A 72,089-nucleotide genomic window follows, 5' to 3' on the forward strand; every position below is an offset into this window, starting at 1 on the left:
TCTGACCTGGAGGTAAAGAAGGATCTGTTTGCCTCTGAACAGTTAAAGGATTCTACCTTGATAAAGGCTAGAGAGAATGTTAAGATTGTTAATGGGGAACCTGTGGTACCAGGTGACAGGGTTACGTATACCCACATGGCCATCTGTAATGAGCTCTTGTACCACATTGTCAAAAAGGGTGAGGATGTGGTGGAACAGCTGGTAGTTCCCCAGCCTTATCGGAGAACGGTACTAGATTTAGCTCATAGTCACGTTACAGCAGGACATTTAGGGGCAGAAAAAAACACTGAAAGAGTTTTACAAAGGTTCTTTTGGCCAGGGGTTTATAAAGAAGTGTCTGAATATTGTTCTTCCTGTCCTGAATGCCAGTATCATGCCCCTAGACCCCATTTCAGGAGCCCACTAGTTCCCATGCCTATTATAGAGGTCCCGTTTGACAGAATAGCCATGGATCTCATGGGGCCCTTGTTAAAGTCCGCTCGGGGCCATCAGTATATCCTGGTAATAATGGACTATGCCACTCGATATCCTGAGGCTGTCCCTTTACGCACTATCACAACCAAGGTGATAGCTAGGGAGCTGGTGCAGGTTTTTAGTAGAGTGGGAATACCAAAAGAAATTTTGACTGACCAAGGGACTCCATTTATGTCAAGGATCATGAAAGAATTGTGCAAATTATTTAAGGTCACTCACCTCAGGACGTCCATTTACCATCCCCAAACTGATGGGTTGGTGGAAAGGTTTAATAAAACATTAAAAAGTATGTAAAAAAAGGTAGTTGATAAAGATGGGAAAAACTGGGATTGTTTGTTGCCCTACTTGTTAATGGCCATCAGAGAAGTTCCTCAGTCCTCTACGGGGTTTTCTCCATTTGATTTGTTGTATGGTAGACACCCCAGAGGGCTGTTGGACATTGCCAAAGAGACGTGGGAAGGACAGCCCACTCCTTATAGAAGCGTTGTTGAACATGTAACACAAATGCAGGATAGGATTGCAGCCGTGGTACCTATTGTCAGAGAGCACATGGAACAGGCCCAAAGTGCTCAACAGAGGGTATATAACCAGAGTGCCAAGATACGGGAATTTGCTCCTGGAGATAGAGTTCTTGTTTTGGTACCCACTGTGGAAAGCAAGTTCTTAGCTAAATGGCAGGGTCCATTTGAGATTAGGGAAAAAGTGAATGAAGTTAATTACAAAGTATACCAACCGGGTAAGAGAAAACCCGAACAAATCTACCATGTTAACTTAATCAAACCCTGGAAAGATAGGTTGTCTCTGTCAGCGGACCTTGCCCTTCGGTGTCTTCACCTCGGTTGCTTCCTGCAGTAAAGGTGTCAGAGACATTATCAGCTGATCAGAACAATCAGGTTAAAGAATTTCTCATCCAAAATAGGGAGATATTTTCAGAGCTGCCTGGCCGAATGACCATAATAAAACATGACATTGTCACAGAACCAGGGGTCAGGGTCCATTTAAAGCCATATAGGATTCCTGAAGCTCAGCGAGAAGCTGTTTCTAAAGAAGTTAAAACCATGTTAGAACTTGGAGTCATAGAGGAATCTAACAGTGAGTGGTCCAGTCCCATAGTTCTCATCCCGAAGCCAGATGGTAGCATACACTTCTGTAATGACTTTCGTAAGTTATATGAGGTGTCCAAGTTTGACGCATACCCCATGCCCCGTGTGGATGAGCTTATAGAAAGGCTGGAAACAGCCAGGTTTCTCACCACGTTGGACCTGACCAAAGGTTATTGCCAAATACCTTTATCTGATAGTGCAAAAGAAAAAACAGCCTTTTCAGTTAAGGAGGGGCTGTACCAGTATAAGATGTTACCTTTTGGGTTGCATGGGGCTCCAGCAACCTTTCAACGGGCGATGGATAAAATTTTGAGGCCCCATAGAAAATATGCAGCTGCCTATTTGGATGATGTGGTAATTCACAGTACAGACTGGGGGTCCCATTTGGTTAAAGTACAAGCAGTACTGGACTCAATCAGAGAGGCAGGGTTAACTGCTAACCCAAAGAAGTGCTGCCTCGCAATGGAGGAGGCCAAATACTTGGGCTTTACCATAGGCAGAGGTTTGATTAGGCCCCAATTGAATAAAATTGATGCTATTCAAAACTGGCCTCGTCCAGTGAATAAAAAACAGGTAAGGGCTTTTTTGGGAATAACTGGGTACTATAGACGGTTTATTCCCAATTTTGCGACCACAGCGGTGCCGTTGTCAGACCTTACCAAAGGGAAGCAGTCAAATATGGTGAAATGGAACCCTGATGCAGAAAAAGCGTTCCAAGCGTTAAAAGTGGCTTTGTGTTCACAACCTGTATTGATAACACCAGATTTTTCAAAAGAATTTGTGGTACAGACAGATGCCTCAGAGGTAGGGATAGGGGCTGTGCTGTCCCAAACCAGAGATGGGGACGAACACCCTATCATTTATTTGAGTAGGAAACTCAATGAGCATGAAAAAAGGTATGCCATTGTGGAAAAGGATGCTTTGGCCATTAAGTGGGCACTAGATACCTTGAGATATTACCTCTTGGGTAGACAATTCAGACTAGTGACAGATCATGCCCCTTTAAAATGGATGTATGTAAACAGAGGCAGGGCCGGCAACAGAAATTTGGGGGCCCGGTACATGTATTTCTTTGCCCCCCCCCCCAATTCCTCTCAACACACACACACACACACACACACACACACACACACATATATATATATATATACACAGTATATGCATACACAGACATATATATATACTGTGTATTTGTATATATATATATATATATATATACACACACACACACACACACACACACACACACACACACACAAACAGTGGGGGTGCCAGGACCCAGGACAAACTCACCACAGCCAGGGGACAGCAGTGGGGCTGCGGGTAGCGCCGCTGCAGTGAAGATGTCCCCGACGGGAGGTGATCTTCCTGGGCTCAGGACGCTCTGCTTCTCAGCCAGGGGACTGCGGTGGGGCTGTGGGTGACGCTGCTGCTGTGAAGATGCACCCGGCGGGAGGTGATCTTCCTGGGCACAGGGGGGGGGGGGTATCGATCAGTGGCGGAACTTGCGGGCGGTGGGCGCAGGTGCAACAAATGCTTTGGTCCCCCCTCATCCCAACCAAGTCCACCCCCTCACCCCTGGAGAGGATCTGGTGAGGGTGACCTGCTCAGGCCTGGAGAAATGGATACCTAGCAACAGTGCAGTAACTAGACATTTTAGCACTGTGTGCAAGAAACGGCATCGGAGCCCCCCTTCCTCCATGATGTAAAACAGGGGCAGTGCGCACCGTAGGCGTGCGCCAAAATATAGGAGCGTGACTTCATGGGGAAGGGGTGTGGCCACAAAATAATACCAATTCATATAACAGTGCACAGTAGTCTCCATTATTCAAATTACGCCGCACAGTAGCATCACTACACCAGGTAGAGCCCCTTTTACACCTTACGGCGGACAGATTCCCCTTTTTACACATTACGGCAGACAGCGTCCCCTTTTTACACATTAAGGCAGACAGCGTCCCCTTTTTACACATTACGGCAGACAGCGTCCCATTTTTACACATTACGGCAGACAGCGTCCCTTTTTTACACATAACGGCAGACAGCGTCCCCCTTTTTAAACATAACGGCAGACAGCGTCTCCTTTTTATATATAATGGCAGACAGCTTCTTCATTTTTATACATAACGGCAGACAGCGTCCCCCTTTTTACACATAACGGCAGACAGCATCCCTCTTTTTACACATTACGGCAGACAGCGTTCCTTTTTTACACATTGCGGCAGACAGCGTCCCCCTTTTTACACATTACGGCAGACAGCGTCCCCCTTTTTACACATAACGGCAAACAGCATCCCCCTTTTTACACATAACGGCAAACAGCATCCCCCTTTTTACACATAACTGCAGACAGCGTCTCCTTTTTACACATAACGGCAGACAGAAAAGAAAGAAAGAAAGAAAGAAAGAAAGAAAGAAAGAAAGAAAAAGGAATTATACTTACTGTCTCCGCTGGCAGTCAGGCTACTCTGTGCAGCTTCTTCTGGCAGAGATCCCGGGCAGGGGAGAATGAGGAGGGAGGTGGAGGAGGGAGCCGCAGCAGTGCTGTGTAATTGGTGGAGGCACTGCTGCAGCTGTCCCTGTCCTTCACCATAGTGTTAGGGTCTCCTGCCCTGTGCTGCCACGTCGTCATGGCAACCGGGAGACAAGTGCTAGCGGAGTAACCTGAGCGCAGCTGATACTCCGGTTCGGGTCTTTTGCTGTGCAGTGGTTACAGGCTCTGTGCACGGCAGGGGATCCGGTGCTGGTTTTTGTGCTCACAGTCTGTGAGGTCTGAGTGGGGCGTGGACAGCACCTGCTTTATAAGGCCTCTTCTCAGGTTAAGCAGATGCTGCTGAATCTTTGTTGGTTAGTCAGTTCCTGAAAGTTAGCCAGTACTGTGTAGCTTTGTATTTGTTGTTGCTTACTGCAAATAGGCCTGGGGATTTGGTACTACACTCTGCCAATCCAGACCTAGCAGTAAGACTGGAGTCAGTCGTTTAACTTGCTGGGGTTCTATTACTACTCTGTGAACTTAGCAAGTTTGCGGCTGTATTCTAAGACTTGTCTGCCTAAATCCTGTCTCACTGTGCAAGGTGTCAGGTGTCAGTTTAGTGGCAGTAAGCTGAACCTGTGCACTGCAAGTGAGAATTAGGGTTGTGGAGACTCTCCTTGTGTCTATCATTCCATCTCTGACCAAGGAGTTTACTGCCACACCCGTTGGTAACCCTTTAGGGTTTTGCTGTTGCCCTTAGCAACAGCATTTCGGGTTCTCTACATATTAAAACACAACATCTTGCTTTTCCCATCTGAGCATTACTAATACTAGGGAGACACCCAGTTCCTTAGCCTCTGGGCTTCTCTGTTCACTTTGTGTGTATTTTGTTACCCTATCACCTTCTGTGTACGTAATGTCATATTCCCCAGTCTGTCTGTGAGTTCATTTGTTTTGCATACCTATCCGTTCAGACACCAGTACATTCCTGCAGGCACTGGTGTGCATAACAGTTCAAACACCAGTACATTCCTGCAGGCACTGGAGTGCATAACAGTTCTGACACCAGTACATTCCTGCAGGCACTGGTGTGCATAACATATTCAGCAGCCTAATACTCCTGTTGAAATTTTGTGGGAATATGGAGCATACCCCTCAAAATACGTTGCAACAGGTGGTCGATCAGGTGCAGGTCCTGACTCGACAATTTAATGATTTGTCCATTAAAATGCACACCACCCAGGCCGCTGGCGGAGCTCCCGCAGCAGCAGCACCTTCAGGGGTTAAGGAGCCGAAAGTAAATCTCCCGGATCGTTTTTCTGGAGATCGCTCGCAGTTCTTTTGTTTCAAGGAGAGCTGCAAGCTATACTTCTGGCTTAGGCCTCAGTCTTCTCGGTCGGAGATTCAGCTGGTGGGCATAGTGATTTCCTTGCTACAAGGAGACCCACAGGTCTGGGCATATGGGTTGCAGCCTGACTGTCCGTCGCTTAAAAGTGTTGATGCTTTTTTTACGGCACTGGGCATGTTGTATGATGACCCTGACAAGACGGCCTCAGCCGAGGCTCAGATTTCGATCCTTAAGCAAGGGCGAAGGCCAGTTGAGGTTTACTGTACGGAGTTTCGGAGGTTGGCCCATGATACCCAGTGGAATGACCCAGCCCTGAGACACCAGTACCGAAGAGGTCTTTCTAACCAGATAAAGGACCAACTGGTACAATATCCCTTGCCTGATAGCTTGGATCAGCTCATGCAGTTATCCATCCGGGTGGATAGACGACTGAGAGAGCGTAGGCTTGAAAGGGAGACTGAGGTTTCCTTCTTTCCCAAGGGAACCTCAGACTCTGAGGAATTTTCCGAGGAGCCTATGCAGATTGGGGCTACCCGCCTCTCCTCGCGTGAGAAGACGCGGAGGAGACAGCAGGGGTTGTGTTTGTACTGTGGGAATAAAGGTCATGTGGTAGTATCATGCCCAGAAAAGCCGGAAAACTTCAGGGCCTGAGGGTGATGGGAAATATCCTGTCAGGCCAGAAGTCAGAATTTCCCAAGAAGACTTTTATCATTCCGGTGACCTTGAAGATCCTCGGTCAAACTGTCAAGACTGAGGCCTTTGTGGACAGTGGGGCCGATGGGGTTTTTATGGACCGCCAATTCACCCTGAAACACTCTGTTCCCTTAGTACCCTTGGCATCGTAAATTGAGATTTGTGGGTTAAACGGGGAACCATTATCCCAAGGTAAAATTACCTCTTGCACTAGCCAGATTTCTTTGTTTATTGGAGCCACACACTCTGAAAAATTGTCCTTTTATGTGACTGTCTGTACTTTTGCCCCATTGGTGTTGGGGTTACCCTGGTTAAGGGCCCACAATCCTCAATTTGACTGGGTCTCTGGGGAGATTCTTAGTTGGGGTACTGATTGTTTCAGGAGTTGCTTGAGCCTTCCAGTCAGGCTCTCGCAGCTAAGTTTGCCAGGATTGCCAGGGTGTTATGCAGATTTTGCGGACGTGTTCTCCAAAAAAGTTGCAGAGGTACTACCTCCCCATCGCCCCTATGACTGTGCCATTGATTTGTTGCCAAATGCTAAGCTTCCCAAGAGCAGGTTGTACTCCCTGTCACGTCCTGAGACTCAGGCTATTGCAGAGTACATTCAGGAGAACTTGGCTAAGGGATTTATCAGACCTTCACAGTCTCCAGTTGGGTCGGGGTTCTTCTTCGTGGGTAAAAAGGACGGTTCGTTGCGACCCTGCATCAACTTCAGGGAATTGAACCGTATCACGAATAAAAACTCATACCCACTGCCCCTCATTTCGGTCTTGTTTTACCAGCTTCGTACTGCCACCATTTTTTCTAAGATTGACCTACGCGGTGCGTACAATCTAATCCGAATAAGAGAGGGGGATGAATGGAAGACTGCCTTTAATACCCACTCAGGGCATTATGAATATTTGGTGATGCCTTTTGGGCTCTGTAATGCCCCGGCAGTCTTCCAGGATTTCATGAATGATGTGCTCAGGGAATATTTGGATAGATTCTTAGTTGTATACTTAGATGACATCCTAATCTTCTCCCATTCCCTGGAGGAACATCGGAAGCATGTACGCTTAGTCCTCCAGAAACTCAGAGACCACCGGCTTGGGGCGAAGCTGGAGAAGTGCGAATTTGAAGTTCAGCAAATCGCATTTCTAGGATATATTATCTCCCCAGAAGGTTTCCAAATGGAGGGTTCCAAGGTACAGGCAGTCCTGGATTGGGTGCAGCCCACTAGTTTGAAGGCGCTTCAGCGTTTCCTGGGCTTTGCAAATTTTTATAGACGATTTATCGCTGGATTTTCGTCTATAGTGGCGCCCTTGGTGGCACTCACTAAGAAAGGGGCGGATGTTGCTCACTGGTCTTGAGAGGCTAAAGCGGCTTTTGCCCGTCTCAAAAGGGCATTTGTATCGGCCAAGGTGCTGCGACACCCAGATCCAGAGCGTCCTTTTGTGGTGGAGGTGGATGCCTCTGAGATGGGTATTGGGGCAGTGCTTTCTCAGATGGGAGTGTCTGATAATCGCCTTCATCCCTGTGCTTACTTTTCCCGTAAATTTTTGCCTGCCGAGATGAATTATGACGTGGGTAACCGGGAATTGTTGGCTATTAAGGATGCACTCGAGGAGTGGAGACACTGGCTTGAGGGGGCTAAGTTTGTGGTCTCAATTCTCACCGACCATAAGAATCTGGCATATTTAGAGTCAGCGAAGCGTCTCAATGCCAGGCAGGCATGATGGGCTTTGTTTTTTGCTCGCTTTAATTTTTTGATAACATATCGCCCTGGGTCAAAAAACATCAAGGCTGATGCGCTCTCGCGGAGTTTTGCTCCAATCCAGGAGACCACCGAGGTGCCGTTGCCCATTGTGTCCCCATCATGTATTAAAGTGGGCATTACCCAGGACCTCTTATCATTAGTCCTTTGAGCACAGGAGCAGGCTCCTCCAGACCTTCCGGTAGGTCTTTTGTTTGTGCCTCCTAGGTTAAGACAGCGAGTGTTCCTGGAATTCCATGCCAAGAAGTCGGCAGGTCACCCGGGTATTGCCAGAACTCGGGAGTTGCTATCTAGGGCGGTGTGGTGGCCCTCGGTGGCTAAGGATGTGGATCAGTGGGTTCGGGCATGTGACATCTGTGCCCGAAATAAGACTCCTAGAGGGGTTCCTGTTGGCCCATTACATCCACTCTCTATCCCATCTAAGCCATGGACCCACATTTCAATGGATTTTGTGGTGGACTTGCCCAAATCCTCGGGGATGACAGCCATCTGGGTTGTCATTGACAGGTTTTCGAAGATGGCGCACTTCGTTCCACTGGTTGGGCTGCCATCGGCCAGACGCCTGTCTGAATTATTTATGCTGCATGTTGTGCGTCTCCACGGGTTGCCACTTGATGTGGTCTCTGACCGCGGATCCCAGTTTGTGGCCAAATTCTGGAGGGCATTTTGTTCCGATCTCCAGATTTCTGTCAGCTTGTCTTCAGGCTACCGTCCGCAGTCTAATGGGCAGACTGAAAGGGTGAACCAGTCCTTGGAGCAGTTCCTCAGGTGTTATGTCTCCAAGTGTCAGACTGACTGGGTTGCTCATCTGTCCATGGCGGAGTTTGCCTATAACAACGCGGCTCACTCTGCTACAGGGATCTCTCCCTTCCTTTGTGTGTATGGGCATCATCCTAAGGCTAATTCTTTTGACCCCCTGGACTCCACGCCTGGTGGTTCCTCTGTGGTTTCGGTCCTTAGAGGTATTTGGCGGAAAGTGAAGAAAGCCCTTGTGTCTGTGTCATTAGTGACCAAAAGGGTTTTTGATAAGCGGAAAAGACCCTGCAGCTTCAAATTAGGAGACTTCGTCTGGTTGTCTACCAAGAATTTGAAGTTGAGACAGCCATCTCATAAGTTAGGCCCCCGGTTCATCGGCCCTTATAAGATCACCAGGGTTATCAATCCGGTGGCATTTCAGTTAAATCTGCCCCGTTCTTTGGGTATCAATAAAACATTTCATTGTTCCCTTTTAAAACGGGCGATTAGTAATCCTTCTTCCAGTGGAAGACCTTCCCCTCTTCTGATACGTGGCCAGATGGAGTTTGTTGTTGAAAGGATTCTTGACTCCAAGATGGTTCGGGGTCGGCTGTCATTTTTGGTGCACTGGAAGGGGTATGGCCCGGAGGAGCGGTCGTGGGTGCGCAGTTGTGATCTTCATGCCCCCAGACTGATACGCTCTTTCTTCTCGCAGTTCCCCGATAAACCCGGTGGTAGGGGTTCTTTGACCCCTCGTCAGAGGGGGGTACTGTTAGGGTCTCCTGCCCTGTGCTGCCACGTCGTCATGGCAACCGGGAGACAAGTGCTAGCGGAGTAACCTGAGCGCAGCTGATACTCCGGTTCGGGGCTTTTGCTGTGCAGTGGTTACAGGCTCTGTGCACGGCAGGGGATCCAGTGCTGGTTTTTGTGCTCACAGTCTGTGAGGTCTGAGTGGGGCGTGGACAGCACCTGCTTTATAAGGCCTCTTCTCAGGTTAAGCAGATGCTGCTGAATCTTTGTTGGTTAGTCAGTTCCTGAAAGTTAGCCAGTACTGTGTAGCTTTGTATTTGTTGTTGCTTACTGCAAATAGGCCTGGGGATTTGGTACTACACTCTGCCAATCCAGACCTAGCAGTAAGACTGGAGTCAGTCGTTTAACTTGCTGGGGTTCTATTACTACTCTGTGAACTTAGCAAGTTTGCGGCTGTATTCTAAGACTTGTCTGCCTAAATCCTGTCTCACTGTGCAAGGTGTCAGGTGTCAGTTTAGTGGCAGTAAGCTGAACCTGTGCACTGCAAGTGAGAATTAGGGTTGTGGAGACTCTCCTTGTGTCTATCATTCCATCTCTGACCAAGGAGTTTACTGCCACACCCGTTGGTAACCCTTTAGGATTTTGCTGTTGCCCTTAGCAACAGCATTTCGGGTTCTCTACGTATTAAAACACAACATCTTGCTTTTCCCATCTGAGCATTACTAATACTAGGGAGACACCCAGTTCCTTAGCCTCTGGGCTTCTCTGTTCACTTTGTGTGTGTTTAGTTACCCTATCACCTTCTGTGTACGTAATGTCATATTCCCCAGTCTGTCTGTGAATTCATTTGTTTTGCATACCTATCCGTTCAGACACCAGTACATTCCTGCAGGCACTGGTGTGCATAACAGTTCAAACACCAGTACATTCCTGCAGGCACTGGAGTGCATAACAGTTCTGACACCAGTACATTCCTGCAGGCACTGGTGTGCATAACACATAGGCTGTCCTCCGCCGTTGTGAATGCTGGGATGCGCTTCCCAGCATTCACAGCGGCAGAGGACAGCCTATGGTGAAGGAAAGCGACAGCAGCAGCAGCAGCGCCTCCACCAATTACACAGCGCTGCTGCAGCTCCCTCCTCCACCTCCCTCCTTCTCCTTCTCCCCCGTGGCCGTTGCACTCCTCTCGAAGGCGGCTGTGTGCTGCGGGCGGCGGTTGCCCGCAGCACACAGCGGCATGTAATGAGTCAGTTTGACTCATTACATGCCGCGTTGCTTTGGGCCCCTGGACAGTGGCGGGCCCCAGTGCAAGGCACTGCTTGCACTGGCAGTAGTTCCGCCACTGGTATCGATGGTGTGCACTGTTGTTTTTTTCTTTCCTAATTGGTGGGCGGGCGGAGTGGCCAATGAATATAGAGTATTTACAGGCACTCCAGCACCCGTGTTTTGTTCTCCTCTGCCTCGGGGCCCCTCTGAACCATGGGGCCCGGTATAGCTGTCCCCTTTGACCCCCCCTGTCGCCGGGCCTGAATAGAGGCAAGAATGCTCATGTAACTAGATGGTTTCTAGCATTGCAGGATGTTAAGTTTACTGTCGAACATAGACCGGGTACACAATTGGCCAACGCAGATGCATTGTCCCGCATCTTCTGTTTGGGAGCTACAAGTGTTCCGGGGAGGGGGATATGTGACAAGAACACTGGAATAGTGTTTGAGGGCAGGTATGTTTGTCCCAGGTTCTTGTCTTACATGTATTAGGAAAATGTTTTGTTTTGTCAGAACCTTTTCAGTTTATTGGAAAAGCTGGATAAGGGCCCGGAAAGAGAGATAGGGCAAGTTCCAGACATTGGGCCCAGTTTGGGTCTTGTCCTCACAGAGGGCTAATCAGGGTTTCAGCTGTGTAAGTGGGTTATAGGGCTGCTAGCCTGATTAGTGTGTGCAGACTGCCTGGGAAGACTGCAGGATCTCTGTGAGAGAAATACGCTTCCTTACACAAGTGAGCCATACAGTGTTGGTTGGAAAACTCTGTGTTTTTGTTTAGAGACAGTTAGGAACGTCTCATGTTTAGTTAGTGCCGGACAGGCAAGGTATTTTCTTTTGATGTTTGTTTTGTTTTCTGTTTAATAAAACTGGTCTTGGCCAGTTGCACCACACACTGGACTTGTGTGATTCCTCAGCTGCTGCATAGCTGCCATTTACCCCACAAAACGGCACCTTGTTCCCTTACAGTGTTACAACTTATATATATATATATATATATATATATATATATAAAATACAAATTCCCAAGTGCGCTAAGATGGAATGTATTTACACACTTCTTCAGGCGATAATTTCGTCAGAATGTAGACTGGAGGATGTTTAAAACTGGGTACCTGTAACCGACACCCCTCACCAAAATAGTCACCCAAACAAGAGGCCAATCGGCCAATTAGTAAAAAGTTATTTTAATAACATGTAATTGAACATATGAGTTTTTACACAGTTCACAATATAAAATTATATGAATAAAATACAACCAAAAGAATACACAGCCAACACGTTTGCGAGATGGATCCTAGATACCCCTCACCTTTTGCAAGGTGCGAGCTCGACAGGGAGTATCTTCACAAACTAGATTGTGATCCTTTGACTGACAAACCCAACGCGTTTCGTCTTATCGACTTCATCAGGGGCAACGAGTATAGAAAGAGGACTAATTTACTCTCGATGGATTTGTATAAATAATCCTATCCTCAAAAAAGGATTATTCGAAATATGTCGGGACTTAATAAGTGGAGCTCTTATATTCGGACTCCTAATGGATATTTCTTCTAAAAAGTATAGCCAATTAAGTGATGATGTTTTATGGACTGCCTTAAAGATAGTTTTGGCGTAAAATCTTTGTCAGACCGCCTATAGGAATTATTGATTCTAGCCTCCTAGGAGTGCTGACAACTGTATATCGGCATTTTAGTAAACTACCTAAAAAATGGTATCCACCTTTAAGAACCGAGACTACTTCTAATTCAAATATTGACCTTCATACAGTAGAAAACTCCAGAATTAAATGGCTGGTTTGACAATCTCAAAAAGGTATAAATGATGTGGCTTCCTCAATAGGTCTCACAGAATGGATCCTGGGAAAACTTTAGCTGCATGTGGAAGTCACAGACTGTGAGATTGTCAAACCAGCCATTTAATTCTGGAGTTTTCTACTGTATGAAGGTCAATATTTGAATTAGAAGTAGTCTCGGTTCTTAAAGGTGGATACCATTTTTTAGGTAGTTTACTAAAATGCCGATATACGGTTGTCAGCACTCCTAGGAGGCTAGAATCAATAATTCCTATAGGCGGTCTGACAAAGATTTTACGCCAAAACTATCTTTAAGGCAGTCCATAAAACATCATCACTTAATTGGCTATACTTTTTAGAAGAAATATCCATTAGGAGTCCGAATATAAGAGCTCCACTTATTAAGTCCCGACATATTTCGAATAATCCTTTTTTGAGGATAGGATTATTTATACAAATCCATCGAGAGTAAATTAGTCCTCTTTCTATACTCGTTGCCCCTGATGAAGTCGATAAGACGAAACGCGTTGGGTTTGTCAGTCAAAGGATCACAATCTAGTTTGTGAAGATACTCCCTGTCGAGCTCGCACCTTGCAAAAGGTAAGGGGTATCTAGGATCCATCTCGCAAACGTGTTGGCTGTGTATTCTTTTGGTTGTATTTTATTCATATAATTTTATATTGTGAACTGTGTAAAAACTCATATGTTCAATTACATGTTATTAAAATAATTTTTTACTATTGGCCGATTGGCCTCTTGTTTGGGTGACTATTTTGGTGAGGGGTGTCGGTTACAGGTACCCAGTTTTAAACATCCTCCAGTCTACATTCTGACGAAATTATCGCCTGAAGAAGTGTGTAAATACATTCCATCTTAGCGCACTTGGGAATTTGTATTTTATTCTGTATGTTTTGAGGGCTTCCAACAAAGATCTCTCCCGAAGTGCTGCTCCCAGGTTGGCGCGAGATAAAGATACTATTGTGTTTTATATATATAATAAGAATTTACTTACCGATAATTCTATTTCTCGTAGTCCGTAGTGGATGCTGGGGACTCCGTAAGGACCATGGGGAATAGCGGCTCCGCAGGAGACAGGGCACAAAAGTAAAAGCTTTAGGATCAGGTGGTGTGCACTGGCTCCTCCCCCTATGACCCTCCTCCAAGCCTCAGTTAGGATACTGTGCCCGGACGAGCGTACACAATAAGGAAGGATCTTGAATCCCGGGTAAGACTCATACCAGCCACACCAATCACACTGTACAACCTGTGATCTGAACCCAGTTAACAGCATGATAACAGCGGAGCCTCTGAAAAGATGGCTCTCAACAATAATAACCCGATTTTTGTAACAATAACTATGTACAAGTATTGCAGACAATCCGCACTTGGGATGGGCGCCCAGCATCCACTACGGACTACGAGAAATAGAATTATCGGTAAGTAAATTCTTATTTTCTCTGACGTCCTAAGTGGATGCTGGGGACTCCGTAAGGACCATGGGGATTATACCAAAGCTCCCAAACGGGCGGGAGAGTGCGGATGACTCTGCAACACCGAATGAGAGAACTCCAGGTCCTCCTCAGCCAGGGTATCAAATTTGTAGAATTTTGCAAACGTGTTTGCCCCTGACCAAGTAGCAGCTCGGCAAAGTTGTAAAGCCGAGACCCCTTGGGCAGCCGCCCAAGATGAGCCCACCTTCCTTGTGGAATGGGCATTTACAGATTTTGGCTGTGGCAGGCCTGCCACAGAATGTGCAAGCTGAATTGTACTACAAATCCAACGAGCAATCGTCTGCTTAGAAGCAGGAGCACCCCGTTTGTTGGGTGCATACAGGATAAACAGCGAGTCAGTTTTCCTGACTCCAGCCGTCCTGGAAACATATATTTTCAGGGCCCTGACAACATCTAGCAACTTGGAGTCCTCCAAGTCCCTATTAGCCGCAGGTACCACAATAGGCTGGTTCAGGTGAAACGCTGACACCACCTTAGGGAGAAACTGGGGACGAGTCCGCAGTTCTGTCCTGTCCAAATGGAAAAACAGATATGGGCTTTTGTGAGACAAAGCCGCAAATTCTGACACTCGCCTGGCCGAGGCCAGGGCCAACAGCATGGTCACTTTCCATGTGAGATATTTCAAATCCACAGATTTGAGCGGTTCAAACCAATGTGATTTGAGGAATCCCAGAACTACGTTGAGATCCCACGGTGCCACTGAAGGCACAAAAGGGGGTTGTATATGCAGTACTCCCTTGACAAACGTCTGGACTTCAGGAACTGAAGCCAATTCTTTCTGGAAGAAAATCGTCAGGGCCGAAATTTGAACCTTAATGGACCCCAATTTGAGGCCCATAGACACTCCTGTTTGCAGGAAATGCAGGAATCGACCGAGTTGAAATTTCTTCGTGGGGGCCTTCCTGGCCTCACACCACGCAACATATTTTCGCCAAATGTGGTGATAATGTTGTGCGGTCACCTCCTTCCTGGCTTTGACCAGGATAGGGATGACCTCTACCGGAATGCCTTTTTCCCTTTGGATCCGGCGTTCAACCACCATGCCGTCAAACGCAGCCGCGGTAAGTCTTGGAACAGACATGGTACTTGCTGAAGCAAGTCCCTTCTTAGCGGCAGAGGCCATGGGTCCTCTGTGAGCATCTCTTGAAGTTCCGGGTACCAAGTCCTTCTTGGCCCATCCGGAGCCACAAGTATAGTTCTTACTCCTCTACGTCTTATAATTCTCAGTACCTTGGGTATGAGAAGCAGAGGAGGGAACACATACACCGACTGGTACACCCACGGTGTTACCAGAAATTCCACAGCTATTGCCTGAGGGTCTCTTGACCTGGCGCAATACCTGTCCAGTTTTTTGTAGAGGCGGGACGCCATCATGTTCACCTTTGGTCTTTCCCAACGGTTCACAATCATGTGGAAGACTTCCAGATGAAGTCCCCACTCTCCCGGGTGGAGGTCGTGCCTGCTGAGGAAGTCTGCTTCCCAGTTGTCCACTCCCGGAATGAACACTGCTGACAGTGCTATCACATGATTTTCCGCCCAGCGAAGAATCCTTGCAGCTTCTGCCATTTCCCTCCTGCTTCTTGTGCCGCCCTGTCTGTTTACGTGGGCGACTGCCGTGATGTTGTCCGACTGGATCAGCACCGGTTGACTTTGAAGCAGAGGTCTTCCTAGGCTCAGAGCATTGTAAATTGCCCTTAGCTCCAGTTATTTATGTGGAGAGAAGTCTCCAGACTTGACCACACTCCCTGGAAATTTTTTCCCTTTGTGACTGCTCCCCAGCCTCTCAGGCTGGCATCCGTGGTCACCAGGACCCAGTCCTGAATGCCGAATCTGCGGCCCTCTAGTAGATGAGCACTCTGCAGCCACCACATAAGAGACACTCTTGTCCTTGGAGACAGGGTTATCCGCTGATGCATCTGAAGATGCGATCTGGACCATTTTTCCAACAGATCCCACTGAAAAGTTCTTGCGTGAAATCTGCCGAATGGAATCGCTTCGTAAGAAGCCACCATTTTCCCAGGATCCTTGTGCAATGATGCACTGACACTTTTCCTAGTTTTAGGAGGTTCCTGACTAGCTCGGATAACTCCCTGGCTTTCTCCTCCGGGAGAAACACCTTTTTCTGGACTGTGTCCAGAATCATCTCTAGGAACAGCAGACGTGTCGTCGGGATCAGCTGCGATTTTGGAATATTTAGAATCCACCCGTGCTGTTGTAGCAGTACCCGAGATAGTGCTACCCCGACCTCCAACTGTTCCCTGGACTTTGCCCTTCTCAGGAGATCGTCCAAGTAAGGGATAATTAAGACGTCTTTTCTTCGAAGAAGAATCATCATTTCGGCCATTACCTTGGTAAAGACCCGGGGTGCCGTGGACAATCCAAACGGCAGCGTCTGAAACTGATAGTGACAGTTCAGTACCACGAACCTGAGGTACCCTTGGTGAGAAGGGCCAATTGGGACATGGAGGTAAGTATCCTTGATGTCCAGGGACACCATATAGACCCCTCTTCCAGGTTCGCTATCACTGCTGTGAGTGACTCCATCTTGATTTGAACCTTTGTATGTAAGTGTTCAAAGATTTCAGATTTAGAATAGGTCTCACCGAGCCGTCTGGCTTCGGTACCACAAATAGTGTGGAATAATACCCCTTTCCTTGTTGTAGGAGGGGTACTTTCATTATCACCTGCTTGTGAATTGCTTCCAATACTGCCTCCCTGTCGGAGGGAGACGTTGGTAAAGCAGACTTCAGGAACCTGCGAGGAGGAGACGTCTCGAATTCCAATCTGTACCCCTGAGATACTACCTGTAGGATCCAGGGGACCACTTGCGAGTGAGCCCACTGCGCGCTGAAACTCTTGAGACGACCCCCCACCGCACCTGAGTCCGCTTGTAAGGCCCCAGCGTCATGCTGAGGACTTGGCAGAAGCGGTGGAGGGCTTCTGTTCCTGGGAAGGGGCTGCCTGCTGCAGTCTTTTTTTTTTTTTTTCTTTTCCTTTCCTCTACCCCTGGGCAGATATGACTGGCCTTTTGCCCGCTTGCCCTTATGGGGACGAAAGGACTGAGGCTGAAAAGACGGTGTCTTTTTCTGCTGAGAGGTGACTTGGGGTAAAAAGGTGGATTTTCCAGCTGTTGCCGTGGCCACCAGGTCCGATAGACCGACTCCAAATAATTCCTCCCCTTTATACGGAAATACTTCCATGTGCCGTTTGGAATCCGCATCACCTGACCACTGTCGTGTCCATAAACATCTTCTGGCAGAAATGGACATCGCACTTACTCTTGATGCCAGAGTGCAAATATCCCTCTGTGCATCTCGCATATATAGAAATGCATCCTTTAAATGCTCTATAGTCAATAAAATACTGTCCCTGTCAAGGGTATCAATATTTTCAGTCAGGGAATCCGACCAAGCCACCCCAGCGCTGCACATCCAGGCTGAGGCGATCGCTGGTCGCAGTATAACACCAGTATGTGTGTATATACTTTTTAGGATATTTTCCAGCCTCCTATCAGCTGGCTCCTTGAGGGCGGCCGTATCTGGAGACGGTAACGCCACTTGTTTTGATAAGCATGTGAATGCCTTATCCACCCTAGGGGGTGTTTCCCAACGCGCCCTAACTTCTGGCGGGAAAGGGTATAACGCCAATAATTTCTTAGATATTAGCAATTTTTAATTCATCTGATTCAGGAAAAACTACAGGTAGTTTTTTCACACCCCACATAATACCCTTTTTTGTGGTACTTGTAGTATCAGAAATATGTAACACCTCCTTCATTGCCCTTATCATGTAACGTGTGGCCCTACTGGAAAATACGTCTGTTTCTTCACCGTCGACACTGGAGTCAGTGTCCGTGTCTGTGTCTGTGTCGACCGACTGAGGTAATGGGCGTTTTAAAGCCCCTGGCGGTGTTTGAGACGCCTGGACAGGTACTAATTGGTTTGCCGGCCGTCTCATGTCGTCAACCGACCTTGCAGCGTGTTGACATTATCACGTAATTCCATAAATAAGCCAACCATTCCGGTGTCGACTCCCTAGGGGGTGACATCACCATTACAGGCAATTTCTCCGCCTCCACACCAACATCGTCCTCATACATGTCGACACACACGTACCGACACACAGCACACACACAGGGAATGCTCTGATAGAGGACAGGACCCCACTAGCCCTTTGGGGAGACAGAGGGAGAGTTTGCCAGCACACACCAAAACGCTATAATTATACAGGGACAACCTTATAATAAGTGTTTTCCCTTATAGCATCTTAATATATTATAATATCGCCACACAAAATGCCCCCCCTCTCTGTTTTAACCCTGTTTCTGTAGTGCAGTGCAGGGGAGAGCCTGGGAGCCTTCCCACCAGCAGAGCTGTGTGGGAAAAATGGCGCTGTGTGCTGAGGAGATAGGCCCCGCCCCCTTTTCGGCGGGCTCTTCTCCCGGTTTTTCTGGATTCCTGGCAGGGGTTAAATACATCCATATAGCCCAGGGGCTATATGTGATGTATTTTTAGCCAGTTTAGGTATTAACATTGCTGCCCAGGGCGCCCCCCCCCCCCAGCGCCCTGCACCCTCAGTGACCGCTGGTGTGAAGTGTGCTGAGAGCAATGGCGCACAGCTGCTGTGCTGTGCGCTACCTTAAGAAGACAGGGATGTCTTCTGCCGCCGATTTCTGGACCTCTTCTTTCTTCAGCATCTGCAAGGGGGCCGGCGGCGCGGCTCCGGTGACCCATCCAGGCTGTACCTGTGATCGTCTCTCTGGAGCTAGTGTCCAGTAGCCTAAGAAGCCAATCCATCCTGCACGCAGGTGAGTTCACTTCTTCTCCCCTAAGTCCCGCGTTGCAGTGAGCCTGTTGCCAGCAGGACTCACTGAAAATAAAAAACCTAACAAAACTTTTACTCTAAGCAGCTCTTTAGGAGAGCCACCTAGATTGCACCCTTCTCGGCCGGGCACAAAAACCTATCTGAGGCTTGGAGGAGGGTCATAGGGGGAGGAGCCAGTGCACACCACCTGATCCTAAAGCTTTTACTTTTGTGCCCTGTCTCCTGCGGAGCCGCTATTCCCCATGGTCCTTACGGAGTCCCCAGCATCCACTTAGGACGTCAGAGAAATATATATATATATATATATATATAGAAAAAAGAGTGTTTCCCCAGGGAGCTAGTGATTCTACTAAGTATGTCAACAAATTTATCACTTATAATAAAATAGTCATAAGAAATAGACTTATTTATTTTTAAATAAAACACAGTAAGAAATGAGCTGTATCACATTAAATCCAAAAAGACAATCAGTGTTCCATACATATAATGATGTTGGTAACAATTCAATTCAATCATATGTCAGTATACAATTGATCTTCCTTGAAGAAATGACAAAATCGCTGTCTTAACCCAACGCGTTTCGTCCTACAGACTTCATCAGGGGTATTTTATTTACAATCAAAAAATCACAGTATGGACAAGTAACTTAATGTGTCTTCAATAGGCAGGTAAAAACACTTAAAAAGTGATATCGAACTCGATTACACCACATGAAACATCTCTTTAGCCGAATATTCAATACGACTCATTCTATGATTGTTTAATGATCCCCACTTGATAAGGTGATTTCTAATAACAACAGTGGTGGAACCAATAGTAATAAGGACAGCTCTTAGAGCAGCTTCCCACTAAATCGTATTGAGTAGTGGACAGAAAATCGTAATCGTGCCTCTACACTGTTAGCAATGCTTCTGGCTGCTGCATATCGAGTTCGATATCACTTTTTAAGTGTTTTTACCTGCCTATTGAAGACACATTAAGTTACTTGTCCATACTGTGATTTTTTGATTGTAAATAAAATACCCCTGATGAAGTCTGTAGGACGAAACGCGTTGGGTTAAGACAGCGATTTTGTCATTTCTTCAAGGAAGATCAATTGTATACTGACATATGATTGAATTGAATTGTTACCAACATCATTATATGTATGGAACACTGATTGTCTTTTTGGATTTAATGTGATACAGCTCATTTCTTACTGTGTTTTATTTAAAAATAAATAAGTCTATTTCTTATGACTATTTTATTATAAGTGATAAATTTGTTGACATACCTAGTAGAATCACTAGCTCCCTGGGGAAACACTCTTTTTTCTGTTCATAACTATTATACCCCATCTAACAGGGGGTATTTTCCCTAAGGTGTAGCTCCACATAGTGTCAGCGCGAGACAGGTCTTATATATATTTTTCACAAATATATATATATATATTTATACAACTGGAGATCCGGCTTTCCTATTAAGGTGTGCCTTCACTAGGAGAGTAACATACAAGGCAGTAGGTGCGGCACTCTGAGCGTCGGATAAATCAGAAACAGTGGAACATAATGTGCAAGACAATGTTTCAATGCCCTTTAATCTGGCATTTCCATTAGGTCAAAAGAAGAAATACATGCACTTACCTATATACCAAGTGTCTAACCCAGTGTACCTAGCACTTCCGGAAATTGGATCACATGCCCGTTTCCTTCGGCGCAGCCCCATGACGTCAGCGTACGCAGCATCATTCACATGTGTCCATCACCATAGCAACATGTACATAACCACTGAAATACATAATCTAGAGCAATCAACACTACAGACAAATATAAATGACTGACATATAGCGGAACAAATAGGCTACTAACTATTGCACATATCATTAATAGAAGATAACAGTACAGCAAGTGGCCAAAGAGATCAACAATCAGTGAGCAAGAATTAACACCTCGATCTATAATAAAGCAAATTACAGTAGTGCTATATTAGATAAAGCTCATTAAGACCCTTAGGTTGAAGTGTACCTAGCCGATGAATCCACCTGGTTTCAAGTTGAATCAATTTAAGCCCGCAGTCCCCACCTCACATATTAGCAGGGACATGGTCAATCATGCAATATTGTAATGATATCAGCGGTTGACGTGCCTGGCAAAAATGCCTGGCAACCGGCTGATCGCTGGTGCCCTTGGTGATGGCTGATTTGATGGCAGACCTGTGGGCTGCCAAATGTTCCTTGAACGTCCGTTCAGTTTTCCCAACGTATGACAACCCACAGGGGCATAAGAGTTGGTAAACAATGTATGATTCTGTGTAGTATTGACATAATATGCCAGGCACGGCATCTGCTGATATCATTATGATATTGCATGATTGACTATGTCCCTGCTACTATGCGAGGTGGAGACCGCAGGCTTAAATTGCTTCAACTTGAAACAAGGTGGATACCAAGTCACGAAGGGGGAAGGACACAATGGTCTTACTGTTCCTGGACTTCCTTGCAGTGGCAGTTGCAGAGCACCCCATTATTTAAATAGGGTAGCCATTAATTGCCATCCCTAAGCATTGGCAAACATCGCTGAGTGTGGCTCCCCTATCTGATGTGCACCGGAAATTTTTCGGGTTTTGGTTTTGGATTCGGTTCCGCAGCCGTGTTTTGGATTCGGATGCGTTTTGGCAAAACCTCCCTGAATTTTTTGTCAGATTCGGGTGTGTTTTTTATTTGGGTGTTTTTTTTTAAATGTTGGGGTCATTTTGATCCTATAGTATTATTAACCTCAATAACCATAATTTCCACTCATTTCCAGTCTATTCTGAACACCTCACACCTCACAATATTATTTTTAGTCCTAAAATTTGCACTGAGGTCGCTGGATGACTAAGCTAAGCGACCCAAGTGGGCGACACAAACACCTGGCCCATCTAGGAGTGGCACTGCAGTGTCAGACAGGATGGCACTTAGAAAAATTGGCCCCAAACATCACATGATGCAAAGATAAATAAATAAAAAAAGAGGTGCAAGAGGGAATTGTCCTTGGGACCTCCCACCCACCCTTATGTTGTATAAACAGGACATGCACACTTTAACAAACCCATCATTTCAGCCACAGAGTCTGCCACACAACTGTGGCTGAAATGACTGGTTGGTTTGGGCCCCCACCAAAAAAAGAAACAATCAATCTCTCCTTGCTCAAACTGGCTCTACAGAGGCAAGATGTCCACCTCATCATCATCCTCCAATTCCTCAGCCCTTTCACTGTGTACATCCCCCTCCTCACAGAGTATTCATTCGTCCCTACTGGAATCCACCATCTCAGGTCCCTGTGTACTTTCTGGAGGCAATTGATGGTGAATGTCTCCACGGAGGAATTGATTATAATTCATTTTGATGAACATCATCTTCTCCACATTTTGTGGAAGTACCCTCATACGCCGATCGCTGACAAGGTGACTGGCTGCACTAAACACTCTTTCGGAGTACACACTGGAGGGGGGGCAACTTAGGTAAAATAAAGCCAGTTTGTGCAAGGGCCTCCAAATTGCCTCTTTTTCCTGCCAGTATACGTACGGACTGTCTGACGTGCCTACTTGGATGCGGTCACTCATATAATCCTCCACCATTCTTTCAATGGTGACAGAATCATATGCAGTGACAGTAGACGACATGTCAGTAATCATTGGCAGGTCCTTCAGTCCGGACCAGATGTCAGCACTCGCTCCAGACTGCCCTGCATCACCGCCAGTGGGTGGGCTCGGAATTCTTAGCCTTTTCCTCGCACCCCCAGTTGCCGGAGAATGCGAAGGAGGAGCTGTTGACGGGGTCACGTTCCGCTTGAGTTGACAAGTGTCTCACCAGCAGGTCTTTGAACCTGTGCAGACTTGTGTCTGCCGGAAAGAGAGATACAACGTAGTGTTAGGGTCTCCTGCCCTGTGCTGCCACGTCGTCATGGCAACCGGGAGACAAGTGCTAGCGGAGTAACCTGAGCGCAGCTGATACTCCGGTTCGGGTCTTTTGCTGTGCAGTGGTTACAGGCTCTGCGCACGGCAGGGGATCCGGTGCTGGTTTTTGTGCTCACAGTCTGTGAGGTCTGAGTGGGGCGTGGACAGCACCTGCTATATAAGGCCTCTTCTCAGGTTAAGCAGATGCTGCTGAATCTTTGTTGGTTAGTCAGTTCCTGAAAGTTAGCCAGTACTGTGTAGCTTTGTATTTGTTGTTGCTTACTGCAAATAGGCCTGGGGATTTGGTACTACACTCTGCCAATCCAGACCTAGCAGTAAGACTGGAGTCAGTCGTTTAACTTGCTGGGGTTCTTTTGCTACTCTGTGAACTTAGCAAGTTTGCGGCTGTACTCTCAGACTTGCCTGCCTAAATCCTGTCTCACTGTGCAAGGTGTTCAGGTGTCAGTTTAGTGGCAGTAAACTGAACCTGTGCACTGCAAGTGAGGATTAGGATTGTGGAGACTCTCCTTGTGTCTATCATTCCATCTCTGACCAAGGAGTTTACTGCCACACCCGTTGGTAACCCTTTAGGGTTTTGCTGTTGCCCTTAGCAACAGCATTTCGGGTTCTCTACGTATTAAAACACAACATCTTGCTTTTTCCATCTGAGCATTACTAATACTAGGGAGACACCCAGTTTCTTAGCCTCTGGGCTTCTCTGTTCACTTTGTGTTTATTTTGTTACCCTATCACCTTCTGTGTACGTAATGTCATATTCCCCAGTCTGTCTGTGAGTTCATTAGTTTTGCATCCCTATCCGTTCAGACACCAGTACATTCCTGCAGGCACTGGTGTGCATAACAGTTCAAACGCCAGTACATTCCTGCAGGCACTGGTGTGCATAACAGTTCAGACACCAGTACATTCCTGCAGGCACTGGTGTGCATAACATATTCAGCAGCCTCTTACTCCTGTTGAAATTTTGTGGGAATATGGAGCATACCCCTCAAAATACGTTGCAACAGGTGGTCGATCAGGTGCAGGTCCTGACTCGACAATTTAATGATTTGTCCATTAAAATGCACACCTCCCAGGCCGCTGGCGGAGCTCCCGCAGCAGCAGCACCTTCAGGGGTTAAGGAGCCGAAAGTAAATCTCCCGGATCGTTTTTCTGGAGATCGCTCGCAGTTCTTTTGTTTCAAGGAGAGCTGCAAGCTATACTTCCGGCTTAGGCCTCAGTCTTCTCGGTCGGAGATTCAGCGGGTGGGCATAGTGATTTCCTTGCTACAAGGAGACCCACAGGTCTGGGCATATGGGTTGCAGCCTGACTGTCCGTCGCTTAAAAGTGTTGATGCTTTTTTTACGGCACTGGGCATGTTGTATGATGACCCTGACAAGACGGCCTCAGCCGAGGCTCAGATTTCGATCCTTAAGCAAGGGCGAAGGCCAGTTGAGGTTTACTGTACGGAGTTTCGGAGGTTGGCCCATGATACCCAGTGGAATGACCCAGCACTGAGACACCAGTACCGAAGAGGTCTTTCTAACCAGATAAAAGACCAACTGGTACAATATCCCTTGCCTGATATCTTGGATCAGCTCATGCAGTTATCCATCCGGGTGGATAGACGGCTGAGAGAGCGTAGGTTTGAAAGGGAGACCGAGGTTTCCTTCTTTACCAAGGGAACCTCAGACTCTGAGGAATTTTCCGAGGAGCCTATGCAGATTGGGGCTACCCGCCTCTCCTTGCGTGAGAAGACGCGGAGGAGACAGCAGGGGTTGTGTTTGTACTGTGGGAATAAAGGTCATGTGGTAGTATCATGCCCAGAAAAGCCGGAAAACTTCAGGGCCTGAGGGTGATGGGAAATATCCTGTCAGGCCAGAAGTCAGAATTTCCCAAGAAGACTTTTATCATTCCGGTGACCTTGAAGATCCTCGGTCAAACTGTCAAGACTGAGGCCTTTGTGGACAGTGGGGCCGACGGGGTTTTTATGGACCGCCAATTCGCCCTGAAACACTCTGTTCCCTTAGTACCCTTGGCATCAGAAATTGAGATTTGTGGGTTAAACGGGGAACCATTATCCCAAGGTAAAATTACCTCTTGCACTAGCCAGATTTCTTTGTTTATTGGAGCCACACACTCTGAAAAATTGTCCTTTTATGTGACTGTCTGTACTTTTGCCCCATTGGTGTTGGGGTTACCCTGGTTAAGGGCCCACAATCCTCAATTTGACTGGGTCTCTGGGGAGATTCTTAGTTGGGGTACTGATTGTTTCAGGAGTTGCTTGAGCCTTCCAGTCAGGCTCTCGTAGCTAAGTTTGCCAGGATTGCCAGGGTGTTATGCAGATTTTGCGGACGTGTTCTCCAAAAAAATTGCAGAGGTACTACCTCCCCATCGCCCCTATGACTGTGCCACTGATTTGTTGCCAAATGCTAAGCTTCCCAAGAGCAGGTTGTACTCCCTGTCACGTCCTGAGACTCAGGCTATGGCAGAGTACATTCAGGAGAACTTGGCTAAGGGATTTATCAGACCTTCACAGTCTCCAGTTGGGTCGGAGTTCTTCTTCGTGGGTAAAAAGGATGGTTCGTTGCGACCCTGCATCGACTTCAGGGAATTGAACCGTATCACGATTAAAAACTCATACCCACTGCCTCTCATTTCGGTCTTGTTTGACCAGCTTCGTACTGCCACCATTTTTTCTAAGATTGACCTACGCGGTGCGTACAATCTAATCCGAATAAGAGAGGGGGATGAATGGAAGACTGCCTTTAATACCCACTCAGGGCATTATGAATATTTGGTGATGCCTTTTGGGCTCTGTAATTCCCCGGCAGTCTTCCAGGATTTCATGAATGATGTACTCAGGGAATATTTGGATAGATTCTTAGTTGTATACTTAGATGACATCCTAATCTTCTCCCATTCCCTGGAGAATTATCGGAAGCATGTTTGCTTAGTCCTCCAGAAACTCAGAGACCACCGGCTTGGGGCGAAGCTGGAGAAGTGCGAATTTGAAGTTCAGCAAATCGCATTTCTAGGATATATTATCTCCCCTGTCAAAGTCAGAAAAATATCACGCTGCACATTGCCATATATGCACCTCATGCGTGTGCCCGCTGCACGAGCATGAGCTCTCCCGTGCGTGCGTATACTCGCAGTCGCGTGCACTCGCAGGCGCACGGTATGAGCATTTACGGTAGAGTTTGTGTGCGTCTAGCGGGCGACTCAATCGTAACATATTTTAGTCATATAATGTATTTTGTAGATTATGGTCCCTTTGATAGAATCTGAAAGTTTAGTTAATATAGCATGTTCGGGGACAAAGAGATTCCTCTTTGTTTGATATGAAGGGTCAGACAGGGGTTACACAGTGGTGTTTAGTATCCATCGGAAGAGAATATAATTAGCAATATTCCGGTGTTGGTTTGAAGCGGATTACTCGCTCGTGCGTATAGTTATGGACATAAGAAGTTTATGGACATTTACTATATTTGCACTTAATTACCCATGCGGCGGGAAACCCAGTTTCCCTCCCACCTGAGCAGTTTGAAATAGTCACAGCCCACCTGTATGAACCAACCTATGACCTTTTGTTATAATGCGGAGACGGATTCCTGTGTCCAATGAACAATAAGAATGTAGGGACCATTGTACTGTATTGTGTGTAGTGTATAAAAAGACAAGCCGATCTGGGCCAGCTCTCTACTCTTCTCAACGGTTCTCATCACTGATAATCGGGAGCTGGATATCCAGAAAGGCGCTTGCGATTGTTCCCCTTGTGCGTAAGTTCTCTGCAACCATATTTATCTCCTATTTTGTTGTAAGCCATTCTCTCTCTCCTTCCCCCTTAAATGTAATTGTGACTTTGTTGTATTTTAACGTGTAGTAACTCGGTTAGGTATTTTATGTTAGTTTGGTAGTGTATAACTTGTATTGTGTATTCTTTTGCGATTGAACGTTCATTCTCTCCCTTAAAAGGTGTTAGACCCTTAGACCGGTATTTGAGTGTTTATTATATTGCTAAAGGGTTCTCAGAGCGTAAGAGTCGCTCATACAGCTTTTAAACTAACAAAGTTACACTGTGTTGCATTTACACCTTATCACTGCACAAAGGTTTACAATATAAGTACATTGTTTATGATATTGTTACAAAGGTTTAACTCTGTGAGCGTCAGCGCCGCTTGTGATCTTGTGAGCGTCAGCGCCGCTTGTGATCTCCTCGTGGTCTCGAGCGTCCGCTACGCTGATAGCGTATCGTTACGTTAATCGGCAGCCTATAGCGTGCTTGCCTCTACGCATTAAGCCGTGAGCAAACGTGCCGCTCGTGCGTCTCGTCCACGGCTAAGCGTCCGCTACGCAAAGTGCGTACCCTTACGGTACCACATACTCCAATAGCGTACTGAGTCTCTTAACCTTTTAGCGTGTTTAATATAGGATATATATATAGGCTTTAACAATTGGGGACTCGCCCGCTCTTCACATATCTGCACTAGGTAATTTCAGCAGACATTATCGGTCAGCAAAGGGCGGGAGGTAATATTCCTCGTAGTGCTGACCAGATAAGCGTCTGCTTCGCTTAGTAAGGAGTGCTGAAGGAATCCGGAACCGAAAGGTAGGAACAGTACGTTATTGTCTTTTAAAACCTGTTTAGTTTCTGTTTTGCGAACGTACGCATAAGCACACACACCTGTATTTCTTGTTTAGTATTATTTGTCCGTACCTCATTCTCCTGATTGCCACACACTAGTGATAACGTGCTGAGACATTTGTTGTTATTAATAGTTAAAAGATAAAAAGTAATATTTAAGGGAATAATTGTAAAAGGCACGCACACAGTCTCGCCTAGAAAACAAGGGAGATTTGGGTGGTGTACAGTGAATGATTACTGTTAAAGATCATTCACATTGATAAACGTGTAGTGTGTTACTGTGGACGTACTTGGTCTGCGTACACGTGTCCTTACAAGGGCAGGGCGTACGCAACGCAAGGGTCGACGCACGGAGCGTGTATCACGCAACGGAGCGTACGGATACGCCCACATAATACAAACCGCACGATAGTATTGTTTTAATAGGCGATAAGGAAGTAACGCGAAAATAACACAAATCTATCTCAAATCCAAAAGTTTAAAGTTAAAAGAAAAAAGAAAAAAAAAGACTTTCTCTGTTGCAATTCTTCTGGGTTAGACTATTACTGAATGAATGGAATTCTGTACAGAAATAAGAGTGTTCGAATGTAAGAGTGTGTATATATAAGATTTCTCTTTTATTACGGAAGTGGGAACCATAGGCCAGTAGAAAGAGGTAAACCAGCGAGAGTGATATCGTGGGGTGGCTTGGGAGGCGTCCCTTGTTAGTCTCGACATATTAATGAGCAGTAGAGTCTGCTGTACATAACAGACCAGGAGGTCACAGACCAGGAGGTCACAGAACAGGAGGTTCAGGTACAGCAGACTAGAAGTAGAGAGCACAACCGAAGAGGGTTGGTGCGAGACCCATATAGGCCAAAGAAGCTCATCGCTGAAGGAATTTGCAGCAGAAATTTTCAATTCCACTGATCGTTACGCACATAAGATTAGTTGCTTGTGTGCAGATACGATTGTACCGCATGTGATTGTGTGCATTAGCGTGTCTTGAATTCAGAAGAACGCTACTTGCACATTGTTAACGTGATTTGTGTAATTTTTTTTATTTTAAGGGAAGTAGCCTGATCACTCAGGGACATTTCAGCGACTGACACTTGCTGGGGAGGGTAATACACTCCCACACGCCCGAGCAAGTAGACGTACTTAGGTGCCCTAGGTTGGGTACGGAACCTCTGGGAACTTTGGTCGCCGTATTGGCCAGCGTGGGCGGAGTTAAGTGGGCGGACCTCGTTGCAAAACCCCCACCGCAGCCTTACCCCGGACATCTTGGTTTTTGTAAGGGTTGCCGAAGACCCTGATTTGAAGTCAGAGGTAGTGAAAGCAGCACCTGCAGAGATGGGGGCCAGTTGTTCAGGTAAGGGGCGATCAACCGAGGTTCAGGTTGATTTGGTAAACCGACCAATCGGGTCGGCAAGGTGTATCATGTGTGAGAAATATGGTCATCACACAGAAATGTTGTGCAATGAATGGGAAAGGATGACTGTGCATGACGGGGAAAAGTTTCCCCGGGTAGGTAGTTTTAACCCAGAAGTATTACAGAATTTAAGGAGAAGAGTTTGCCTGATTAAATCTTCAAAAAGGCGTATTAGACATTATGATTATTTAACATTGTGGCAACAGGAAGGTGAAATACAAAGGGGGTTGGCGCAAGCCACTGGATCTAACCCTATCAGGAAACTGATAGCCACTGCACCCCCACCACCATACATACCTGGAGAGAAATTGGTTGCAGAGAATGGCACTCAGGGTCATGTTAAATGTATAGAAGTTAAAGATAATGTAACTAAAGTATTCAATGCTAACACTAATCCGTGCAAGTTGTACCCTGTTTTGAACTTTCCCCAGGATTGTGACCAAGAGGATGAGCCCACAACAATATCAGCACTCTCCCTAGCAGCCACCATATCAGAAACAGCAGTGGGCACGACCCAACCCGTAAGATTAGTATCAAAGGCCCCTAGCGGAGGGACAGGTGAGGTCGTATTGACTGGTAAGTACGGCACCATACACTATGCTGAAACTATTTCACCACATGTTGTAGAATCTACTCAGAATGATGTTGTTGGACTTAATCCTGTTAGGGTAATAGCAGTGCCAAATGGGAAAACTGACACTTCAGGAGCAACTCCTGTCAGGAACATCGCCATGCACTGTCCCTTTTCCCGAGCAGAATTAAGATCAATGATGTCTGAATTCCCTGATCCTAGGAAAGACTTAGTTGCATGTCAAAAGTATATTAGGGAGCTAGGAAATTCTGCAGAGCCAAATAACAAAGATTGGAGGACAGTTTTGAGGGCATGTTTACCCCCCAGTGTTGATCCGTTAAAGTTTATCGCTGATTGCAAGTTAGATGAGGAAGTACCACTAACAGACGAGTATAATCAGGATAATGCAAAGAGAATCAACTTACAGTTAGGGGTATATTTTCCTGCAGTAGTAAAGTGGAATAAAATCTTTACAATAAAACAAAAAGAAGGTGAATCCACACCAGAGTATTTTCACCGGGCTCTGCAGGATATGGCTAGGTACACTGGTATAGATGACATTAAAACTAATGTACACCACAGGGAAGTAGCTGTTTCAGTATTAATGGACGGTCTAAAAGAGGTTTTAAGGAATAGAATACAAACCACTAGGCCTGATTGGAGAGGTATGTCGGTGGATGCATTGGGAGAGGCTGCTGCTGGGCATGAACGGAATATCATCAGACACAGGGAGTCACAGAGTGATAAATTAATGGCTGTAAGCATACAGGCTCTTACTACTGGGCCACCACCTCAGCCCAGAACTGTGACCCCTGTGGGTAAGTCAAGAGGTATAAAATGTTATAGTTGTCACAGAGAGGGACACATGTCACGTGATTGTAAAACAAAACAAAGGCAAAATTCATATCAATCCCCTAGACAACGACCTGATACGAGACATTGGGATCAAGGACCGCAGAGGTGGAGCTATGAGCCACATGCAGGGGAAACAAAAAGGTATCCCCCAAGAAGAGACTGGCAAATCTCTGATAGTTCCCATCTACCCCCACCACAAGTAATTGCTGCCAGCGCGATTCAGGGAGGTCACCATACCCAATAGGGGTGTGGCCACACCTGTAATCTGCAGCCAGTGAAATTGATTGCAAGTCTTGGAAGTGAACCCGAGGTCACAATTGATGTAGCTGGTAAATCATTAAATTTCCTTGTAGATACGGGGGCGGCCAAATCAGTGATAAATTCGACAGTGGGTATGAGAACCACTGGTAAGACAATTCCAGCCATGGGAGTAACGGGAGTAGTACAGCACTACCCTGTTAGTAAACCAGCAGAGATTACAATAGGGCCTTTGCATACCAAGCATTCCTTTTTGCTGGCTGCATCGGCACCGACTAATCTCCTAGGAAGAGATTTATTGTGTAAAATGGGGTGCGTCATATATTGTACTCCTGAAGGTGTATTCTTAGACATACCTGAGAATCACGCTCAGGAAGTACGAGACATGCTAGACTCCCCATCAAAATTAATGTCACATACCGTTATGATAAATAGGAGTTCATCCAGGTAGAAGAAATGACATCCCAAATACCAGAGTCACTTTGGACTAAAGATGGACAAGACACTGGATTAATGGCAAACGTAGCTCCAGTCGTTGTGCAAGTAAAAGATGGTAGGATAGCTCCAAAAATCCCACAATACCCTCTGAAGCCAGAGGTGGAGATAGGAGTATACCCCGTAATAGAGCGCTTGCTACAACAGGGCATTCTGGTAAGAACATCCAGCACTGCCAATAGTCCCATCTTCCCTGTGAAAAAGAGTGGGGGGAGGGGTTACAGGCTAGTGCAGGATCTAAGGGGGATTAACAAAATAGTTGAGAGTCAGTTCCCCGTAGTGCCAAATCCAGCTGTCATCCTTATGCAAATCCCTCCCACTGCAAAATTTTTCACTGTTATTGACCTCTGCTCTGCCTTCTTCTCGGTACCTCTGCACCCTGACAGCCAATATTTGTTTGCATTCACATACAGAGGAGTCCAATACACATGGACTCGATTACCACAAGGTTTCATAGACAGTCCAAGTATATTTTCACAGGCTTTGCATGATTGTTTACAGTCTTTCCAACCAGAGAGTGGAACAATATTGATACAATATGTGGATGATTTACTACTATGTTCAGATTCACTGGAAGCGTCCCTGAAAGATACGAAACAGCTCCTGTTTCATCTTTCAGACACAGGACACAAGGTTTCCAAAGACAAGTTGCAATTATGCCAGACTAAAGTAAAATATCTGGGACACTGTCTGACACAAGGACTGAGACACCTGACCGCTGATAGAATTCAAGCAATTCGAGACATGACTCTGCCACAAACTCAGCAACAGATCAGAACGTTTTTAGGAATGTGTGGGTATTGCCGTAACTGGATCCCAGGTTTTTCCATTCTAGCATTACCTTTGCAGGAGATGGTCTCATCAAATAAACCTGATCGGATCTCGCATACAGACGAATCCGAGATGGCATTTGAGAGACTTAAACAGTGCCTAACGCAGGCACCAGCATTAGGTATGCCAGACTATGGGAAACCCTTTGAGCTGTACGGAACAGAAAGTGCTGGTTGCGCGGCAGACGTCCTAACCCAAAAGCACGGTGATGCCAGCAGGCCGGTAGCATACTACAGCGCTCAGCTAGATGCGGTAGCGCGATCCCTCCCCACATGCTTGCGAAGTGTCGCTGCGATAGCATTGCTAGTAACGAAAAGCGAAGATGTAGTGCTAGGACACAACCTCACAATCCATACACCACATGCAGTGTCAGCCTTGCTGAATTCGGCTCAAACTAGACACGTCTCATCAGCACGGTTTACAAGATGGGAATTGGCATTAATGGCCCCCGTAAAGATCACCATAAAGAGATGCAGTGCATTAAATCCGGCAACTTATCTCCCAGGTGTGCCTGGACAGTCACAAAGGGTGGAGGATGAGAGTAATAGTGAAGGAGGATTTAAGACAGGGGATGACACGCATGATTGTATGGAATATCTGACCCAAAATTTCACGGCAAGGCCTGACATCAGTGACAACCCACTGGAAGATGTAGATCTTACTTTCTACACTGACGGTAGTTGTCACAGACAGACGGACTCGGGAGACTTGTGTACTGGATACGCAGTCGTAGATGACCAAGACACCATAGAAGCAGAACCGCTAGGCCCACGTCACTCAGCCCAGGTTGCTGAACTGGTTGCCCTAACCAGAGCATGTGAATTGGCTAAGGGCAAATCAGCCAATATCTATACCGATTCTAGATACGCATTCGGAGTAGTCCATGATTTTGGAGCCCTATGGCGCCTCAGAAATTTCATGACGGCAGCTGGTACACCGGTAGCACATGCAGCTCACATCAAAAGGCTTCTAACAGCGATACAGGAACCCGACAGAGTGGCTGTTATCAAGTGTAACGCACATACATATAACCAAGACCCGGTATCACTTGGTAACAGCCGAGCAGACGAAGCTGCTATGTTAGCAGCTGGTACCCCCAGACAAACAGACACCTCACAACTGATGGTATTTAATACCGTCAACACACAGAAATTGTGTGAAATGCAAAATTTGTGTTCCACACAGGAAAAGGCAGTTTGGAGGGCAAAAGGATATGGCAAGGAGTCCTCAGGACTCTGGACAGATGGGCAGGGTAAACCAGTGGCACCCAGAGCATACCTTCCAAGTTTAGCGGAAGCAGCACATGGGCTGACTCATCTAGGCAAGGAAGGGATGTGCAAGTTGGTAAGAGCATATTGGTGCGCCCCAGGATTTTCTTCCCATGCGGGAAAAAGGGCAATGACATGCCTCACCTGCTTGAGGAAGAATATCGGAAAGGCAATACCAACAGAACCATCTCATATCCCACCTACAGGCGGCCCTTTTCAGGTGATACAAATTGATTTCATACAATTACCCCCTTGTCGAAATTTGAAGTATGTACTAGTTTGTATAGATGTGTTTTCAAATTGGGTCGAAGCATTTCCTGCGGCCAAAAACACCGCTATGTTTACTGCTAAGAAAATTGTACAGGAATTTGTGTGTAGATACGGTATCCCTAAAATAATTGAAAGTGATAGGGGTACCCATTTTACAGGTGATGTCTTTCAAGGAATGTGTATAAGTTGATGGGAATTGATAGTAAGCTGCACACTCCGTACCGCCCCCAGGCGAGTGCGAAAGTAGAAAGAGTGAACAGCACTATTAAAAATAAATTGAGCAAAGTTATGGCAGAAACAGGATTGACATGGCCAGAAGCTTTGCCCATTGTATTATACAGCATCAGAACCACTCCCAGGTCCCCTCTTAATCTGTCCCCTTTTGAAATTCTGTTTGGTCGACAACCGCATGTTATGATTAACCCTCAGGATGATTTGAAGTGTAACAATGAAGTGACTGTAAAGTATTTGGTTAAAATGAGTAAACAGCTAAGGAATCAGAATGATAATTTGAAGTTGGTGATTCCTGATCTGCCAGATAGTAATTGTCATGACATTGAACCTGGGGATTATGTAATGATACGGAATTTTCTACGCTCAGGTTGCCTTATTGACAGATGGGAAGGACCATACCAAGTCTTATTGATTAGCACGACAGCATTGAAGGTTGCCGAGAGAGAGACTTGGGTTCATTCGTCCCATTGTAAGAAGGTTGCTGATCCAGAGAGGTCCCGTGATAAAGAACAGACGGTAGAGGAAGTTGTATCACTGGAGTGTCTGTTTCAGGAGGACTGAGACGGCATCTGAGCATTGAGAATAATAAGATCGGAGGCAGTTGTCGATTCCCTATTCCCTTTTATTGTTTTCTCCACTTCCCATCCCATCTCCCTCAATTATTTCTTTCCCCCTTCTCATTCTTCTCCATTTCCTCCTATAAGATGGACTTGCCCCAAGAGACTGTGATCCGGATTTTCCTGTTGACCATGATGTTGACCAGAGCAGTCTGTTCCGGCGAGAGTACCATGGAGGTCGAGAGAGGTTCTGGAATGGGTTCTGATGACAAAGTTGGAGGCGTAGATTTCCAAGAACAACATAATCATCAAGCAAAGGCGAGTATCAGAAAACGATCCGATAGCATTGACAATAGGAGGAATTGTGAAGGATTGTTAGCTGAAGAGAACTGTATCTGTAGACTCTGTGACAGTGTAGTTGAGGATGGGTGCATCAAGAAATGTCAGTCCAGTTTTAATATCCACATGGACCGGCATCCATTGAGTGATTATCACTCCTTAGTGGGTAAAGTGTTAAATCAGACAGATTGTTGGGTATGCTCTCAAGTACCTCAAGGCCATAGCAAATCAGGATTAGTGCCATTCCCTTTAACTGTAGGGGAGGTACTTGAGCTAAGTGGTGGGAGGCCAGTGGACAAGAGGTTTAATATCTCTAGTCCTCCTAGTTTGAAGCTCCACCAATATCATGTGGATAGGTCCTTAGTATGTTTTAACATTTCCAATCCCCGAAAGCCGGGAAATTGGGAAGTGTCATGGAATAACCAAACCATGACCTTTTCATACAGAGCCGATAGAATGCCAACAGATACAGAACTTATACGCCACATAACCGGTAGTGGAAAATATTTCCGATATAGGTATACCCTAGGAAGTAGGATCATGAGAGTTGGAGAAGTATCACCAGGATACTGTGCACATATCGTACAAACTGATACGTGTACTAAACAGATGGGAGAATTAGGGTTAGGAGATTTCATATGGAAAATGTGTAATATGGTTATGTCCTACTCCGTCCCATATGTTCTCCCCGATGATGCATATTTCATATGCGGGAGGAAGGCGTATAAGTGGCTTGCCCCAAACTCAGAAGGGTTATGTTATATTGGAAAAGTACTGCCTGAGGTATTGACCGTATCCCACACTAAAATGAAGGATATTCACCGCAGTGCCCAAGCTCCTTATACTCACACTCATTACGAGCACCTCATTAAACGGCACCTGATAGAAAGAACAGAGCATCCGGCCTCTGACCTGATCCATGAATCCACCGGGATTCAATTCCTAATCGCGTTAGATATCACTCGTACCGCCAGAGGAGTGATAAATTATAAATATATATCTGCGCTTGCAAATTTATTAGACAAAATCACTGAAATGTATGATGACACATTCAGGTATACCGGAAGGGAGCTCCAAGCTTATAAAACAGAACTGGTTCAGCATAGGATGGTTCTTAATTATCTCACGGCAGTGACGGGTGGATATTGTGTCACACTGGCAACGCAGTACGGCGTAAAATGCTGCACTTATATTACGAATAGCACCGAGGACCCGGTCGAGGTCATAGACAAAAAGATGGACGACATTCTCCAATTAAAGTGGGAGTTCCGCAGGAGACACAACCTCACCCTCGCTGCTGTGGGTAATGAGCTGACCGGTTGGGTGTCATGGTTGAACCCGCGAAATTGGTTCTCTGGTTTAGGAGAATGGGCTCAAGGAATTATCATGGATGTAGGGAAATTTCTTTTGTGTATTCTGGGTGTCATCATATTGGTCGGTCTGATATTTAGATGCGTTCGGGTTTTAACAAAGTGTAAACGTAGCGCCCGAGTGATGAGTTTAAGAAGTGAAGATACTGTAATAACAACGACTGATTTGGTTTATGACCCAACGATAGAGACAATGATGTGATGAAAATGTGATTCCACGGTCCGTTTCTTTCACCCGTTTCTCCTTTGTTTTCCTCCAAGGTAAAAAGACATCCGCTTGGAAGAAGAATTTGACAACCTTTTACACAGACAACTGATGGACTATGCCATAGACCCCCCATATCCCTAGTAACTTTAACTTTACGCTAGCCCAACATTTTTTGTAAGTCTATGGACATTGAAAAAGCTTTTTGCACACGTTTATAGCAAAAGCATCAGGAGACTACAGTCAACATGTACATCGAGACAAGACAAGACAAGACACAAGACAAGACCTCAATCGGCAAATGTATATTAAACTCACATAGTTTATGACTGCATTTACCATAATTGCTCTTTATCTTCATTTCTACAACCTTCAGGTAATGACACACATAGTCGAAAGGGAATACAGGCACAGATATCAGCACTCACATATCCCCCCCATTCATGTATCATCAACTAAAATGTGCTCCCCCATTTTGTTGCAACCAAAAGCCGAAAAGAGCTTGGTAAAGTTTGACAGCCCATCCACAGACCCGTACCACAGGATAAGAAGGAATTCAAATGTATACTTCGCAATGCCTCGAAGCTTGATTTAAAACATGTATGGCACGATGATACATGACCCCTCAAACATGGACTCATACATACATGCTTCTACTATCTCACTAGATCATACCTTTTTCTCACCTTCTTCTCTTCTCCCCTACCCAATCATAGAAATGTATTATACATGATATATATTTTTCTCTTTTTGAACTGTTTTAGGAAGTGGCAGTTATTGGTGACTGCCAAAGGGTGGACTGTCAAAGTCAGAAAAATATCACGCTGCACATTGCCATATATGCACCTCATGCGTGTGCCCGCTGCACGAGCATGAGCTCTCCCGTGCGTGCGTATACTCGCAGTCGCGTGCACTCGCAGGCGCACGGTATGCGCATTTACGGTAGAGTTTGTGTGCGTCTAGCGGGCGACTCAATCGTAACATATTTTAGTCATATAATGTATTTTGTAGATTATGGTCCCTTTGATAGAATCTGAAAGTTTAGTTAATATAGCATGTTCGGGGACAAAGAGATTCCTCTTTGTTTGATACGAAGGGTCAGACAGGGGTTACACAGTGGTGTTTAGTATCCATCGGAAGAGAATATAATTAGCAATATTCCGGTGTTGGTTTGAAGCGGATTACTCGCTCGTGCGTATAGTTATGGACATAAGAAGTTTATGGACATTTACTATATTTGCACTTTATTACCCATGCAGCGGGAAACCCAGTTTCCCTCCCACCTGAGCAGTTTGAAATAGTCACAGCCCACCTGTATGAACCAACCTATGACCTTTTGTTATAATGCGGAGACGGATTCCTGTGTCCAATGAACAATAAGAATGTAGGGACCATTGTACTGTATTGTGTGTAGTGTATAAAAAGACAAGCCGATCTGGGCCAGCTCTCTACTCTTCTCAACGGTTCTCATCACTGATAATCGGGAGCTGGATATCCAGAAAGGCGCTTGCGATTGTTCCCCTTGTGCGTAAGTTCTCTGCAACCATATTTATCTCCTATTTTGTTGTAAGCCATTCTCTCTCTCCTTCCCCCTTAAATGTAATTGTGACTTTGTTGTATTTTAACGTGTAGTAACTCGGTTAGGTATTTTATGTTAGTTTGGTAGTGTATAACTTGTATTGTGTATTCTTTTGCGATTGAACGTTCATTCTCTCCCTTAAAAGGTGTTAGACCCTTAGACCGGTATTTGAGTGTTTATTATATTGCTAAAGGGTTCTCAGAGCGTAAGAGTCGCTCATACAGCTTTTAAACTAACAAAGTTACACTGTGTTGCATTTACACCTTATCACTGCACAAAGGTTTACAATATAAGTACATTGTTTATGATATTGTTACAAAGGTTTAACTCTGTGAGCGTCAGCGCCGCTTGTGATCTCCTCGTGGTCTCGAGCGTCCGCTACGCTGATAGCGTATAGTTACGTTAATCGGCAGCCTATAGCGTGCTTGCCTCTACGCATTAAGCCGTGAGCGAACGTGCCGCTCGTGCGTCTCGTCCACGGCTAAGCGTCCGCTACGCAAAGTGCGTATCCTTACGGTACCACATACTCCAATAGCGTACTGAGTCTCTTAACCTTTTAGCGTGTTTAATATAGGATATATATATAGGCTTTAACACCCCAGAAGGTTTCCAAATGGAGGGTTCCAAGGTACAGGCAGTCCTGGATTGGGTGCAGCCCACTAGTTTGAAGGCGCTTCAGCGTTTCCTGGGTTTTGCGAATTTTTATAGACGATTTATCGCTGGATTTTCGTCTATAGTGGCGCCCTTGGTGGCACTCACTAAGAAAGGGGCGGATGTTGCTCACTGGTCTTGTGAGGCTAAAGCGGCTTTTGCCCGTCTCAAAAGGGCATTTGTATCGGCCAAGGTGCTGCGACACCCAGATCCAGAGCGTCCTTTTGTGGTGGAGGTGGATTCTCTGAGATGGGTATTGGGGCAGTGCTCTCTCAGATGGGAGTGTCTGATAATCGCCTTCATCCCTGTGCTTACTTTTCCCGTAAATTTTCGCCTGCCGAGATGAATTATGACGTGGGTAACCGGGAATTGTTGGCTATTAAGGATGCACTCGAGGAGTGGAGACACTGGCTTGAGGGGGCTAAGTTTGTGGTCTCAATTCTCACCGACCATAAGAATCTGGCATATTTAGAGTCAGCGAAGCGTCTCAATGCCAGGCAGGCACGATGGGCTTTGTTTTTTTGCTCGCTTTAATTTTTTGATAACATATCGCCCTGGGTCAAAAAACATCAAGGCTGATGCGCTCTCGCGGAGTTTTGCTCCAATCCTGGAGACCACCGAGGAGCCGTTGCCCATTGTGTCCCCATCATGTATTAAAGTGGGCATTACCCAGGACCTCTTATCATTAGTCCTTAGAGCACAGGAGCAGGCTCCTCCAGACCTTCCGGTAGGTCTTTTGTTTGTGCCTCCTAGGTTAAGACAGCGAGTATTCCTGGATGTCCATGCCAAGAAGTCGGCAGGTCACCCGGGTATTGCCAGAACTCGGGAGTTGCTATCTAGGGCGGTGTGGTGGCCCTCGGTGGCTAAGGATGTGGATCAGTGGGTTCGGGCATGTGACATCTGTGCCCGAAATAAGACTCCTAGAGGGGTTCTTGTTGGCCCATTACATCCACTCTCTATCCCATCTAAGCCATGGACCCACATTTCAATGGATTTTGTGGTGGACTTGCCCAAATCCTCGGGGATGACAGCCATCTGGGTTGTCATTGACAGGTTTTCGAAGATGGCGCACTTCGTTCCACTGGTTGGGCTGCCATCGGCCAGACGCCTGTCTGAATTATTTATGCTGCATGTTGTGCGTCTCCATGGGTTGCCACTTGATGTGGTCTCTGACCGCGGATCGCAGTTTGTGGCCAAATTCTGGAGGGCATTTTGTTCCGATCTCCAGATTTCTGTCAGCTTGTCGTCAGGCTACCATCCGCAGTCTAATGGGCAGACTGAAAGGGTGAACCAGTCCTTGGAGCAGTTCCTCAGGTGTTATGTCTCCAAGTGTCAGACTGACTGGGTTGCTCATCTGTCCATGGCGGAGTTTGCCTATAACAACGCGGCTCACTCTGCTACAGGGATCTCTCCCTTCCTTTGTGTGTATGGGCATCATCCTATGGCCAATTCTTTTGACCCCCTGGACTCCACGCCTGGTGGTTCCTCTGTGGTTTCGGTCCTTAGAGGTATTTGGAGGAAAGTGAAGAAAGCCCTTGTGTCTGTGTCATTAGTGACCAAAAGGGTTTTTGATAAGCGGAAAAGACCCTGCAGCTTCAAATTAGGAGACTTCGTCTGGTTGTCTACCAAGAATTTGAAGTTGAGACAGCCATCTCATAAGTTAGGCCCCCGGTTCATCGGCCCTTATAAGATCACCAGGGTTATCAATCCGGTGGCATTTCAGTTAGATCTGCCCCGTTCTTTGGGTATCAATAAAACATTTCATTGTTCCCTTTTAAAACGGGCGATTAGTAATCCTTCTTCCAGTGGAAGACCTTCCCCTCTTCTGATACGTGGCCAGAGGGAGTTTGTTGTTGAAAGGATTCTTGACTCCAAGATGGTTCGGGGTCGGCTGTCATTTTTGGTGCACTGGAAGGGGTATGGCCCGGAGGAGCGGTCGTGGGTGCGCAGTTGTGATCTTCATGCCCCCAGACTGATACGCTCTTTCTTCTCGCAGTTCCCCGATAAACCCGGTGGTAGGGGTTCTTTGACCCCTCGTCACAGGGGGGTACTGTTAGGGTCTCCTGCCCTGTGCTGCCATGTCGTCATGGCAACCGGGAGACAAGTGCTAGCGGAGTAACCTGAGCGCAGCTGATACTCCGGTTCGGGTCTTTTGCTGTGCAGTGGTTACAGGCTCTGTGCACGGCAGGGGATCCGGTGCTGGTTTTTGTGCTCACAGTCTGTGAGGTCTGAGTGGGGCGTGGACAGCACCTGCTATATAAGGCCTCTTCTCAGGTTAAGCAGATGCTGCTGAATCTTTGTTGGTTAGTCAGTTCCTGAAAGTTAGCCAGTACTGTGTAGCTTTGTATTTGTTGTTGCTTACTGCAAATAGGCCTGGGGATTTGGTACTACACTCTGCCAATCCAGACCTAGCAGTAAGACTGGAGTCAGTCGTTTAACTTGCTGGGGTTCTTTTGCTACTCTGTGAACTTAGCAAGTTTGCGGCTGTATTCTCAGACTTGCCTGCCTAAATCCTGTCTCACTGTGCAAGGTGTTCAGGTGTCAGTTTAGTGGCAGTAAGCTGAACCTGTGCACTGCAAGTGAGGATTAGGATTGTGGAGACTCTCCTTGTGTCTATCATTCCATCTCTGACCAAGGAGTTTACTGCCACACCCGTTGGTAACCCTTTAGGGTTTTGCTGTTGCCCTTAGCAACAGCATTTCGGGTTCTCTACGTATTAAAACACAACATCTTGCTTTTTACATCTGAGCATTACTAATACTAGGGAGACACCCAGTTTCTTAGCCTCTGGGCTTCTCTGTTCACTTTGTGTTTATTTTGTTACCCTATCACCTTCTGTGTACGTAATGTCATATTCCCCAGTCTGTCTGTGAGTTCATTAGTTTTGCATCCCTATCCGTTCAGACACCAGTACATTCCTGCAGGCACTGGTGTGCATAACAGTTCAAACACCAGTACATTCCTGCAGGCACTGGTGTGCATAACAGTTCAGACACCAGTACATTCCTGCAGGCACTGGTGTGCATAACACGTAGGCTTTAAACCTAGGATCAAGCACGGTGGCCAAAATGTAGTGCTATGATTTCAACAGATTGACCACCCGTGAATCCTGGTTAAGCAAATTAAGGGCTCCATCCACAAGTCCCACATGCCTAGCGGAATCGCTCCGTTTTAGCTCCTCCTTCAATCTATCCAGCTGCTTCTGCAAAAGCCTGATGAGGGGAATGACCTGACTCAGGCTGGCAGTGTCTGAACTGACTTCACGTGTGGCAAGTTCAAAGGGTTGCAGAACCTTGCACAACGTTGAAATCATTCTCCACTGCGCTTGAGTCAGGTGCATTCCCCATCCTTTGCCTATATCGTAGGCAGATGTATAGGCTTGAATGGCCATTTGCTGCTCCTCCATCCTCTGAAGCATATAGAGGGTTGAATTCCACCGACCTCGTTACCACCTATTGCTTCAGATGATGGCGGGGCAGGTTCAGGAGTGTTTGCTGGTGCTCCAGTCTTCGGCACGAGGTGGCTGAATGCCGAAGTGGCCCGCAATTCTTTGGGACACCGACAGCATCTCTTACACGCATCTCTTACACGCCCCTGTCGTTTTAAAAAAAATTCTGCACCACCAAATTCAATGTATGTGCAAAACAGACGTGCTGGAATTTGCCCACATGTAATGCACGCACAATATTGGTGGCGTTGTCCGATGTCACAAATCCCCAAGAGAGTCCAATTGGGGTAAGCCATTCTGTCGATGATGATCCTCAGTTTCCGTAAGAGGTTGTCAGCTGTGTGCCTCTTATGGAAAGCGGTGATACAAAGTGTACCCTGCCCAGGAACGAGTTGGCGTTTGCGAGATGCTGCTACTGGTGCCGCCGCTGCTGTTCTTGCTGCGGGAGGCAATATATCTACCCAGTGGGCTGTCACAGTCATATAGTCCTGAGTCTGCCCTGCTCCACTTGTCCACATGTCCGTGGTTAAGTGGACATTGGGTACAACTGCATTTTTTAGGACACTGGTGAGTCTTTTTCTGATGTCTGTGTACATTCTCGGTATCGCCTGCCTAGAGAAGTGGAACCTAGATGGTATTTGGTACCGGGGACAGAATACCTCAAGCAATTCTCTAAGTCCCTGTGAACTAACGGAGGATACTAGACACACGTTTAACACCAACACAGCTGCCAAGGCCTGAGTTATCCGCTTTGCAGCAGGATGACTGCTTTGATATTTCATCTTCCTCACAAAGGACTGTTGGACAGTCAATTGCTTACTGGAAGTAGTACAAGTGGTCTTCCGACTTCCCCTCTGGGATGACGATCGACTCCCAGCAGCAACAACAGAAGCGCCAGCAGCAGTAGGCGTTACACTAAAGGATGCATCGGAGGAATCCCAGTCAGGACAGGACTCATCAGACTTGCCAGTGACATGGCCTGCAGGACTATAGACGTTCCTGTCTAAGGAGGAAATTGACACTGAGGGAGTTGGTGGTGTGGTTTGCAGGAGCTTGGGTACAAGAGGAAGGGATTCAGTTGTCAGTGGACTGCTTCCGCTGTCACCCAAAGCTTTTGAACTTGTCAATGACTTCTGATGAATGCGCTCCAGGTGATGTATAAGGGAGGATGTTCCTAGGTGGTTAACGTCCTTTCCCCTACTTATTACAGCTTGACAAAGGCAACATACGGCTTGACACTTGTTGTCCGCATTTCTGTTAAAATGATTCCACACCGAAGAGGTGATTTTTTTTTGTCATTTGACCAGGTATGTCAATGGCCGTATTCATCCCACGGACAACAGGTGTCTCCCCGGGTGCCTGACTTAAACAAACCACCTCACCATCAGAATCCTCCTTGTCAATTTCCTCCTCAGCGTCAGCAACACCCATATCCTCATCCTGGTGTACTTCAACAGTGACATCTTCAAATTGACTATCAGGAACTGGACTGTGGGTGCTCCTTCCAGCACTTGCAGGGGGCGTGCAAATGGTGGAAGGCGCCACATCTTCCCATCCAGTGTTGGGAAGGTCAGGCATCGCAACCAACACAATTGGACTCTCCTTGGGGATTTGTGATTTAGAAGAACGCACAGTTCTTTGCTGTGCTTTTGCCAGCTTAAGTCTTTTCATTTTTGTTAACCGAGCAAGGCGGGAAGATCCGAGGCTGCCTCGGACCCGTGTAAAGTAGGTGAAGTTCGGGGGGGTTCGGATCTTGGAGAACCGAACGCGCTCATCTCTAATATATATATATATATATATTCAGATATAAGTACTTAACCAACCCACTTCCAGTCAGGAGAGACTAGTGTCTCAATTATCAGAGGTTAACCTGTCACTTGAACTAAACATTGCCGAACCTCTCAAAGAGAAATAGGAGGAAAGGAAAGGGAAAGCTTGATAGTCAGCAACTGCTTATCGGCTGTGTAAAAGCTACCGAGAGTTCTCCCAGTGACCTTAAGTGTTATGCGAAAATCTTTACGCTTTTACCTCAAAGGAGGAGCCCTAAGGAAGTGAGAAGCTAAGCAAGGAGACCTAGGGCCCTTTGGAATAGAGTCAGCCTATCCCTGCAAATCTTACATATTTAACATACAGCGGGCGGAGATTTGGCCTGTCGACCCAGCATTTGCACAGCACTGAGCAGGGCAGGATCAGAGGCAGGACGGGGCAGAGAAGGAGGCGGATTATTCCCCTCAGCTCTAGCCTTTTGATAGCATCAATCCGGGGTAGGTCGGCCCGGAGGTGCAGCCTGACAAAGATTGGCAGCGGCAGACGGAGCATGTCCTGTTGTAAGTCTAATTAGTTTATCAGGAAGTCCTTCAAAATTAAAGTTATACGCATGGAAATACTTGAAATTCGGAACCGAAGCATGGGTATTCAGCTTGTGTATACATATATACAGGGCCGGTGCTAGAGTGTCTGGCGCCCCCCTGCAAATGATAAATTTGCGCCCTCCCATCTGTAAAAAAGGGACAGCACGTGACGCAAAAAGGGATGTGGTCACACAAGAGAGTGGCGTGGCCCACAATTCAAATTACACCACACAGTATTACAATCTTATTCACTTTACCCCAAATATAGTGCCCCTGATTTATATTACACCCTCTAGTAGTGCCCTTTATTCATGTTACGTCACACAGTAGTGCCCCTTATACACATTACACCACACAGTACTTATACACAATGCCCACAGTAGTGCCCCTTATTAGAGGTGTAGATAGGTGCCATGATGCCCGGACTAAGGGTATGTTTCAGCACCCCTTCCCTGTGTTGAATTGGAGTTATGTTACATTTGAAAAGAAAAAGATATTTTAAAATTGGTGACAGGGCCAGTTCTAGACCTTGAGGAGCTCAGGGCACAAGTTTCCTTTGGCGTTAGCTGTGCTCGGGTCAGGGACAGTGCACGCCAAAGGCGCGCACCAAAAATATAGGGTTGTGGACACAGAATAGTAAAAATTCATATTTGACATTACACCGCACAGTAGTGTCCGCTAGTCACATTACACCGCACAGTAGTGTCCGCTAGTCACATTACACTGCACAGTAGTGTCCGCTAGTCACATTACACTGCACAGTAGTGTCCGCTAGTCACATTACACTGCACAGTAGTGTCCGTTATTTACATTACACCGCACAGTAGTGTCGTTATTTACATTACACCGCAAAGTCGTGTGCGTTATTAACATTATACCGCACAGTAGTGTCCGTTATTTACATTACACTGCACAGTAGTGTCCGTTATTTACATTACACCACACAGTATTGTCCGTTATTTACATTACACCACACAGTATTGTTCGTTATTTAAATTACACCACACAGTAGTGTCCGTTTTTTACATTACACCACACAATATTGTCCGTTATTTACATTACACCACACAGTAGAGTCTGTTACTCACATTACACCGCACAGTAGTGTCCGTTATTCAAATTACACCTCACAGTAGTGTCCATCATTTACATTACACCGCACAGTAGTGTCCGTTATTTACATTACACCACACAGTATTGTCCGTTATTTACATTACACTGCACAGTATTGTCCGTTATTCACCTTACACCACACAGTAGTGTCCGTTATTTACATTACACCGCACAGTATTGTCCGTTATTAACATTACACTGGGGGTAATTCAGAGTTGATCGCAGTAGCAAATTTGTTAACAGTTGGGCAAAACCATGTGCACTGCAGGGGGACAGATGTAACATGTGCAGAGAGAGTTAGATTTGGGTAGGGTGTGTTCAATCTGAAATCTAAATTGCAGTGTAAAAATAAAGCAGCCTGTATTTACCCTGCACAGAAACAATATATAACCCACCTAAATCTAACTCTCTCTGCAAATGTTATATATGCTCCACCTGCAGTGCACATGGTTTTGCCAAACTGCTAACAAATTTGCTGCTGCAATCAACTCTGAATTACCCCCACTGCACAGCAGTGTCCGTTATTTACATTACACCGCACAGTATTGTCTGTTATTTACATTACACCGCACAGTATTGTCCGTTATTTACATTACACCGCTCAATAGTGTTCGTTACTCACATTACACTGCACAGTAGTGTCCGTTATTTACATTACACTGCACAGTAGTGTCCGTTACTCACATTACACTGCACAGTAGTGTCCGTTATTTACATTACACCGCACAGTAGTGTCCGTTATTCACATTACTCCACAAGGTAGTGTCCGTTATTCACATTACACCGCACAGTAGTACTCTTATACATGTTACACCACACAGTAAAAGCCGCTTATACACGTTATGCCAGGCAGAGACCATTAATAATAATATACTTTATTAGTCATTAACAAAACAGCAATGAGATGTCAATGAAATATAATATGAGCATTCAGTGCAATAAGATAAACCGTAAAACTATACCACATTTCTAAAGCATTAGCACAGAACCTGGTGATCGTTTAACAACCGAACAGCAGTTGGAAAGAAGCTGTTTGACATATGATTTGTATGGGCACAAACACTCCCAAACCGTTTTAAGGATGGCAATCTTTCAGAGATCAAAAATTTGGATGACTCACATCAACAAGTATACACCTAGCTTTCCTTAATACACTTCTAGTATAAAAATCCTTCACACATGGCAGGGACACCCTAATGATCCTACCAGCAGTTTTGACCACCCGTTCAAAAGCAATACGTTCCGCTACAGTGCAATTTCCAAACCACACTATCATTCCGTACGTCAAAACACTCTCTATAATACTACGATAGAACCTAACTAAGCCCTAAGTCTCCTCAAAAAGAAAAGACGCTGCTGCGCCTTCTTAATCAAAAAGATACTATTCAAGGACCAAGTTATATCATTTGAAATGTACATGCCCAAAAATTTAAAAGAAGCCACCTCCTCAATCGGCTTTCCATCCAAAAATACAGGAAATAATGGTCTATTGCTACCCCGTCTAAAATCAAATACCATTTCCTTTGTTTTGGATGTATTTAAAATCAAACAATTTGCTTTACTCCATTCCTGTAAACGTAGAATTTCTGATCTATAAGATAACTCATCATTTCCACTTATCAAACCGACAACCGCTGTATCGTCTGCAAATTTCACCACTTTAACAGAATCAGAGACTGAAAAACAATCATGCGTAAATAATGAATATAATAATGGGCTCAAAACACACCCTTGCGGAACCCCCGTGCCTATGCAGACCTCACCAGACACAGATTTACCTAACCTGACTACTTGAGGCCTATTAGTCAAAAAATGTAAAATCCAATTACACGTGAACCCATTTAAGCCCAAATTAAAAAGCTTAAAAACCAAAGATGCCGGTACAATAGTATTAAACGCAGAACTAAAATCCACATCTGATGGAATGAGACTACCATAGGTGAATTCCGGACTAACACCTAGGTGACACCCATGTACTATACCTTCACCACACATGGGTGTCACCTAGGTGTTAGTCCGGAATTCACCTATGGTAGTCTCATTCCATCTGACCCACCCTTTGTGCATATACCCTGTGTTGGTAATATATAAGGAGAAATATTTTTATGGAATTTTAAATTGTGTGACAATAAACAAATCTTTTTGGAAAGAAACGACTACATCCATATCCATTTTAAAGATACCATTATGTGAGGATACCCACACTACAAGAAAGTGAGTGTGGTACGTTCAAATCGAACGAATTTCTGCTTGTATTGTTGTCCTCTAATTTATGATAAAGATACCTTGATATGTATGATTCTACACTATTTTAAGTGAGTCTTGGTACGTTCATCTTGAAATGAAAAGGTGGTGAGGAACTATCCCTTTCTCAGGTATCAAGATTTTCACCATATAGGGCTCCTTTCCTTTTTTTGGAGAAGTCACTGGACTTGTTTATATTGTCTGATGACAAACAGTATTACACATTGTGTGCCTCTTTTTCTATTTTGTTTCCTATGAATTTTCACGTTGGAGATTGATTTGAATTGAAAATTGTAGACATTGGATGCGAAAGAAATCCAAAATATCACCAGTTCGTCGAGACTTCATGTGATGTATATTTATTATTTTCTCTACCTTGTTTTAATCATTTAGTATCGCCTTTGATTTAACCTCAACAACATTTTATTTCCATTATTGCATGTGGTTTGAGATTGGGCAGACCACAAGAGGAGTGAAATTGGGCTGACACTTTAGACTGCGCCAGAATACACACACCATATTTGTTTCTAGTAAGGTCCATATTAGTATACACTTGGTCAAGAATATTGTCACCACGTGTGGGCACCTGAATATATTTGTAGAATTTAGGTAAGACCGACTTTAAATCAGTCTGATCAAAATCCCCGGCAAAAATAAAAGCAGCATCCACATATTTAGACTGTAAGCCAGTTAACATATCATATAAAGTGTCAAGTGCACAGCCTTCATTAGCCTGCGGGCAAATGTAAACAGCCATTACCATAATAACGGAATATTCTTGGGGCAGATAATAGGGCCTGCACTTAATCAATAAATATTCTAAATCCTCAGAGCAATAGGATTCAACAAGAACAGCATTTGAACACCACAACGTATTCACATAAATACAAACCCCCCACCTCTACATTTCCCCGATGCATTAGTCCTATCAGCTCTGAACAAAATTCTGTCCGTAAGTCCCAAAACGGAATCAGGAACAGACTCCGACAACCAAGTCTCAGTAAAAATTAAAAGAGAACCATTCCTCAGGCAACGTTTACTAGCTATTTCTGCTTGAATGTCATACAGTTTGTTTGTCAAAGAACGCACATTTGTCAGAAGTAAACTGGGCAAAGGAGGCTTCACAGGACAAAGCTGTAGTCTCACTTTGACTCCTGCCCTCTTACCACGCTTCTGCCGTCTCTCACTGCGTGGGCACCGCTCCCGGCCTCCCACAAGATTAAGGCCCCACTTAGGATCATCTCATTCAGGACCATATCCAGCTCTCCCGTGATGGTGGCGGTGGGAGTAACGGCCATAATAACCTCCTCTACCCTGGCCATTTACACCCTGCACCGGTGGCCTCGAGGCCGGCTCACTCAGGCTCTCCCCCTCCATAGAGACCAGCCCCCCCGGCACAGCAGCAGCACCCGGAAACACAGCGCCGCCAGCAGCAGCGGCAGGGCCAGAGGAAGCAGCGGCCATGGCCAGAAGCACTCCCGCAGCGCCAGCTCCAGCGTCGTCACCTTATACACATTATACCAGGTATAGCCCAACCACGTCATACCTACCACCCTGCTACTGTGAATGTAGTACCTTCTGCTTCATTACTATGTAGGCATAACTCTGATTGATGCTCTGCCTTGGACTCCACGCTTGGGCGCTGCTCCTCCTCTACCCTCTTGGAGGCTCAGTTACTCCAGCAGCAGCGGCTCTGGAGGATGTCGGCAGTTTCAGCAAGAGGGGAGGGGGCAGGTACAAATTACGCAGGCCTGGGACTGATGAAGGGGCTCAGCGGGGGCCTTGGTCCACTGCACTCCTCCCTCCCTTCTTACTGGGCAGCAGCAACAGAATAAGCTCTCATCTTGGCAGAGTGTGCTGTGCTGCAGTGCCAGAGGCAGAGAGGCTGCTCAGTATACAGCGAAGAAGCAATTTGAAATATATGCTCCTTAGACCGACCATGAGACCTGCTGCATCCAACAACGACCATTGGTTGAGCAAACGCCATGGCTGTTACCGGTGCTTGCAATGCACCACATGCAGGTCCATGACTACTGGGCAATTCTTTAGTCATCCGCTATATGGCACCAAGATAAGATTACGACACCATCTAACGTGTATGATGGATCACGTTATCTATTTTCTAACCTGCCCATGTGGCAAGATATATGATGGCAAGACAATTCGACCTTTCCGTGAGAGAATGAACCAGCACCAATCCTCAATTCATCTAGCATATTCCACTGGCAAAACCGATAAGCCTGTTGCGGCACATTTCTTACAGCTGAAACACCAACTTTCAACGCTACACTGCATAATGATTGATTGGATTCCACCACCACCCCGGGGAGATGATAGGGGCAAACTCCTATTGAAGAGAGAGGCCAATTGGATCGATTTCCTTGGAACTATGTCACCTAAAGGACTCAATGAACAAAAACCGTTACATGTTTCTATAGACAATTTTTTATTTTGTTTTTATTTTTTATTTTTTTGATTTACATTGACGGTGCTGGCTTGTCCGGTTACGATTGAGCCCACTGACCATGGCAATACGGCATCCTCTGGCTCTTATTTTTTAGTGGACATTGTGTTTCACTATGTCCACATGTTTGCTTATTTCTATATACATGTGGATTTATGTTTTAAATAGTGATGTGCACCGGAAATTTTTCGGGTTTTGTGTTTTGGTTTTGGATTCGGTTCCGCGGCCGTGTTTTGGATTCGGACGCGTTTTGGCAAAACCTCCCTGAAAATTTTTTGTCGGATTCGGGTGTGTTTTGGATTCGGGTGTTTTTTTACAAAAAACCCTCAAAAACAGCTTAAATCATAGAATTTGGGGGTCATTTTGATCCCATAGTATTATTAACAGCAATAACCATAATTTCCACTCATTTCCAGTCTATTCTGAACACCTCACAATATTATTTTTAGCCCTAAAATTTGCACCGAGGTCGCTGGATGGCTAAGCTAAGCGACCCAAGTGGCCGACACAAACACCTGGCCCATCTAGGAGTGGCAAAATGAGAGTGTCAGACAGGATGGCACTTAAAAAAATTGGCCCCAAACATCACATGATGCAAAGAAAAAAAGAGGTGCACCATGGTCGCTGGATGGCTAAGCTAAGCAACCCAAGTGGCTGGCACAAACACCTGGCCCATCTAGGAGTGGCACTGCAGTGTCAGACAGGATGGCACTTCAAAAAAATTGGCCCCAAACATCACATGATGCAAAGATAAATTAAAGAAAAAAGAGGTGCAAGATGGAATTGTCTTTGGGCCCTCCCACCCACCCTTATGTTGTATAAACAGGACATGCACACTTTAACAAACCCATCATTTCAGCGACAGGGTCTGCCAAACGACTGTGGCTGAAATGACTGGTTGGTTTGGGCCCCCACCAAAAAAGAAGCAATCAATCTCTCCTTGCACAAACTGGCTCTACAGAGGCAAGATGTCCACCTCCTCCTCATCGTCCGATTCCTCACCCCTTTCACTGTGTACATCCCCCTCCTCACAGATTATAAATTCGTCCCCACTGGAATCCACCATCTCAGGTCCCTGTGTACTTTCTGGAGGCAATTGATGGTGAATGTCTCCACGGAGAAATTGATTATAATTCATTTTGATGAACATCATCTTCTCCACATTTTTTGGAAGTAACCTCGTACGCCGATTGCTGACAAGGTGAGCGGCTGCACTAAACACTCTTTCGGAGTACACACTGGAGGGGGGGCAACTTAGGTAAAATAAAGGCAGTTTGTGCAAGGGCCTCCAAATTGCCTCTTTTTCCTGCCAGTATACGTACAGACTGTCTGACGTGCCTACTTGGATGCGGTTACTCATGTAATCCTCCACCATTCTTTCAATGGTGACAGAATCATATGCAGTGACAGTAGACGACATGTCAGTAATCGTTGGCAGGTCCTTCAGTCCGGACCAGATGTCAGCACTCACTCCAGACTGCCCTGCATCACCGCCAGCGGGTGGGCTCGGAATTCTTAGCCTTTTCCTCGCACCCCCAGTTGCGGGAAAATGTGAAGGAGGAGCTGTTGACGGGTCACGTTCCGCTTGACTTGACAAGTGTCTCACCAGCAGGTCTTTGCACCTCTGCAGACTTGTGTCTGCCGGAAAGAGTGATACAATGTGTTATGATTCCCGTACTCCAGACCAGAGGAGATCGTATGGCTGAGGTCAGAGTACTGGGAAGATATGCTGGTTGTGGGAGCAGGAAAGCCTAGTAACCCCTGACGCCCTAACTCCGTTGTCTCGCCCGTGTTATCAGAAATCCCCTGCGAGACTATGGTTGCTTGAGCCCATGGCAGCCGCGTTCGAAGGGCGGATTATGTCTGCCCAACCCCGATGCCCCCTCAGGTCTTAATGGGAGACAAAGGGAAATCCGAGACAGGGTGATAACAAGGGGCCCTCTGACTAAGCAACCAGGCCAGGGGTTACAAGTTAACTAACTAAATCAAAAGGTATGTGCGGACTAGCCGCCAGGGAAAAGGACAACCAAAGATCCACTGATCCGTTACTCCTATCCAGCACCGCTGGATACCAGAGTGGATCAGGGAGAGCGGAATCCTCCGCAAAAGCTCCAGGACACAAATATACTAAATAATAAACAGTAAGCGGACAAGCCGCAACACACGGCTGCGCCGTGACTCACGAACACCACAGGATGTTAAAGGTGCTCAGTCAGACTCCAGGAAAAGATGACAAATCTCTGAGTACAGGACCACTGAGGACAGGAACAACCGGCTTGAACAGGACTGGATACTTTCTGCAACTGACATAGGCAAACAGGAAGCTGCCGACACCGACTTTCAGAACTGGAGGACAGGCAGAATCCACTGGAACTCAGGGTAGGACACGGGATCAGACACAGGGACTGACACAGGAATCAACACAGGGACTGACACAGGAATCCACACAGGGACTGACACAGGAATCCACACAGGGACTGACAGGAACCAGCTCAAACTTAAAGCAGACTGCAACCCAAGGAATATCATCAGCATCTGCTAACTGCCGTGAGCCAGCATATATCAGAGAGGCCTAATTAATTATCTCTAGCAGCTGGCCTGCTGCACGACTAAGCTGACAAGATGCAATCAGCAGCCAGATGAGGCTGAACACATGGGAACAAGCTGCAATTGCACAGACTCACCAGCGGCAGCAGACAAGAGTAATCCAAAACAGAGCAATGGGAAATCCTGGCATGCAAGACAACTAAATAAACATAAAATAGGAATGAACCACTACCTGTGGTTCATAACAGTATCCCCTCCTTAAGGGTGAGCTCCGAGCACCCCATGACACCCACGGGGAACATAAACAAAAGTATAACATGAAATACAGAACAAAACTGCAAAACAGGAATGAGCCACAGCCGTGGCTCATAACAGTACCCCCCCCTTGAGGAGGGGTCAAAAGACCCCAAAATTCAGACTATCCAGAACAAGGGATACAAAAAAAAAAAAACCTGACACATAGGTCTAACAGACACGAAAACAGAAACAAGCTGCAACCACAGCTTGTAACAGTGCCCTCCCCTTGATGGTGGCCACTGGACACAAGACAAGGGAAAAAAATCTTTTTTTTTTTTTTTTATCAAGGCAAGAGTCAAAAAATTATTTCTTTTTCTTCTTCTTCTTTTTACAAAGCTCTTTAGGTCTGACCAAGGTAATTCCCCAAACATTGTCTGAACTGATGGTACCACCCAGCAAGGCTGCGTTCAAATCAGAGACAGGTCTCTTACCCTTGGGAGCTGAACTTTCTGGTAAAGTACTATTATTAGAAGAAGTAGTCAGAAAAGCACATCCTGCAGTCACAACAACGGGCTGAGACTCCTGTGCCGAGTTTACAGTATTTTGTGGACTCTCAGCAGACAAGACGGGTGATTTAGAGGAACTTGAACCAATTTCTTTGGAACCATATCTTTTAATAATTGCATCACTGAATGCTGGGGGATCCTGAAGAATGGGATCTTCAGCTTTCATTAGGCTGGTCGCCCACTCAAAAGGCTCTCCTTTAAAAGAATAAATAAGATAGAGCACAATGTTCTCTGGAGTGATGCCCAGAAATGGTCTAGACAACATAATAAAGTAATAGTGTTTGTAAAGCGCCAGAAATTGGGCTAAGTCCCCATCAAAGATTATGGATGTTGAGATATCAGAGTCAGGATCTGTTTCCTTCCCATCTGACTGACTGAAGTGCTTTGCTAGGACCTGGTCACTATTGCCCTTACTTGAGGCTGAGACTCTCTGAACCCCACCCGGGGCAGTTACTTTCTGAACCCCACACGGGGCAGTGACTTTCTGAACCCCACACGGGGCAGTGACTTTCTGAACCCCACACGGGGCAGTGACTTTCTGAACCCCACCTGGGGTAGTGACTTTCTGAACCCCACCCGGGGCAGTGACTTTCTGAACCCCACCCGGGGCAGTGGCCTCCGGGAACCCCGCTGGGGCAGTGGCCTCCGGGAACCCCGCTGGGGCCAGCACCTCGGATTCTTTTACTGGGACCGGGTCGTTGGCCTCCCTGACTGGGATCGGGCCATCGGCCTCCCTCTCTGAGTCGATAATAATCGAAAGTTCTCCCGGGACTATGACTTCCGGGACTTTTGCTGAAGCAATAACGTTCAGATCCTCCACTAATGCTATGCTTCTTAAGTTCTTTCCTGGGGAAGCGACTTCTAGACCCTTCTTTGGGGCTGCGTCTCTCGAGACCCCACTTGGGGATATTACTTCAAAGATCCCTTCTGGGGTTTTGCTTCTCGAGTTCCCTTCAAGAACTATGGTTTTAGATACCCTTTCTGAGGTTGCGCTCCTCAAGTCCCTACCTGGGGTAACAGCTTCTGAAACCCCATCTGGTATGGAAACCTGAGCTACAATATTTGATGTCCCTCTATAAGCTTGGGCATCGGGTACCGCTCCAGCACTCTGGGCATCGGGTACCGCTCCAGCACTCTGGGCATCGGGTACCGCTCCAGCACTCTGGGCATCGGGTACCGCTCCAGCACTCTGGGCATCGGGTACCGCTCCAGCACTCTGGGCATCGGGTACCGCTCCAGCACTCTGGGCATCGGGCACCGCTCCAGGACCCTGGGCTACGGGCACCGCTCCAGGACCCTGGGCTACGGGCACCACTCCAGGACCCTGGGCTACGGGCACCACTCCAGGACCCTGGGCTACGGGCACCACTCCAGGACCCTGGGCTACGGGCACCACTCCAGGACCCTGGGCTACGGGCACCACTCCAGGACCCTGGGCTACGGGCACCACTCCAGGACCCTGGGCTACGGGCACCACTCCAGGGACTTGCAACTCCGCTTCCACAGGAACCTCAAGAGAGGAGAGAAACATTCTCTTTTGATTCCTGAATCTATAATGGGGCTCCCTTGCCCAAGGACCCCAATTATAGGACAGAGAGTTTTTTTGTGTGGGTTGTGTGACAAGTACCTCTGCCACAGTAGAGACAGGAGTAGGTCTTGTATCATGACTCAACTTGGCCAGAGGGCAAGACTCGTCACCACACTTTGGCTTGCGCAACTCACAGGTCTGCAGATAATGGCCTAAACCCCCACAATATAGGCATAAGTTTAAGTTTCTGCGACGCAGACGCTCCTCTTCTGAGAGCCTGGGCCGCAGAAAACTTTTAAACTTTTTCTCTTCAATTAAACCAGAGGATTCTCTTGTCACCATACTGTGAACAAGAGTCTCTTTAGAGATAGATGTACTCTCAACGACTTCCGGCAAAATAAGCAAGATTTTAGTCAGAAGGTTTTGCAGTTGCTTTAGGGATTGCTGCAAAATTTCTAGTCGCTCTGGTCTCAAAGCACTGAATACAGAGTTCAGGGCTGCGAGAGATGCCTGCAGGGCTTGCATAGTAGACATAGGAGGATTTAACACTAGACAAGACAAGGCAAGACAAGGCAAGGCAAGGCAAGGCAAGGCAAGGCAAGGCAAGACAAGGCAAGACTAAATTTAGCTAAACAAAACAAGACTTTTTTTTTTTTTTTTTTTTTTTTTTTTTTAAAACACCGGACTGGATTCTAAACACCGGACTGGATTCTAAACACCGGACTGGATTCTAAACACCGGACTGGATTCTAAACACTGGATTGGATTCTAAACACCGGACTGGATTGGATTCTAAACACCGGACTGGATTGGATTCTAAACACCGGACTGGATTCTAAACACCAAATTCTAGACAGGACTGGATTCTTGACACCGGATTGGATTCTGCACACTGAATTCTAGACAAGACTGGATTCTAGACTAGACACTGGACTGGGCCAAAAAAGAAAAAAAAGTTTTATTTCTTTTTTGTGGTATGGCTGATGATAATGTTATGATTCCCGTACTCCAGACCAGAGGAGATCGTATGGCTGAGGTCAGAGTACTGGGAAGATATGCTGGTTGTGGGAGCAGGAAAGCCTAGTAACCCCTGACGCCCTAACTCCGTTGTCTCGCCCGTGTTATCAGAAATCCCCTGCGAGACTATGGTTGCTTGAGCCCATGGCAGCCGCGTTCGAAGGGCGGATTATGTCTGCCCAACCCCGATGCCCCCTCAGGTCTTAATGGGAGACAAAGGGAAATCCGAGACAGGGTGATAACAAGGGGCCCTCTGACTAAGCAACCAGGCCAGGGGTTACAAGTTAACTAACTAAATCAAAAGGTATGTGCGGACTAGCCGCCAGGGAAAAGGACAACCAAAGATCCACTGATCCGTTACTCCTATCCAGCACCGCTGGATACCAGAGTGGATCAGGGAGAGCGGAATCCTCCGCAAAAGCTCCAGGACACAAATATACTAAATAATAAACAGTAAGCGGACAAGCCGCAACACACGGCTGCGCCGTGACTCACGAACACCACAGGATGTTAAAGGTGCTCAGTCAGACTCCAGGAAAAGATGACAAATCTCTGAGTACAGGACCACTGAGGACAGGAACAACCGGCTTGAACAGGACTGGATACTTTCTGCAACTGACATAGGCAAACAGGAAGCTGCCGACACCGACTTTCAGAACTGGAGGACAGGCAGAATCCACTGGAACTCAGGGTAGGACACGGGATCAGACACAGGGACTGACACAGGAATCAACACAGGGACTGACACAGGAATCCACACAGGGACTGACACAGGAATCCACACAGGGACTGACAGGAACCAGCTCAAACTTAAAGCAGACTGCAACCCAAGGAATATCATCAGCATCTGCTAACTGCCGTGAGCCAGCATATATCAGAGAGGCCTAATTAATTATCTCTAGCAGCTGGCCTGCTGCACGACTAAGCTGACAAGATGCAATCAGCAGCCAGATGAGGCTGAACACATGGGAACAAGCTGCAATTGCACAGACTCACCAGCGGCAGCAGACAAGAGTAATCCAAAACAGAGCAATGGGAAATCCTGGCATGCAAGACAACTAAATAAACATAAAATAGGAATGAACCACTACCTGTGGTTCATAACACAATGTAGGCTTTAAACCTAGGATTGAGCACGGTGGCCAAAATGTAGTGCTCTGATTTCAACAGATTGACCACCCGTGAATCCTGGTTAAGCGAATGAAGGGCTCCATCCACAAGTCCCACATGCCTAGCGGAATCGCTCCGTTTTAGCTCCTCTTTCAATCTCTCCAGCTTCATTTGCAAAATCCTGATGAGGGGAATGACCTGACTCAGGCTGGCAGTGTCTGAACTGACTTCACGTGTGGCAAGTTCAAAGGGTTGCAGAACCTTGCACAACGTTGAAATCATTCTCCACTGTGCTTGAGTCAGGTGCATTCCCCCTCCTTTGCCTATATCGTAGGCAGATGTATAGGCTTGAATGGCCTTTTGTTGCTCCTCCATCCTCTGAAGCATATAGAGGGTTGAATTCCACCTCGTTACCACCTCTTGCTTCAGATGATGGCAGGGCAGGTTCAGGACTGTTTGCTGGTGCTCCAGTCTTCGGCACGCGGTGGCTGAATGCCGAAAGTGGCCCGCAATTCTTCGGGACACCGACAGCATCTCTTGCACGCCCCTGTAGTTTTTTAAATAATTCTGCACCACCAAATTCAATGTATGTGCAAAACATGGGACATGCTGGAATTTGCCCAGATGTAATGCACACACAATATTGATGGCATTGTCCGATCTCACAAATCCCCAGGAGAGTCCAATTGGGGTAAGCCATTCTGCGATGATGTTCCTCAGTTTCCGTAAGAGGTTGTCAGCTGTGTGCCTCTTATGGAAAGCTGTGATACAAAGCGTAGCCTGCCTAGGAACGAGTTGACGTTTGCGAGATGCTGCTACTGGTGCCGCTGCTGCTGTTCTTGCTGCGGGAGGCAATACATCTACCCAGTGGGCTGTCACAGTCATATAGTCCTGAGTCTGCCCTGCTCCACTTGTCCGTGGTTAAGTGGACACTGGGCACAACTGCATTTTTTAGGACACTGGTGACTCTTTTTCTGACGTCTGTGTACATTCTCGGTATAGCCTGCCTAGAGAAATGGAACCTAGATGGTATTTGGTACCGGGGACACAGTACCTCAAGCAATTCTCTAGTTCCCTCTGAATTAACGGTGGATACCAGACACACGTTTAACACCACCGAAGCTGCCAAGACCTGAGTTATCTGCTTTGCAGCAGGATGACTGATGTGATATTTCATCTTCCTCACAAAGGACTGTTGGACAGTCAATTGCTTACTGGAAGTAGTACAAGTGGTCTTCCGACTTCCCCTCTGGGATAATGATCGACTCCCAGCAGCAACAATAGCAGTGCCAGCAGCGGTAGGCGTTACACTCAAGGATGCATCGGAGGAATCCCAGGCAGGAGAGGACTCGTCAGACTTACCAGTGACATGGCCTGCAGGACTATTGGCTTTCCTGTCTAAGGAGGAATTTGACACTGAGGAAGTTGGTGGTGTGGTTTGCAGGATTACAATAAGAGGAAGGGATTCAGTTGTCAGTGGACTGCTTCCGCTGTCACCCAAAGCTTTTGAACTTGTCAATGACTTCTGATGAATGCGCTGCAGGTGACGTATAAGGGAGGATGTTCCTAGGTGGTTAACGTCCTTACCCCTACTTATTACAGCTTGACAAAGGCAACACACGGCTTGACACCTGTTGTCCGCATTTCTGTTAAAATAATTCCACACCGAAGAGGTGATTTTTTTTGTATTTTGACCAGGCATGTCAATGGCCATATTCATCCCACGGACAACAGGTGTCTCCCCAGGTGCCTGACTTAAACCACCTCACCATCAGAATCCTCCTTGTCAATTTCCTTCTCAGCGCCAGCAACACCCATATCCTCATCCTGGTGTACTTCAACAGTGACATCTTCAATTTGACTATCAGGAACTGGACTGCGGGTGCTCCTTCCAGCACTTGCAGGGGGCGTGCAAATGGTGGATGGCGCCACCTCTTCCCGTCCAGTGTTGGGAAGGTCAGGTATCGCAACCGACACAATTGGACTCTCCTTGGGGATTTGTGATTTAGAAGAACGCACAGTTTTTTGCTGTGCTTTTGCCAGCTTAAGTCTTTTCATTTTTCTAGTGGGAGGATGAGTGCTTCCATCCTCATGTGAAGCTGACCCACTAGTCATGAGGAACACAGGAGAGGGCCTCAGCCGTTCCTTGCCACTCCGTGTCGTAAATGGCATATTGCCAAGTTTACGCTTCTCCTCAGATGCTTTTAATTTTGATGTTTGGGTCATTTTACTGAACTTTTGTTTTTTGGATTTTATATGCTCTCTACTATGACATTGGGCATTGGCCTTGGCAGATGATGTTGATGGCATTTCATCGTCTCGGCCATGACTAGTGGCAACAGCTTCAGCACGAGTTGGAAGTGGATCTTGAGCTTTCCCTATTTTACCCTCCACATTTTTGTTCTCCATCTTTTAATGTGTGGAATTATATGCCAGTAATATATCAATAGCAATGGCCTACTGTACCGTACTGCTATATATATATATATATATATATATATATACTGGTGGTCAGCAAAATTCTGCACTGTCCTCCTACTATATACTGCGCACAACTAAAATGCAGCACAGGTATGGATGGATAGTATACTTGACGACACAGAGGTAGAGCAATGGACTACTGTACCGTACTGCTATATATATACTGGTGGTCAGCAAAATTCTGCACTGTCCTCCTACTATGTACTGCGCACAACTAAAATGCAACACAGGTATGGATGGATAGTATACTTGATGACACAGAGGTAGAGCAATGGACTACTGTACCGTACTGCTATATATATACTGGTGGTCAGCAAAATTCTGCACTGTCCTCCTACTATAATACTGCGCACAACTACAATGCAGCACAGATATGGATAGTATACTTGACTACACAGAGGTAGAGCAATGGACTACTGTACCGTACTGCTATATATATACTGGTGGTCAGCAAAATTCTGCACTGTCCTCCTACTATAATACTGCGCACAACTACAATGCAGCACAGATATGGATAGTATACTTGACGACACAGAGGTAGAGCAATGGACTAATGTACCGTACTGCTATATATATACTGGTGGTCAGCAAAATTCTGCACTGTCCTCCTACTATATACTGCGCACAACTAAAATGCAGCACAGGTATGGATGGATAGTATACTTGACGACACAGAGGTAGAGCAATGGACTACTGTACCGTACTGCTATATATATACTGGTGGTCAGCAAAATTCTGCACTGTCCTCCTACTATGTACTGCGCACAACTAAAATGCAACACAGGTATGGATGGATAGTATACTTGATGACACAGAGGTAGAGCAATGGACTACTGTACCGTACTGCTATATATATACTGGTGGTCAGCAAAATTCTGCACTGTCCTCCTACTATAATACTGCGCACAACTACAATGCAGCACAGATATGGATAGTATACTTGACTACACAGAGGTAGAGCAATGGACTACTGTACCGTACTGCTATATATATACTGGTGGTCAGCAAAATTCTGCACTGTCCTCCTACTATAATACTGCGCACAACTACAATGCAGCACAGATATGGATAGTATACTTGACGACACAGAGGTAGAGCAATGGACTAATGTACCGTACTGCTATATATATACTGGTGGTCAGCAAAATTCTGCACTGTCCTCCTACTATATACTGCGCACAACTAAAATGCAGCACAGGTATGGATGGATAGTATACTTGACGACACAGAGGTAGAGCAATGGACTACTGTACCGTACTGCTATATATATACTGGTGGTCAGCAAAATTCTGCACTGTCCTCCTACTATGTACTGCGCACAACTAAAATGCAACACAGGTATGGATGGATAGTATACTTGATGACACAGAGGTAGAGCAATGGACTACTGTACCGTACTGCTATATATATACTGGTGGTCAGCAAAATTCTGCACTGTCCTCCTACTATAATACTGCGCACAACTACAATGCAGCACAGATATGGATAGTATACTTGACTACACAGAGGTAGAGCAATGGACTACTGTACCGTACTGCTATATATATACTGGTGGTCAGCAAAATTCTGCACTGTCCTCCTACTATAATACTGCGCACAACTACAATGCAGCACAGATATGGATAGTATACTTGACGACACAGAGGTAGAGCAATGGACTAATGTACCGTACTGCTATATATATACTGGAGGTCAGCAAAATTCTGCACTGTCCTCCTACTATATACTGCGCACAACTAAAATGCAGCACAGGTATGGATGGATAGTATACTTGACGACACAGAGGTAGAGCAATGGCTTACTGTACCGTACTGCTATATATATACTGGTGGTCAGCAAAATTCTGCACTGTCCTCCTACTATAATACTGCACACAACTACAATGCAGCACAGATATGGATAGTATACTTGACGACACAGAGGTAGAGCAATGGACTACTGTACCGTACTGCTATATATATACTGGTGGTGAGAAAATTCTGCACTGTCCTCCTACTATAATACTGCGCACAACTACAATGCAGCACAGATATGGATAGTATACTTGATGACACAGAGGTAGAGCAATGGACTAATGTACCGTACTGCTATATATATACTGGTGGTCAGCAAAATTCTGCACTGTCCTCCTACTATATACTGCGCACACCTAAAATGCAGCACAGGTATGGATGGATAGTATACTTGACGACACAGAGGTAGAGCAATGGCTTACTGTATCGTATTGATATATATATACTGGTGGTCAGCAAAATTCTGCACTGTCCTCCTACTATAATACTGCACACAACTACAATGCAGCACAGATATGGATAGTATACTTGACGACACAGAGGTAGAGCAATGGACTACTGTACCGTACTGCTATATATATACTGGTGGTCAGCAAAATTCTGCACTGTCCTCCTACTATAATACTGCGCACAACTACAATGCAGCACAGATATGGATAGTTTACTTGAAGACACAGAGGTAGAGCAATGGACTACTGTACCGTACTGCTATATATATAATGGTGGTCAGCAAAATTCTGCACTGTCTTCCTACTATAATACTGCGCACAACTACAATGCAGCACAGATATGGATAGTATGCTTGACGACACACAGAGGTAGAGCAATGGACTACTGTACCGTACTGCTATATATATACTGGTGGTCAGAAAAATTCTGCACTGTCCTTCTACTATATACTGCGCACAACTACAATGCAGCACAGATATGGATAGTATACTTGACAACACAGAGGTAGAGCAATGGACTACTGTACCGTACTGCTATATATATACTGGTGGTCAGGAAAATTCTGCACTGTCCTCCTACTATATACTGCGCACAACTACATTGCAGCACAGGTATGGATGGATAGTATACTTGACGACACAGAGGTAGAGCAAGGGACTACTGTACCGTACTGCTATATATATACTGGTGGTCAGAAAAATCCTGCACTGTCCTCCTACTATAATACTGCACACAACTACAATGCAGCACAGATATGGATAGTATACTTGACGACACATAGGTAGAGCAATGGACTACTGTACCGTACTACTATATATATACTGGTTGTCAGCAAACTTCTGCACTGTCCTCCTACTATATACTGCGCACAACTAAAATGCAGCACAGGTATGGATGGATAGTATACTTGATGACACAGAGGTAGAGCAATGGACTACTGTACCGTATTGCTATATATATACTGGTGGTCAGTAAAATTCTGCACTGTCCTCCTACTATAATACTGCGCACAACTACAATGTAGCAGAGATACGAATAGTTTACTTGATGACACAGAGGTAGAGCAGTGGACTACTGTACCGTACTGCTATATATATACTGGTGGTCAGCAAAATTCTGCACTGTCCTCCTACTATATACTGCACACAACTAAAATGCAGCACAGGTATGAATGGATACTATACTTGACGACACAGAGGTAGAGCAATGGCTTACTGTACCGTACTGCTATATATATACTGGTGGTCAGAAAAATTCTGCACTGTCCTCCTACTATATACTGCGCACAACTACAATGCAGCACAGGTATGGATGGATAGTGTACTTGACGACACAGAGGTAGAGCAATGGACTACTCTACCATACTGCTATATATATACACTGGTGGTCAGCAAAATTCTGCACTGTCCTCCTACTATATACTGCGCACAACTAAAATGCAGCACAGGTATGGATGGATAGTATACTTGACGACACAGAGGTAGAGCAATGGACTACTGTACCGTACTGCTATATATATAATGGTGGTCAGCAAAATTCTGCACTGTCCTCCTACTATAATACTGCGCACAACTACAATGCAGCACAGATATGGATAGTATACTTGACGACACAGAGGTAGAGCAATGGACTACTGTACCATACTGCTATATATATACTGGTGGTCAGAAAAATTCTGGACTGTCCTTCTACTATATACTGCGCACAACTACAATGCAGCACAGATATGGATAGTATACTTGACAACACAGCGGTAGAGCAATGGACTACTGTACCGTACTGCTATATATATACTGGTGGTCAGCAAAATTCTGCACTGTCCTCCTACTATAATACTGCGCACAACTACAATGCAGCACAGATATGGATAGTATACTTGACGACACAGAGGTAGAGCAATGGACTACTGTACCATACTGCTATATATATACTGGTGGTCAGCAAAATTCTGCACTGTCCTCCTACTATAATACTGCGCACAACTACAATGCAGCACAGATATGGATAGTATACTTAACGACACAGAGGTAGAGCAATGGACTACTGTACCGTACTGCTATATATATACTGGTGGTCATCAAAATTCTGCACTGTCCTCCTACTATAATACTGCGCACAACTACAATGCAGCACAGATATGGATAGTATACTTGACGACACAGAGGTAGAGCAATGGACTACTGTACCATACTGCTATATATATACTGGTGGTCAGCAAAATTCTGCACTGTCCTCCTACTATATACTGCGCACAACTACAATGCAGCACATGTATGGATGGATAGTATACTTGACGACACAGAGGTAGAGCAATGGACTACTGTACCGTACTGCTATATATATACTGGTGGTCAGCAAAATTCTGCACTGTCCTTACTATAATACTGCGCACAACTACAATGCAGCACAGATATGGATAGTATACTTGACGACACAGAGGTAGAGCAATGGACTACTGTACCGTACTGCTATATATATACTGCTGGTCAGCAAAATTCTGCACTGTCCTCCTACTATATACTGCGCACAACTTAAATGCAGCACAGGTATGGATGGATAGTATACTTGATGACACAGAGGTAGAGCAATGGACTACTGTACCGTACTGCTATATATATATATACTGGTGGTCAGCAAAATTCTGCACTGTCCTCCTACTATAATACTGCGCACAACTACAATGCAGCACAGATATGGATAGTATACTTGATGACACAGAGGTAGAGCAATGGACTACTGTACCGTACTGCTATATATATACTGGTGGTCAGCAAAATTCTGCACTGTCCCCCTACTATATACTGCGCACAACTAAAATGGAGCACAGGTATGGATGGATACTATACTTGACGACACAGAGGTAGAGCAATGGACTACTGTACCATTCTGCTATATATAAACTGGTGGTCAGTAAAATTCTGCACTGTCCTCCTACTATATACTGCGCACAACTAAAATGCAGCACAGGTATGGATGGATAGTATACTTGACGACACAGAGGTAGAGCAATGGACTACTTTACCGTACTGCTATATATATATACTGGTGATCAGCAAAATTCTGCACTGTCCTCCTACTATAATACTGCGCACAACTACAATGCAGCACAGATATGGATAGTATACTTGATGACACAGAGGTAGAGCAATGGACCACTGTACCGTACTGCTATATATATACTGGTGGTCAGCAAAATTCTGCACTGTCCTCCTACTATATACTGCGCACAACTAAAATGGAGCACAGGTATGGATGGATACTATACTTGACGACACAAAGGTAGAGCAATGGACTACTGTACCGTACTACTATATATATACTGGTGGTCAGCAAAATTCAGCACTGTCCTCCTACTATATACTGCGCACAACCACAATGCAGCACAGATATGAATAGTATACTTGATGACACAGAGGTAGAGCAATGGACTACTGTACCATATTGCTATATATATACTGGTGGTCAGCAAAATTCTGCACTGTCCTCCTACTATATTCTGCGCACAACTACAATGCAGCACAGGTATGGATGGATAGTGTACTTGACGACACAGAGGTAGAGCAATGGACTACTCTACCATACTGCTATATATATACACTGGTGGTCAGCAAAATTCTGCACTGTCCTCCTACTATATACTGCGCACAACTAAAATGCAGCACAGGTATGGATGGATAGTATACTTGATGACACAGAGGTAGAGCAATGGACTACTGTACCGTACTGCTATATATATATATACTGTTGGTCAGCAAAATTCTGCACTGTCCTCCTACTATAATACTGCGCACAACTACAATGCAGCACAGATATGGATAGTATACTTGATGACACAGAGGTAGAGCAATGGACTACTGTACCGTACTGCTATATATATACTGGTGGTCAGCAAAATTCTGCACTGTCCTCCTACTATATACTGCGCACAACTAAAATGGAGCACAGGTATGGATGGATACTATACTTGACGACACAGAGGTAGAGCAATGGACTACTGTACCATTCTGCTATATATATACTGGTGGTCAGTAAAATTCTGCACTGTCCTCCTACTATATACTGCGCACAACTAAAATGCAGCACAGGTATGGATGGATAGTATACTTGACGACACAGAGGTAGAGCAATGGACTACTTTATCGTACTGCTATATATATATACTGGTGGTCAGCAAAATTCTGCACTGTCCTCCTACTATAATACTGCGCACAACTACAATGTAGCACAGATATGGATAGTATACTTGATGACACAGAGGTAGAGCAATGGACCACTGTACCGTACTGCTATATATATACTTGTGGTCAGCAAAATTCTGCACTGTCCTCCTACTATATACTGCGCACAACTAAAATGGAGCACAGGTATGGATGGATACTATACTTGACGACACAGAGGTAGAGCAATGGACTACTGTACCGTACTGCTATATATATACTGGTGGTCAGCAAAATTCTGCACTGTCCTCCTACTATATACTGCGCACAACCACAATGCAGCACAGATATGAATAGTATACTTGACGACACAGAGGTAGAGCAATGGACTACTGTACCGTACTGCTATATATATACTGGTGGTCAGCAAAATTCTGCACTGTCCTCCTACTATATACTGCGCACAACTACAATGCAGCACAGGTATGGATGGATAGTGTACTTGACAACACAGAGGTAGAGCAATGGACTACTCTACCATACTGCTATATATATACACTGGTGGTCAGCAAAATTCTGCACTGTCCTCCTACTATATACTGCGCACAACTAAAATGCAGCACAGGTATGGATGGATAGTATACTTGATGACACAGAGGTAGAGCAATGGACTACTGTACCGTACTGCTCTATATATACTGGTGGTCAGCAACATTCTGCACTGTCCTCCTACTATATACTACAATGCAGGACAGATATGGAGCGTTTTTCAGCAGAGAATGTAGATATTTGCAGCACACTGAGCACAGATATTTGCAGCACACTGAGCACAGATATTTGCAGCACACTGAACACAGAAACTGAGAGAATGCAGCCACATCCTCTCGCTATCATCTCCAATGCACGAGTGAAAATGGCGGCGACGCGCGGTTCCCTATATAGAATACGAATCTCGCGAGAATCCGACAGCGGGATGATGACGTTCGGGTGCTCTCGGGTTAACCGAGCAAGGCGGAAGGATCCGAGTCTGCCTCGGAACCGTGTAAAATGGGTGAAGTTCGGGGGGGTACGTATCTTGACGAACCGAACCCGCTTATCTCTAGTTTTAAATGTTATTTTACTTTTTAAATGTTTTTTCTTGTTATATATTCTTAGACATACAGTATCTGCATTTGTGGAACTGTAAAAACCTGGGCTGCCGCTATGATAACCGGTCTTTATGGCGTTATTTTATCCCCAAGTAGCATTAGCCATTAGCATTTTCAAGTAACTCATTAGAAAATTACTGTTAGTTTGAGCAGTAGGACCGCAGCGATGTCACTAAACAACTGACTGCACTTCTAACCCTTTGTATTGTTTTGCTATACATTGTGACACTTAGCCCTGGTAAACTACTCTTTGGTGCTGGCATGATTATTAAGCTGACTTGCCTAATCTTTTATGCTTACTACTTGATGCTTCTTAACCAGTGCGGGTTCCTATTGGTGATGCGCACCGGCCCTTTGCTTGGTTATGCGAAACCGGAAGTACTGTACACGGCCTGTAACAGGAAACTGGATGCATTCCACTGCGGCGGTGTGTGTTCCACCGCCGGGAATGACTCCAATTTACAGGTTTCTGACAGACACCGTTTCATGGTGCTTTCGACGGCTCCTTTATGTATTGTAGTATATATGAAGTTTAGGGGGATTTGAGAGTGCTAGGGCGACTGTTTTGACTCTTATGAACCAATATGTGTAATTAACCAATGACTGATTGGTGGGATGGCCTCTATGGTACTTATAGTTCCACATGAAGAGACTGTGCAGGGGAGATGACAGCCTAAAACTTTGGTCTTGACAAAGGTTCCAGTGGGGACCGAAACGTTGACCCTGACCCTGTGAAACTATGTGAGCTGAATAAAAATAATATACCTTTAACTACTGAAGAAGTCTGGTGAGTGCGTTCCTTGCTATTTATCATATCAGGTTCAATACTGTGCACTTGTATTATACATTATACATACAGTATGTTACCTCAAATTGCACAGGACTATGGTGTAATTTCTACAGTGCATTGCCATTATTAATCTGGTACTTTACCATGCATGCACTAGCAGTATTTACTATACTTTACTATACTATTTACTCTCTAATGATCAGCCAAACCTTTGTGGCAGCTGGCCACGCCCCCAAACATAGGCCCCTATAACGACATCCCCTGGTGGGCCCTTCATGCCCCAGTCCGACACTGATTGTGCCACCCACTGCTGTCACTTAGCTTAGTCACCCAGCTACTTCGGTGCAACCTTTTGGCCCAAACTGGATGAAAACAATATTGTGAGCAGTGAGGTGGCAAAATTGACTGGAAATTAGTGGAAATTAATGTTATTGAGGTTAATAATACTGTAAGAACAAAAACAGGCCCACATTCTATGATTTTAGCTGTTTTAATTAAACAAATACAGATCCAAAACTCACAAAGGAGGTTTTGGCAAAACAAATACAGATCCAAAACATGAAGGAGATACAGATCCAAAACCTGAGATTTGGGTTGGCGCACATCCCTAGTATTTACTGTGTATATTTATCAAGGAGCCCAGACCATGCACTCTCTAATGGTTAGGCAGACCAGTGTAATGGCTAGCCACACCCATTTTGGAGACTAGCCATACCCCTAAACATGGGCCCCTGCCATTGGATTCCCCCGGTGGGCGTTACAGAGATATGAGTGTATGGGGCCCCAAGACTTCTGTTGCCAAGCCTGTGTGGGCCACTCCAACCCTGACTGCATGTTATTAGGTAAATCCATGATGTCCATGTGATATTTTTCTGTGTTTATACTGTTACATAGTTTTATTACAAAAGTTGCACATGTAGATTACATTTAAGCAGAAACAGACTACTTAAGTGATTTTTTTTGCTTCAAAACCGTTTATAACATTGTTGTTTTTTTTGTTTTTTTTATTTAATATAGTTTAAAAAGTATTGTTTTAAATATTTAAATATTATACATGTGCAGAACGGATCTCCTCATCAAAAAGTGGGGGACACAGTGGGGTGGCGCGGTCGCATGTGATCTGACCATGCCAATTAAGTGGTTAAGTCATGTATTTAGTTGGGATCCACAAATGTGAAATATAAAAGTACAGTAGTTACATGTAAAGTCCAAGACAAAAAATGTGTTATTTGCTAATTCTGTTGAGAACATACTTACAAACTGTCCTAACTTTGTCAGGACAGCCCTAATTGGCAGTCTTCAAATGGTGGTAAGTTTGTACAAAATAGGTCTTTGTCCCATATTTACATGTCTAAATATTGGTACAGCATGTGTGTACCATACCTCCTAACATAGGCATGCGCAGCACATTTTATTAGGGTGTGTACCGCTTGAGGGGCGTGTCTAGCACCGCCCATTGGGTGTGTCTAGCACTGCCCATTGGGTGTGTCTAGTATCGCCTATCTGGTGTATCTATCACTATTGTACGTTATTGACCGGGTTGTCGCCAGGTGTCAGAGACGTAGGTGGAGGACTCTTCTGATGTGACTGTCCTTACTCAGCCCCTCAGCACCATCCTCAGCCTTCATCCCCTTCCTCAGCACCATCCTCAGCGCTCATAAGCATCCACAGCCCCTCAGCACCATCCTCAGCCACTCACCACCTTCCTCAGCCCTCATCACCTTCCAAGTCACTTCTGCACCTTCCTAAGCTGCTCATCAGCATCCTCAGCACTTTCTTCAGCCTTTAGAACCTCTTCAATGTCCACAGCCCTTCATTAGCATCCTCAGTGGGTGTACTATGGTGAAATTGCCATTCTCTCCTGGCTCACCTCAGAGAGTAGAGGTCAGATGGCAGTGCTGCTCCTCTCTGTAGTCCTGGCTCAACGTGATGTCGTCGCTCATACTGTACTTCCTGACGAGCAGGTCCGCCTCCCGGCACTAGCCAATGAACAGCTGCACGTGTGCCTACCCTGAGTGTGGGGGTGGCCGACTGTCACATCTTATACTGCCCCGCTGAGTAGAGTGCCAGGGGATGGACCAGAGCCAGATTATCATCTCATGGGGCCCAGAGCCCCCTCCACCTTTGATCAACTCCAACAAAAAAAGTTTGTAAATAAACTGAAGCTTAAAGAAAAGCTTAAAAAGCACCTCCTGTGCTACAAATGGAAAACAAATATATACACATCCAGCAGACTCAAAGCTCTGAGTATAGACCCACCTGGCTTTAAACCATATTTTTTAATTAAAAAAATATTATTATTTTTTTATATATATATATATATATATATATATATATATATATATATATATATATATATATACACTGCTCAAAAAAATAAAGGAAACACTAAAATAACATATCCTAGATCTGAATGAATGATATATTCTTATTAAATACTTTGTTCTTTACATAGTTGAATGTGCTGACTACAAAATCACACAAAAATTATCAATGGAAATCAAATTTATTAACCCATGGAGGTCTGTATTTGGAGTCACACTCAAAATTAAAGTGGAAAAACACACTACAGGCTGATCCAACTTTGATGTAATGTCCTTAAAACAAGTCAAAATGAGGCTCAGTAGTGTGTGGCCTCCACGTGCCTGTATGACCTCCCTAAAATGCCTGGGCATGCTCCTGATTAGGTGGCGGATGGTCTCCTGAGGGATCTCCTCTCAGACCTGGACTAAAGCATCCGCCAACTCCTGGACAGTCTGTGGTGCAACGTGGCGTTGGTGGATGGAGCGAGACATGATGTCCCAGATGTGCTCAATTGGATTCAGGTCTGGGGAACGGGCGGGCCAGTCCATAGCATCAATGCCTTCGTCTTGCAGGAACTGCTGACACACTCCAGCCACATGAGGTCTAGCATTGTCTTGCATTAGGAGGAACCCAGGGCCAACCGCACCAGCATATGGTCTCACAAGGGGTCTGAGGATCTTATCTCGGTACCTAATGGCAGTCAGGCTACCTCTGGCGAGCACATGGAGGGCTGTGCGGCCCCCCAAAGAAATGCCACCCCACACCATTACTGACCCACTGCCAAACCGGTCATGCTGGAGGATGTTGCAGGCAGCAGAACGTTCTCCTTGGCATCTCCAGACTCTGTCACATCTGTTACATGTGCTCAGTGAGAACCTGCTTTCATCTGTGAAGAGCACAGGGCGCCAGTGGCGAATTTGCCAATCTTGGTGTTCTCTGGCAAATGCCAAACGTCCTGCACGGTGTTGGGCTGTAAGCACAACCCCCACCTGTGGACGTCGGGCTCTCATACCACCCTCATGGAGTCTGTTTCTGATCGTTTGAGTAGACACATGCACATTTGTGGCTTGCTGGAGGTCATTTTGCAGGGCTCTGGCAGTGCTCCTCCTGTTCCTCCTTGCACAAAGGCGGAGGTAGCGGTCCTGCTGCTGGGTTGTTGCCCTCCTATGGCCTCCTCCACGTCTCCTGATGTACTGGCCTGTCTCCTGGTAGCGCCTCCATGCTCTGGACACTACGCTGACAGACACAGCAAACCTTCTTGCCACAGCTCGCATTGATGTGCCATCCTGGATGAGCTGCACTACCTGAGCCACTTGTGTGGGTTGTAGACTCCGTCTCATGCTACCACTAGAGTGAAAGCACCGCCAGCTTTCAAAAGTGACCAAAATATCAGCCAGAAAGCATAGGAGCTGAGAAGTGGTCTGTGGTCACCACCTGCAGAACAACTCCTTTATTGGGGGTGTCTTGCTAATTGCCTATAATTTCCACCTGTTGTCTATTCCATTTGCACAACAGCATATGAAATTGATTGTCAATCAGTGTTGCTTCCTAAGTGGACAGTTTGATTTCACAGAAGTGTGATTGACTTGGAGTTACATTGTGTTGTTTAAGTGTTCCCTTTATTTTTTTGAGCAGTGTATATATATATATATATATATATATACACTGCTCAAAAAAATAAAGGGAGCACTTAAACAACACAATGTAACTCCAAGTTACATTGTGCCACCTACTTCATCTATTTTATATATATATATATATATATATATATATATATATACCAAACAGAAAACCCAGCACTCTCCTAAGTAGTTGTGTTATTTGTGTTGGTGACTGTCCTACCTTTTAAAAGCCATAAGTGTGGCAGGTAAGCTCTAAACCAGAAAAGCACATTTTCCTCTATGAGACAGCAGTTGCCAGGTTTCTATAAAATCTATGTGAAAGTTTATGTGATAGAGTAGGACTTGCGGTAAAATGGGGTCCCGTGGAGTGGGCCGCAAGCTTACATGCATTGTACAATTCATAAACCAAAACCCCATTGTTTATTTAGATGTAACATTAAAGCATTCAGGTGAATAAAGCTGCTTAGAAGAGTGCTGGGTTTTTTGTTTGGTATATTTGAGTTTGGTGGTCACAGCCCACCGCACCCCAACCGCTGGGAATGGT

The sequence above is a fragment of the Pseudophryne corroboree genome, chromosome 1 (assembly GCF_028390025.1).
Source record: "Pseudophryne corroboree isolate aPseCor3 chromosome 1, aPseCor3.hap2, whole genome shotgun sequence".
Lineage (NCBI taxonomy): Eukaryota > Metazoa > Chordata > Amphibia > Anura > Myobatrachidae > Pseudophryne > Pseudophryne corroboree.